This window comes from Erythrolamprus reginae, chromosome 4 (assembly GCF_031021105.1).
Source record: "Erythrolamprus reginae isolate rEryReg1 chromosome 4, rEryReg1.hap1, whole genome shotgun sequence".
NCBI lineage: Eukaryota > Metazoa > Chordata > Lepidosauria > Squamata > Dipsadidae > Erythrolamprus > Erythrolamprus reginae.
Genome location: NC_091953.1, coordinates 19123795 through 19185407, shown reverse-complemented (window position 1 = coordinate 19185407; position 61613 = coordinate 19123795). Strand labels below are relative to the sequence as shown.

The following is a 61613-nucleotide window of genomic DNA, read 5'->3' as shown; positions in this document are numbered from 1 at the left end:
AGAGCTACGTCGCCTTCGATCTGATCTAAATGTAGTTCATAAAATCATCTCTACCATAATGTCCTACTGATGAATGAATATTTCAGCTTCAGCGGCAACAACACATGTACATAAAAGAGATTCAAACTCAATGTACTGTAAACCGCTCGAAACTCGACGGCAGAAAATACAACTTCAGCAACAGATTGATCAATGCATGGAATGCACTCCCTGACTCTGTGATTTGTTCCCCAAACCCCAAAAACTTTAACCTTGGACTGTCGACAGTCGACCTCACCCCATTCCTAAGAGGTCTGTAAGGGGCACACATAATATGGATTGTTTCCTCATTGCTTATTTGACCCCTATGACAATCATTAAGTGTTGTACCTCATGATTCTTGACAAATGTGTCTGTTTCTTTTATGTACACTGAGAGCATCTGTACCAAAGGCAAATTACTTGTGTGTCCAATCACACTCGGCCAATAAAGAATTCTATTCTATTCTATTCTATTCTAGCCCCTCGCATTGAGGAACTCCTGCTTTCAGACACAAGGAAAATGCCTAGAAATTCTAGAAGGACAGTTTGCCTTCTGATTCATGGGCTGTATTGAGATAACTTTGTACATTAGGAAATGTTGCCAGCCAATTTGCAAAGGATGCCCATTAGATGTTTTCAACATTCAAAATTGGCACATGCACCAACAGATAGTTTAAAAAAAAAAATCCTTTCGTACTCTGTAGCTTTTCTATGTCACACTCTATAGACTCGTTAGCCTTCTCTTTTTCTTTGCTTTAATTTCTCAGTCTCTCCCTCATTCTGAAATGCGAAAGGCATCTCTCACTTTTACATTCACACTAATACTTAGAGCAAGCACAAAACCATTAAAACCACTAAAACCACCCATATTTCTCTGCAGTGATACTTACCGTCTTCCTGCACTTAATCTTCCTACAGCCAGAATGGGCAAGAATTTAAATGGCAAGAATTTAAATTGTTTGTAGGCAGGGCAAAAGTAGGGGCAGGACCTTCTGTATCATTCACTGGGTGGAGCCATGAAAATTTTAAAAGAGATGATTCTGGATGCTATCTGAAAATAAATCTAATTTGTTTGCATTTTATTTTAGTCCACTGAATGTTTAGGTGATTATTAGCTTAATGTTTAATGATGTTTAGTTTCATGATGTTTATTAAAGATGCTGAACTATAAAAACTGTAAAAGCCACAGTGAACATCAGGAAGGATACACATTAATGATACAGATTATGTGTGATTATTAGAAATCTATAAGTTGATTGAATGTTATAACGATGATTAATTCTAGTAGCATTATTTGTACTAGAATGTATGACACCCAGGTGCAGTGATGGGCTGCCAAATGTTTTACTGCCACATTGGGCGTGGCTTATTTTCTGGGTGTGGCATGACGGTCATGTGACCGGGTTGGAGCGGCTTGACAGCCATGTGACCAGGTGCCAGTGGCTTGATAATAATAATAATAATAATAATAATAATAATAATAATAATAATTTATTAGATTTGTATGCCGCCCCTCTCCAAAGACTCGGGGCGGATCACAACAATGGTAAAAACAATATTATAGTGGCACAAATCTAATATTAAAAGAAATAAGTAAAACCCTATCATATTAAAACCAGACAAAACATACATACCAAACATAAATTCTAAGGAGTCTCAAATCCCCCATGCCTGGCGGTATAGGTGGGTCTTGAGTAGTTTATGGAAGAATCATGTGACCAGGGTGGCTTAAGTCACGTTATTTGAATAGCCATATAAAGGACAAATGATAGACAGCATAAAATGATTAAAGTGTCTATGGGAAAGTATTTAATTATTTCCCATAGATAGTCTGGTCCTAAGCCATGTAGGGCTTTATAGGTGATACCCAACACCTTGAATCATGATAAGAGACCTATTGGTAGCCAGTGCAGTGCATGGACTGTTGGTGTTATGTTGGTGTACACCCATGACAGCTCGTGTGGCTGCATTCTGCATCCTGTGGTCTAGCCGTGTGTGATGGAATTCACATTTTGCTAGTTCGACATACAGATTGGTTATCAAAAGTGTTTCTAGTATCTGGCAGACTAGGGGTCTCAGTGTAGATGAGAATATCGTTCAGGTAGAGTAGGACCCAGCCAAGGACAGCCATTTTGTGCCCTACTGGAATGCTCTGGTGGGGAGTGGGTTCTGCCCCCACCTTCTTAAAGAGAAGCGATCAGTTTAAGAAGGTGGGGGCAGCTCTGCTCTGCTCAGCATCCCACTAGAAAGTTTCAGATCCCTTTCCCATTCTTCCTACTCCTGTTGTTGGCGGCAGCCAAGATGGCAAAATCCGTGATCTTTGTTGCTGGAAGAAGTGGCAGCGGTGGCATCATCTCCCTTGCCTGCCTTGCATCAGACGTTCCAATTAACCATCCACCCACATTATGCCTGCCTTCGATCAGTGTTGTCCTGGGAAAGGTAGTGGAGCAAAATTCCTTCATGGAGCTTTTCCTGCATGGAAATTGACCCAGTGTTGCTTTTGCCTGCCATTCGATTCCTGGGCAACTTTCGCAACCTGAGTTCCTCCACCATTGTATCCTTCGGCACCAACTGGAGCGATTGGGAGTGGGAGGCAGCGTATTATGTGATTCTCCTCCTATCTCTTTGGTCGGTCACAGTCAGTGTTGGCAGGAGGTCAAAGGTTGGCCCATAGGCCCCTCCTTTGTGAGGTTCCTCATAGGTCAGTCCTCTACCCCCTGCTGTTTAATATCTTCATGAAACTGCTGGGGCAGATCATCCAATAACCCAGATGAGTTACCATCAGTGTACTGATGACATTCAGCTGTACATCTCCACCCTGTGTCAACTCATTAAAGCAGTGGAAGAGATGTGCCAGTGTCTAGAGGCTGTTAGGGTTTGGATGGGTGTTAACAGACTCAAGCTCAACCCCAAGAAGATGGAGTGGCTGTGGGTTTTGCCTCCAAAAGACAACCCCATCTGTCCTCAGAGACGGGTCGCAACTTGGGCATCCCCCTCGATCCCTAGCTGAGCTTAGAACACCACCTGTCAGCTTGGCAAAGGGGAAGATTCAACAATGTGCATAACAATATGTCTATGTCTAATATTTCTCCAGAAGAGTTAACCAAGAAATTCTGCTGACTGTACATTTACTGTCTTTAAGTTTTGAAATTGATTATTTAGGTGAATCTAGAACAAATGCTCAGGCTAACTGCTCAAAATATGCTTTTCAAACTGATTGCTGAAATTAATTGCGGAAATGATTTCTCATAAAATTAACTGTCAGAACAAATTGCTGAACTATATCACGGTGAAATAATAATCTCATGAAAACTTTTTCTAATCAGTTGTAGATACCATCTTGTATCCTCTTAAAGAATGAAACCCACAAGACTTCCCTCTTTTCTGCATCCAGCCCTTCAAACACTTGGGGGCAATTATTGTCCCATAATTTCCTATTTTCTAGGCTGAATTATACTTCCTCATAGGTTTAGTAGGTTTAGGTTTAGGTTTATTGGATTTATATGCCGCCCCTCTCCGCAAACTCGGGGCGGCTCACAACAATAATAAAAAACAGTACAGTACACAATACCAAATCCAATGCCCACCCATCCAGTTCCAATTTAAATTAATAATCTCATAAAAAACAGTATATATAACAGTATATATAGTCCTTTCATATCTGTTTCCCTGAAGTCACTTAACATCTTAATTGCTTTCTTCTGTACATTCAGTTCATCCATGTTCTTCCAAAGCTGCAGTGCGCAGAACGGAATGTAATATTCCGTGAAGGGCTACCAAAATTTTTACTACCACACTGTGGGCGTGGCTTATGCAGGATGCCCTGCACTTCTTTCAACATCTTTCTGTGCAAAATGAGTGCTCTGGGGTGGAGCTCCATTTTCGCTACCCCACTGTGCCCCCCGTCCGGGCAGCAACCCACCCCTTTCTTGAAGTGGCCAGACCATGCCAGAGGGATTATGACTTCTGGTGTGGGCCCAGTTCAAGGTCTTTCAATTGTTATGCAATAATTGTATTTATCTATGGACTGTACTAGCTTCACTAAAACCTCAGATCATTTTTGCCTAGCATACTTTCATTCCTCTAACACTATACTTCTCCATAGTGGTTCCCTCCCTCTGGAACATTACCACCATGAAGAAAAGATTGGCCCTCACCTTGATACTCTTTCAAAAGGCCCTGGATAGATGATTTGCTAGAGCCCTTGGTGAACAGCTGAGTGAAATCTAGCCCGTCAAGGGAATTGCTTGATATGGAGCTGGATAGGGAAGGACTTATTGTATTTTGTCTTTGGGTTTTTTTAAATTCTATAAGCTGCCTGGAGATATTTTGAGTGAAATGGGCAGTCCTATAAATTTTCTTAATTTTCCTACAGAATTATTTATCAGGTTTCCCTGTTCAAATTCATCTTGCGCCTTTCTACACATTGCTGCTCTTTGTCCTGATCTTCCTTGAACCTTGATTTAATCCTCAGAGAAGTTTGCTGTTTGATAATCCGATTGTGTATGGTCTTGCCCATGCTATTTACAAACATGTTGAGCAGTACTGAATCCAAGATCTCACTTGCATGTGTAGTAAGATGGGCAGTCAATAAATTTATAAATGCTATTATGGAAAATTGTACTTTGTATATATATATATAATAGAACACATAATTACCATGTGTGCACAAACGCTAGAAGTTGAAAGAATATGATTATGCATATCTAAATAATATTAGTAGTAATACTGTATTTAAAATATATTGACCCAAACAATATACTGTTCACCAAGTATTTATGGGTGTTAAAGAAAAAAACAATTTAAAAACTATTTTAAAATTTAATAAAATAGTAATGGCCTGGATTGATTATAAGAAAGCATTTGACTCTGTTCCACACAGTTCGATTCAGAAATGCTTAGAAATTTTTGAATGCTGAACTTCTAACTTACAATAGATACTATAAATACCACAAACAGACTACTTCCCCTGAAGTTCCCTGATGATGGGATGGAAGGCACTCTACTATAGTTTTGCATGTCCCCTAGAAATCAGGAGAGGTCAAAAGTGGATAATCTAAGAGTAAGGTTTTGGGGGTTAAGTGATGATACTAGACAGTGTGGCAGTGAGTTCCATGTATCGATTACCAACTCGTATTTCCTGCAGTCAAGTTTAGAGCTGTTTACTTTAAGTTTGTATCTGTGGTGTGCTCGTGTGTTGTTGTGTTGAAGATGAAGTAGCCGTTGACAGGAAGGATGTTGTAGCCTATGATTTTATGGGCTATGCTTAGCTCATATTTAAGGCGATATAGTTCTAAACTTTCTAAACCTAGGATTGTAAGTCTAGTTGTGTAGGGTATTCGGTTGAGTGGAAGAGTTGAAGACTCTTCTAGTAAAGTATCTCTGGACATTTTCTAGAGTGTTTATGTCAGAAATGCGGTGTGGGTTCCAGACAGATGAGCTGTATTCAAGGATTGGTCTGGCAAAAGTTAGTAGTGTGAGATTACCGGAGCAGAAGCTATGTAGTATTAGGTTAACAATAATTGAAGCCTTTTTTGGCAATATTGTTGCAGTGGGCTTTGGCATTTAGGTCATTTGATATGAGTATTCCAAGGTTTCTTATGGAGTGAGGGTCAGTGTTCCCTCTAATTTTGGGGGGGGATGGGCGGAAAAGTATAGTATCTGAGCGGCAGTCCCTTGGGGACTGGGCAGCACAGAAATAATAAATAAATAAACAAACAAACAAACAAATAAAAAACCCACCCTGTTTTGCCTCAGAGAATTTCAAAATAAAATACTGTACTGTGTGTCTATAACAGTGAGCTCATAATAGGGCAACTCTATCAATATCAAAATGCCACTTAAATAGTTGAGCTAGTTTCAAACTAGATTTTGATTTTCTTTCTTTCTTCCTTACTCCCATTCTTTTTCTTTCTCTTTTCCTTCCTCTCTTTTTTCTATCTGTTTCTCTCTCTTCCTCTCTTCCTCTCTCTCTCCTTCCCTCTCACTCTTTCCCTCTCAGCTTCTGGGCAGGTTTTGAAAACTCTGAGTTGATGATGGTTTTTAAGTGAGTGATTGCTCACTGCTCAGCTTAGAGGGAACTATGGTGAGGGTTGTCTGTAAGGTCTTGTTTATTCAGCTTGTATTTGGTGTTCTGATTCTTTTTGCCAATGTGTAGTACAGAGCATTTTTTGGTTGAGATTTGGAGTTGACAGATGTTTGGCCGTTCATACACAAAGTCAAGGTCTTTGTCACAGTGGGGTAGCGAAAATGGAGCTCCACCCCAGAGCACTCAATTTGCACAGAAAGATGTTGAAAGAAATGCAGGGCATCCTGCATAAGTCATGCCCACAGTGTGGCAGTAAAAATTTTGGTAGCCCTTCACCGAATATTACATTCCGTTCTGGGCACTGCAGCTTTGGAAGAACATGGATGAACTAAATGTACAGAAGAAAGCAATTAAGATGTTAAGTGACTTCAGGGAAACAGATATGAAAGGACTAAACCTATGAGGAAGTATAATTCAGCCTAGAAAATAGGAAATTATGGGACAATAATTGCCCCCAAGTGTTTGAAGCTCTGAATGCAGAAAAGAGGGAAGTCTTGTGGGTTTTATTCTTTAAGAGGATACAAGAAATAATGAGTTTAAGTTAAGTTATAAAAGACGGTTTTTCTAATGGCATATGAAATAATGACATTGCATTATATGCAGAATATAAAAGCAAACAAAGGTAGGGGCTTTATTTGATTTTAAATTTTACCTCTTGACATTGGCTATTCAATGTCTCCTTTGGAATTTGAACAAACACCATGATAAAGCCTTTGAAGTATTGGTGTTTTTTTTAAAAAACCAGACCTTTAGTAGAGAAAATATAGGCAGATATTCTTTGTGTGTGATCTCAATAGAGGTAATCGAAGAACTATTGATGCCTGTCATTCCTATGGAAATTGATATCTTTATGACTGACACAAAGACAAAGATAATAATAATAAAAATTTATTAGATTTGTATGCTGCCCCTCTCCGAAGACTCGGGGCGGCTTACAACATAATTGATGTAGCAATTATTTAAATATTTGTTCTGCTCTGCTGTTGCAGTAGTGAAAGGTGAAGATTCTGATTTGGCTGCTCAATTAGCATGGGCTATATTTATACCGCTCCTTAAAATTAACAATTCATGGTTGTTTCACCATTATACAGTGTTCCCTCGCTTTTCGCGGGGGATGCGTTCCGAGACTGCCCTCGAAAGTCGAATTTCTGTGAAGTAGAGATGCGGAAGTAAATACACTATTTTTGGCTATGAACAGTATCACAAACCTTCCCTTAACACTTTAAACCCCTAAATTGCAATTTTCCATTCCCTTAGCAACCATTTAGATTATTACTCACCATGTTTATTTATTAAAGTTTATTAAAAAAAATATTTATTAAAAGCAGACGAAAGTTTGGCGATGGCATATGACGTCATCGGATGGGAAAAACCGTGGTATAGGGAAAAAACCCGTGAAGTATTTTTTAATTAATATTTTTGAAAAACCGTGGTATAGATTTTTCGCGAAGTTCGAACCCGCGAAAATCGAGGGAACACTGTATATCAGAATTCACTTGGGAGCCTCTGGAGACTGTCTCACCATGTGAACCTAGGCTCTTCCTATCAACACACCGGTCTTATGATGTTCACGTTTCAATGTCAGCAGCAACATTTTAAATTGGGCCTTCCAAAAAATTATAAAGCGATGGCATAGTAAAACAGACAATCTAAATTTTGTTCCATAGTCTTGGAAATTATTTTGGAGCAACTCTTGGAATTCTAGTCCCAACTACTGAAAGTCAGAAGCATTACTCCCATCATTTTGTGGCCCAAACCCCAGGAAAAATATAACCTTAAGGATAATCTATTCTTTTCCCTTTCCTTTCCATTTAACCTCACCTATCTACATTTTAATTTTCTGCATAAAAGAGTGTGGATGCTGTCAAAGTCCCTAGTGAAGATGATGTCCTCAAAAGGGGCTAAATGCAACCCAGCCGTGTGTGGGGTCACCCACGAACGCAAATCCTAGAAAGAAGAACCTGGACACATTCTCTCTCTGGGTGGAGTGACATGGTGTAGAGCCATGTGCTCCTTTTTATTTGGGAACATAAGGAAATGGGGTATAATTACATATACATGTCAAATGATACAACTTCAAATGTATCTTTTGAGTTCTTCCTTTCCCATAGATATCAAGACCTAGAAACTTCCTGAGAGCAGATGTTTATTCACACCTAATTTCTCTGAAGCCTTCTTCCTTATCTTGCTAATCTTCCTTAATCACCCTGCTGTTGTGTGCTCCAGGAAATGAAAATTCCCCCCTTTGATCCTATAACGTGAAAACTTTGTTTATTGTGAGATGTTTATTTGAGCCCTGTAGTAATTGCCAGGAATGCAGATTAGTGTCCTCCTGTCCTGGTTTTATAGAATCAGGGTCAAGCAGAGTATTTTTTTTTATGCTAGAGGTCCAGATTTTTAATACAATCCTATTCTAACATAATTTGCTATGCTGCAACAAAAGAGCTACCAGAATGACTGGGGAGTTATAGAAGCTTCCATACAAGGAAAACCTAAATCCTGCGGTGCTTTTTATCTTAAGTCAAGATAGTGAGATAGAGGAGAACAAAAGAAAAGTACATCATATAGAATAGAATAGAATTTTATTGGCCAAGTGTGATTGGACACACATGGAATTTGTCTTGGTGCATATCATACATAACTGAAAACTTAAGTACAGACAGAAGTTTTCTTCCACTTTAACAAATAATCTATTGAAACTAAATGCAGATTTTTATTTTTTAGAAAGGGCAACAATGCAATTAGATGTAGTTATGGCTTAGAATTTAGATGATTTTGAAGAAAACTAACTATTACTATTGCATACCACATGAATGCCAGAATTTATGCTTTGACTATCATTAGGTTGATTTTTTTTTAAAGAAAAAAACCCCTATTCTAAGTTATTACCTGAAAATATATTATAAATCACGTATTTTCAAATTTCAAGACATCACTTTTTTATTGGTTTCCTCTAATATACCCATCTTCGACAGAGTGCCATCAGAATTCGAGGTGTCATATCATGGAATAGATATAATATAAAATGATGTTGAATGTGTTTAGAAGAGGTGTGTGTGTGTGTGTGTGTGTGTATGTATGTATACACATACAGTATATATAGTAGTTAATATATCTTTTTGTGCGCCTGTGTGTAATATGTATATACATATATGGCATACATACGTAGTATTAAATTGTATATTTTGGATGTTCAGTAGTAGTAAATAGATAGGGAAATTGTATCTTGTTGAGGTCTTTGAGGCAAGGAGAGGTAAGGCATCCTAACCCTAACCCTAACCCTTGACGTAAGTGATGTCAAGTTGGCCACACCCACCCAGTCTGTCAGTCACATGATCACCAAGCTACCCCACCCAGTCATATGACTACAAAGCCACTCTTACCCAGTCACATGACTGCCAAACCAATTCCACCCAGTCACATGACCGTCAAGCCATTCTCACCTGGTCACATGATCACCCAGGAACTCTCAAAAGATTAAGCCACTCCCACAAAATTAAGCCATGCCCATATAGTAGTAGTAAATTTTATTTTGGAACCCGTCCATGTACAGGACTGACCTAGAACCCTACTTCCTAAATAAACCAAAAACCCTATGATATTGGAGTAAAGTGTTTCAAAAATACTTTGAACAGAAACTGGATTTTCCAAAACATTTAGAGATATACAGAATCTTGCTTGGAATAAGTAATGCAATAAGGCATTGTGGTCTGCCAGCTGGCAGCAGAGTCATACAGCAAGGAGGCTGGGGAGGAACCTGGGCCAGGCCTGGAGAAGGCTCGGGGCTAGAGGCAGGGATTCATCCAAGGTCATTGGGATGGTCTGTCCCACCTCCAGAAGCTGACATGAATGGGGCAGAAGAACAGGAGGAGCTTATTTTCAATGCATGCATGCGCAGAGCTGCCAAAAGGCAAGAATAGTTCCAGAGGAGGAGGACTACTTGGGAGTAAGGCTTGGGGATAATTGGCCCCTCTCATAAATTATATAAGTGGAGAATACCAAAGGGTTCGTTGCAGGAAGCAACTCCATACATCTGCAGCTCTTGTCATTGCAACTCAGATTCAGTTCTTGTTCTTGTTTGGACTTGCCAAGTTTTTCCAGCAAATTGGTCCTTGGCAGTGTTGTGGTTCCGTCTGAGGCCCCTCCGGGAACGGCTGACCTTCTGTCGGTTTCCAGCTCAGAGGGAGAGGCTGAGGAACAGGAGGTGCAGACAGACGAGGAGGAATCCCAGGCTGAAGAAGAGGGAGGACAGCCAGAGTCCCACCAGGGGGAGCTCTCCTCAGCAAGCAGCCTGGATTCCTTAGAGGAAAGTGCACAAGCCATAATTGATCTGCGACAACGAAGAGCTAATCAGAGACGGAGTCAATTGGCTAAATACTTTCAGCATTAAAGTGGCAGCAGCTGGGTTTGGGTGTGGTGCTCTTGGGAAAGGCTAAAAGGCAGACCCACCCTTCCTGGCTTGTGGAGTTTTATCTTTGAGAGTCGTGGGACCTGACTGTGAACTTTGGTGTCTTGGAATCCTGGTTTGTGCCTTTGACTATTGAAACCTTGGGGGGGGGGGGGGGTGCCAGCAAGAAGCTTGCTGTATTGTCTGGACATCAGGACCCTGCTGTACCGTATTATATCCTGTCTGTTGGGAAGAACAGGTTTTCCTCTGTGCTTATTTTTTCCAGTTATAAAATACTTTTGGCTTTTACCAGAGTGTCTGGCTGTTTTTTCCAGTTGGTGTTGAGGTCTGGGGGAACCCAGACAGAACAGGCAGTTTGCTAAAGACGTTCATGTCTGTTATCTGCCTTTCTATGAAAGATTTTAGTCAGACTTGTTTTACTTTATTTGGACTTATTACGACTACTAATGAAAATAATTTGCAGCCGTGACAAATAAAAGAAGCTTATGAGATGCCGCTTGTGTCATTTTATTTAATCAGGAACATAAGGTGTCCATGGAAGCATTGGATCCTATTCTTTCATCACTGTACTCTAAATACATATGCTACAGATGAATTTATTTACTTTCATTGCCTGGTAAGAAGTCAGTCCAAACTGATTTTAGAAGATATAGATTTTTATCTGGCACCACTTAGTGCAATGAGAGTTTGGTTATTTATCTACTGGGATGTGGGCATGCCAGGTAGCACATAATGCTGTTCTTGATGGTTTTGAAAGTTAAGAGCTGTAGTCACCATTTAGTAGATTCAAGTTTGCATATCTTTCATTTCACCCTTTCATCTTCCCCCTCATCATAAATAATGATCTAACTTAATTGTTCCTCTTTAGTGCTTCGTCCACAGTTATATTTCACTGCTCAGTTCAAGTTTCTATATTGAGTCCTGGGTAAGAGTAAGTAGAACTTCACTGTTTCATTATTATCAGTCTGTTAAAAAGATAAGAACAAGTCAGGAAGGGCAAGAATCACAATCTGGGCAGAATTATACAGGCTTAATCAGTTGTCCAGCTTTTTCATTCAGGAAAGTTGGGGGTGAACTCAAAGGGAATTCTTCTTGCAGTAACTATTTGGAGCAGGAAGAAAAACTTACCATTTTTTTAAAAAAAATCACATCTAAATTAAAATTATGTATTTCCTGTATCTATCAGAATTTATGTATGTATTTATGTATTTATGTATTTATGTATTCATTCATTCATTCATTCATTCATTCATTCATTCATTCATTTATTTATTGGACTTATATGCCGCCCCTCTCTGTGGACTCGGGGCGGCTTACAACATTTTAGTAAAAATACAATAAATAAAACATTTCTAGGCCAATTAATAGAAAAAATAATTTAAAATTTTCATAAAAACTAAACATTTAAAATCAAAGAAACACATACATACTATCACACCAAATACATTCATTGGGCAAAGACTTGGATTGCACCATTATAGGTGAAACAGTGAAAGGAAGGAGTTTGAAATATAACTCCACCTTTAGTCGAAAGAGTAGAAAGTTTTTCAAATGCAACAAAAGTTGGCTTTCTGTATTTTGCAGTTACTGAAATATATATTGATGCCTAAAGAGTGTCGGTATGAATATTGAACCCAGAAGTTAAAATTGTCTATCGCTTCCGTCCTTAGGGAAGCAGTGGGTTGCTCCCAGTTTGGACTGGTTCTTAGAACCGGTAGCGCTGGTGGCAGAGGGATCCCAAGCAGCATATTGCGCTTTTTTCATTCCAAGCAACCCAGACTAAAAAATGCTGCTGGGGTGGAGGAGCGTTCCTTCTTAACAAGCTCCAATTCTGAATGCAGGCAGGCAATTTTGAGGGCAGGAGGAGACACAATCAAAATGATAGTGGCAGAAGACGAGAGAAGAAGCCAAGTATTCAGATCATGTTCAAACTATACTCTTCTTTCCTAAGATTCCTGTTCTAGATCCAGAAGATAGTCATGGACTTCACCATTAGTATTTGGGTCTTCTTAATTCTACTCTACTGGCCTTGGGATTCGGAAACACGAAAATATGAAGCCATCCTTAAGGTGCCAAATGGAGGACGATGGGGCACTTGGAGAGAGATAATATTCTGTCCTACCGGACATATTAATGGCTTCGCATTGAAGGTATTTTGCTTCTCCCATCCTATTGCTCTTCTGGTTTATGGGCATGTTCCTCCAGTGTTGGCAAAACGGTTAGACACCAAGTGCCTAAACTCTGCAGGCATGCCCAGGTCCTCAATAGAAGGCAGGTTGGTAGCAATTGTTTTTTCTGCAGTTCTAATTATCCTCTGAAGTCTGTGTCTGTCTTGTTGGGTTGCAGAAGCAAACCAGACAGTCATAGAGGTGCAGATGATCGACTCAATAATTCTTCCGTAGAACTGTATCAGCAGCTCCTTGGGCAGTTTGAGCTTTCTGAGTTGGTTCTGAAACAACATTCTTCATTGTGTGTTTTGGATGACATTTTTGACGTTAGGTGACCATGTTAGGTCTAGACATATGATAGAACCTAGAAATGTGAAGGTCCCTACTGTGCTGTCTAGTATTGTAAGAGGTGGTAGAATGAGAGGGTTTCTCCTAAGTCTACCACTATTTCGATGGTTTTGAGTGTACAGTGATCCCTCTATTATCGCGAGGGTTCCGTTCCAAGACCCCTCGTGATAATCGATTTTTCGCGATGTAGGGTTGCGGAAGTAAAAACACCATCTGCGCATGCGCACCCTTTTTTTCTATGGCTGCGTATGCATAGATGGTGGAGTTTGCGTTCCCCGCCGCCCACGCAAAGGGGAAACCCCGATTCGGCTCCTCGCTGCTGCTGCGCTACTGAGCAGATCAGCTGCTGGGCGGCCGAAGGAACCTTCCCTGGGTCTTCCCCCTCTTGCTGGCCGGCGGGCGAGCGGCGGGCATCAGCGAGGAGCCGGGGTTTCCCCTTTGCGTGGGCGGCCGGGAAGACCCAGGTTGGGGGTTCAGGGGGGTGCTGGGAAGCCCCCCAGGCCGGCTGCGACCTTTTAAAACAGCCGCGCCGCTTCCCAGCTGAGTCCTGAAGCCAAACGCGGAAGTTCGCCTTTGGCGTTTGGCTTCAGTACTCAGCTGGGAAGTGGCGCGGCTGTTTTAAAAGGTTGCAGCTGGCCTGGGGGGCTTCCCAGCACCCCCCCCAACCCGGGTTCGGGGTTTGGGGGGTGCTGGGAAGCCCCCCAGGCCGGCTGCGACCTTTTAAAACAGCCGCGCCGCTTCCCAGCTGACTCCCGAAGCCAAACGCGAAGTGGGTTTTTTTTAATTAATTTTTTTTATCGCGATATAGCGTTTCGCGAAGATCGAGATCGCGAAACTCGAGGGATCACTGTATTCAGTTCCAGATTGTTCTGGTCACACCACAAGGTTAGTTGTTCAACCTCTCGTCTGTATGCGGATTCATCACTGTCTCAAATGAGGTCAATCATTGTTGGGTCATTTGCGAACTTCAGTAGTTTAAGAGATGGATTATTAGAAGTGCAGTCATTGGTGTGTATATAGAGAGAAGAGAAGTGGTGGGATCAAACAGCCTTGAGGGCGCCCTGTGCTAACTGTACAGTGTCTGATGTGATTCTGCTTAGCTTCACTTGCTGCTTCCTGTTTGTTAGGAAGCTTATGAACCACTTACAAGTGTGTTCAGGTGCTGCTAGCTGGTTCAGTTTAGAAGAATGTCTGAAATAATGATAGAAATTGAATCAGTAAAATAAAATAAACAGAAGACTTTTTCCCCATCTGTTTCCAGCACTGTAGTTAAAGGAAACTGATTATTTTTTGGTGAAGAGAAAGAAACCTTAATGGGGGGGGGGGGGAGGAAAACCAACCCGTAACTCAGGGGTGTCAAACTGGATTTCTTCGAGGGCCAGATCAGATTATCTCCGGGACCGCCTTCTGCCACAGGAATCCCAGCGACCAGTTAGGTCCCACAGAGTGGGCCTTCTTCAAGTCCCATCAACTAAACAATGTCGTTTGGTGGGACCCAGGGGAAGAGCCTTCTCTGTGGCGGCCACGGCCCTCTGGAACCAGCTCCCCCCAGAGATTAGAATTGCCCCCACCCTCCTAGCCTTTCGTAAGCTCCTTAAAATCCACCTCTGCCATCAGGCATGGGGGAACTGAGATATTCCTTCCCCCTAGGCCTTTACAATTTATGCATGGTATGTTTGCATGTATGTTTGGTTTTATAATAAGGGTTTTTTTAGTTGTTTTAGTATTGGATTGTTACATGCTGTTTTTATCATTGTTGTTAGCCGCCCCGAGTCTACGGAGAGGGGCGGCATACAAATCCAATAAATAATAATAATAATAATAATAATAATAATAATAATAATAATAATAGTTCTCCACCTGGGTAACCTGGGGTGGAGCGGGGAGAGACAGGATGGATGCCTCTTGCAGCATTTTGCCAGCCAAAACTGGTTATGGGGGCACCTGTGAGGTCCACCCACACCCTGCCAGAGGCTCTAAGGGCCAGTCCTTTGCTAGTTCCAGGCCAGCCCCCTTGGTCAGATTTAAGCACCCTGTGGGCCACATCTGGCCAGTACCCCTGCCTTAATTGAAGAAGCAGAGAGCAAGTTTGGTGTAGTGATTAAGGCAGCAGTGAAATCTACTTATCCTTCCTACCAGTTTGGAAGTGCATGTTTGGAAGTTTTTGGGGTTTTTTTTGCACTGCTCTCATTTTGCTCAAATGCGCATCACTGTCGCGTGCACTTTCTCACCCTCTGTGCATGTGCAGAAGGCTTTGTGCATGCACAGAGAGTTTAAAAAATGGTGACATTCGGGTGGGGATGAAATATTGTGCAAATGAGACAGAAGTAAATCCGCTGTTGGCTTCGAGTTGCTGGTAAGCTGTCTGCTTAGAAGTAGAATTTGTAGCCCCTGCCTTGCTATTAATTTGGATGAAATGTTAATGTGGTCATAAAACTTTCAACTCCTCGCCGCAAGAAGACCCCCCCCCACCCCACTCCATCTTCTGGCTTGTTTGCTATGAAGAAAAACTTGTGTGTGGGTATTTTGAATTGCTGAAGAGAAAATAAAGCATTTACTGTTTTGAATATCAAAGCCTTGGGGAAGATTTGTGGATTTCAGTAGTTGGGACCAGAACAGATACCAGACAATCAATGTAATCTGTATGATTTCCCCATTTGGGTGGAGTTCTGTCTGAGAAAGCTTTCCTAAGCTTCGACCAGAACAATTGTGTTTTCATGAATCGTTGGAACAAAGACTATATTGTTGCAAAACAGTTGAGCTCTCTTTGCTGTAGGTACAAACTCACCTTTGTTTCACAATAATGTGTATTTGATTTGGAAAAAAAATATACGGTTCATTCTTGATGTAGCCTTGTTGTAGGACAACCAGCACCAGGGGTGGGCTGCTTCCTGGATGGGGGGTGGGTGGGGTGAGGTGCAGTGGGGTAGCAAAAATGGAGCTCCACCACAGAGCACCCAATTTTCACTGAAAGATATTGAAAGAAAATGCAGGGCGTGCTGCATAAACCACGCTCACAGTGTGGTAGTAAAAAATTTGGTAGCCCTTCACTGAGGACAACCATCGGTATCAGACATGTCAGAAATTTCCACTGAAATTTCCTTATTTTCCATCAGAGGCAACCATCCCGTTCAACATGGGCTGATGACACAGGAAGTCTCAACAGTATCCGTCTTGAATGCACCGATGGGACAACAATTGAAACACAGAGTGGACGGTAAATTGGATTTGCTTCATTTCTTTTGTTGACTTTGCTTTCTTGGAAATAGGTAGGAAAAGCAGGTTGAAGGGAAATCATCTTTGCTGGTTGAAAAGCAGATGGCAATAATTCCAAATCTTTCTCCTCCTCCTCCTCTTCTTCCTCTTCCTCCTCTTCTTCCTCTTCCTCTTCTTTTCCTTCTCCCTCTCCCTTCTCTTCCTCTTCCTCTTCTTCTTCTTCTTCCTATTATTATTATTATTGAATTTGTGATTTCATAGTTTGCTTTTAAATTGTTTATTATTATTATTATTATTAATTATTATTATTATTATTATTATTAGTATTAGTATTATTAGTATTATTTCGATTTGTATGCTGCCCCTCTCTGAAGACTCAGGGTGGCTCACAGCATAAAATAAAACAGTAATTACAATGACAAATCTAATTAATTAAAAAATACCATAAACTAAAAACCCGATATATTAAAAATCAATCAAACAAATTCAAACCACAGCCATCTAATTACCCCAAGTCTGGTGTCATAAGTGAGTCTTAAGACTCTTGCAAAAGGCAAGGAGGGTGGGGGCAGAGCGAATCTCTGGGGGAGCTGATTCCAGAGGCCAGGGGCTCCCACAGAGAAAGCTCTTCCCCTTGGTCCTGCAAATGACATTGTCTGGTTGACAGGATCTGGAGAAGGCCAACCCTGTGGGACCTAATCAGTCACTGGGATTCATACGGCAGGAGGCGGTCCCTCCGGTAATCTGGCCTGATACCATGTAGGGCTTTGTAAGTCATTACCAATACTTTGAATTGCGTATGGAAACTAATTGGCAACCAATGCAGTCAGTGTAGTGTTGGAGAGACAGGGGGTTTCTGGGGAGGCTCATGACCGTTTGTGTGGCTGCATTTTGCACGATTTGAAGTTTCCGAACACTCTTCAAAGGTAGCCCCATGTAGAGAGCATTGCAGTAGCCGAATCTCGAGGTGATAAGGGCATGAGTGACTGTGAGTGGAGATTCCCTGTCCAAGGTCAGCTGTGGATCGAGGAGGACGCCCAAGTTGCAAATCCTCTCTGATGGGGTTAAAAGTCCCCCACCCCCAGGGTAATGGATGGACAAATGGAAGTCTCGTTTTTTCATTCCAAGCAGCCGAGTCTTCAGAGAGGGGCGGCATAAAAATCTAATAAATCTAATAAATCTAATAAATAATAAAGTGTCCTTGGGAGGTAGAACCCACAGAACCCATGCCTTCCGTCCCCTGTCCTAATGTTTCTCTTTTACTAGTATCATGTATATAATTATTGTTATATCGTTGATACCACCAATACGTACTTGACAAAACAAACAACAAACAAAATAAATAATAAATATGACAATGGTTTAGATATTTTTAATCTTGCCGTCATCTTTCAGTCTTTTCTGCGAGCTAAGCATAAATAAAACCAACATTTTTATTTGCGTTTGGAGACTGATTGGCAGCCAGTGCAGCTCATGAAGTATTTGAGAAACATGGGCATATCTCAGCATGCCCATGACTGGTGGCGTGGCTGCGCAGCTGCTCCCAGAATCGATTCCCCATCCCCTCCTGCAGATATAGGCCTCTCACCTTCACAGATGCAGTTGTTCCCAGAAAATCTTATATACATTTTAATCATTGCATTGAGACTGAAGGTATTGGATGCAATTTTGATCCAGATTTTCAGCCAAACCTTTGAAATTAAACTTCAGAACATTTATGTTGTACATCAGGGATGTCAAACTCAATTTCATTGAGGGCCACATCAGGACTTTGTTTGACCTCAGGGTGCAGGGGTGGGTGTGGGCGTGGCCAAGTGGGCATGGCCAGCTTGATGTCACTCATGTTGGGCGCCTATGATGGCCAAGTGCTCGGCCAGTGAAAACAGGCTCCTGGACTATGTTTTTGCTGGCAGAGGCATCATGGGAAGCCCTGTGGGCCAGATCTAAGCCCACGGGCCTTGAGTTTGACACCCCTGTTGTACATTATTAAGTCTTAGATATTAGGAAGAATGGAACTACAGATGACTCGTGTTATTTCTGCTTCTTGATGATTCAGAGATTCTTGATCTTAACACATTTTGAAATGAGAAATGTCTTTTTTTTTTAACAGACGGGGAAATTGGACAGAATTTCACGAATGCCCGATAGGCAACCTTGTTTCTTTTGCTCTCAACATGGCAGAAGATAAAGGACTACTTGATGATATGGTAGCTAAAAATATCCAATTCAGATGTAAAGAAGGAACTGTACTGATGGGACTGTCACATAATGGGCAAAATTTTGGTCCATGGAGCAAACATTGCCGTGTTGGCTCCATATGTGGAATCCAGGCAAAAACTGAGGAAGCTCAAGGCCGGGGAGATGATACAACACTCCGGGATATGAAGTTCTTCTGCTGTGTTTGAACCAAAAGTCTTTGGCATCACTAAAGTACATCTGCCTGTGCAGAGGTGTGTTTATAGAAACATAGAAACATAGAAGATTGATGGCAGAAAAAGACCTCATGGTCCATCTAGTTGGCCCTTATACTATTTCTTGTATTTTATCTTAGGATGGATCTATGTTTATCCCAGTCATGTTTAAATTCAGTTACTGTGGATTTACCAACCATGTCTGCTGCAAATTTGTTCCAAGCATCTACTACTTTCTCAGTAAATTAATATTTTCTCATGTTGCTTCTGATCTTTGCTGCAACTAACCTCAGATTGTGCCCCCTTGTTCTTGTGTTCACTTACCTATTAAAAGCACCTGAACCTTATTTAATCCTTTAATATATTTAAATGTTTCGATCATGTCCCCCCTTTCCCTTCTGTCCTCTAGACTATACAGATTGAGTTCATGAAGTCTTTCCTGATAGGTTTTATGCTTAAGACCTTCCATCATTTTTGTAGCCCGTCTTTGGACCCATTCAATTTTATAAATATCTTTTTGTAGGTGAGGTCTCCAGAACGGACCTATAAAAAGGTCTTTTTTATTATTTATTTATTTATTTATTTATTTATTTATTTATTTATTTATTTATTTATTTATTTATTTATTTATTTATTTATTTATTTATTTATTTATTTATTTATTTATTTATTTATTTATTTATTTATTTATTTATTTATTTATTTATTTATTTATTTATTTATTTATCAGATTTGTATGCCGCCCCTCTCCGCAGACTCGGGGCGGCTCACAGCAACAACAACACAATGTAAACAAATCTAATATTTAAGTTAATTTTTTAAAAAACCAATTTAGAAACCAATCATACATACTAGCATAACATGCATAAATTTTATAAGCCTAGGGGGAGGGAAAATGTCAATTCCCCCATGCCTGATGACAGAGGTGGGTTTTAAGGAGATTACAAAAGGCTAGGAGGGTGGGGGCAACTCTGATATCTGGGGGGAGTTGGTTCCAAAGGGTCGGGGCTGCCACAGAGAAGGCTCTTCTGCTGGGTCCCGCCAAACGACATTGTTTAGTTGATGGGACCCGGAGAAGGCCAATTCTGTGGGACCTAACTGGTCGCTGGGATTCGTGCGGCAGAAGGCGGTCCCGGAGATATTCTGGTCCGGTGCCATTAAGGGCTTTATAGGTCATAACCAACAGTTTGAATTGTGACTGGAAACTGATCGGCAACCAATCCACTTTGCCTTCAATCTTCCCCAAAATTGGCCATGCAATGCTTTGTTGCGGCGCAGTCGGAGTAACAGTCGGACACAAGTAATGGGTATAAATAGGGTCACTTTTATTAAAAACCAACTTGAATTAACTATTTAACCAAATATGCCCACGTGACCTGCAGTGGTGCATAATCAAATGGGGGCGGAGTTAACTTTCCAACCAAACTCAACTGAGCAACTTCTAGGGCGAAAGCTCCAAGCCTGGGTGCAGGGTCATGGTAAAATTACACCTGCCCCCTGCCACGCCCCCACGGCGTGTGGGATGGCTCGCCACTGGTCTCCAATAATCTCCATGCAGCGAGCCACAGGAGGGACCTCCCTCACCGAACCCAGGCCGGTCGAGCCCTGTAATCCGAAAGGAGATCCCCCCACACCTCAGTAGAGGTGCCCCTAAAGGAGATCACACAGTTGCTTACGCCCATTTCCGCCCCCTATTGGCCACAGCAGGGGGTGAAATGATAATTTATTCCCCCTGCTCCCCCCCTGCACATGAATGTGCAGGCACCTCTGCAGGTCCGCTATAAATTTGTCATTACCTTTATCTGTTAAGTGTACCCCGTCCTGTCTATATAAGTCTACCTGGGAAGCCCTGACATCGGGGTGGTCTATCACTCCCCCCCCCGCCTGTAGTACCCACTTCTTAACCGCTCTGTTAACCCTCTTCCTGGCCCCATCAACCGCCCTGGGGCTCCTAGCATGCCTCCAGCACCTACGTGGCAGGATGTTGGACCACACTACACGGGTGTCCGGCCACCGCTTCCAGATTACCTGTAAACCATCCCAAATGTGCCACAACAAGTCAACGCCAGTCATTGCTCCCAGGTCGTTGCCTCCCACATGCAAGACCAACCATCCCGGCACCCCCTGCAGCTTCCCACTGTTAAACAACAGGGGAAGCAACTCCAACCACCGTAGGCCTCTACGGCCCAACCATTGGACAATCACATGCCGGTCCAGCTCCAACTGCGTGCCTGGCGTTGTCACCCGGGCCCTCCTCTCCACCCAGTATATCATGTTGTGGCCACAGATCAGGACTCTCTGCGCACCCTGTGCGTTCTCTAAAAGGAAGGGAGGAAACAAAGCAGCGTCAGAAGTGGCCGCGCAGGCCGCACCCAGTCCCGCCCTACTCACCTAAGGGCGGATGTAAGTCCGGAAGGCCGCAGATCACCACCGGCCCACCGCACGGATGTCCGGCACGCTGAAGCCCTCCTCCGCTGCAAAAGAAGCTGCCCCAATCCTGAAAGAGTGAGTCCCATAACGCTTGGGGTCCAGGCCCATCCGGGCCAGGGCCTTGGTCGTAACCGCCCAAAACTGGTACCTGGTGAGAGGTTCCCCAGAGGAATGACAAAAAAGCGGGCCGGGATCTCCGCCCCTAAGGGCCCAATACGCTGATATTGCACCCACCGGGCACACCCTCCTGTGGCTGGTCCGGGAAAGCTTAACTGTCACGCCCCGTCCCTTCTGATCCGTTTTGGACCGTCGCAGCCACAGGAAGACTGAGCCCCGCCTGAATCTAATGTCCCTAGCCGTAAAGGCCCGGCCGGAGCTGTCAAACCTGGATGCCGCCAAGACCTCGCTTACGCGAAAGGCCCCAAAAAACAACGTCACTGCAGCCGCGTGATAAAGTGCCGCCTCGTACTGAGAGTGGCAAAGCCTGTCCCACAAGTCGCCCAAACCCCTCAGGTGAACTAACCTAAGGGGGCGTCTGCTATCACCCCGGGTCGGGCCCCTCTCTCTGATCCACCCCTCCAGTGTTTTCCTAACCCTAAAGTCCCCCGTGCGAAAAGAAAGTCATCTAAATAATGAACAACTGACCGAATCCCGGTACTCTTCACGTGGGCCCACTCTAGGAAGGAACTAAACTTCTCAAACAATGAACATGAAATTGAACAACCCATCGGCAGGGCCCTATCAACAAAGAACCCCCCTTCAAACTGAAAACCTAAAAGGTCGAAATCCTCGGGGTGAATCAGCAAAAGTCGAAAGGCTGACTTAATATCACACTTACCCATCAGGGCCCCCGGGCCACACCCCCGTACCATCGAGACAGCCGTCTCGAAGGGCGTGTAGCGCACCGAGCACAGCTCTTCAGGGATGTGATCATTTACCGAGGCACCCGGAGGGAAAGACAGGTGATGAATGAGCCTGAACTCCCCGGCTGTTCTCTTGGGCACCACTCCCAGGGGGGACACTTGCAGAGAGGGCAGGGGCGGCCCCATAAAGGGGCCCAGCACCCGTCCCTCCCGCACCTCCTTCATAATTTTGTCCCTTACCACATGCCCCATGCCGGCTACAGACCTCAGGTTGTCAGCAAGGCAAGCGATCCTAGGCCCCTCATACGGAATCCTAAAGCCCTCCGTGAAACCTGCAACCAAAAATTCGGCACCCTTCCTGGGGCGGTAGCCGATAAGCCTGGCTCTCAACCTGTCCAATCTAACTGGGGTTGGTCCCCTTACCCTGAGCTCCTGTTGGCTGGGGCTTAGAAGGGGCCCCTGCCCCCTTATTGCCGCCTCCTCCCCTGCCCCTGTAGCAGGCTGATGTTGGGTGCCTGCCATTACACAAAGAGCAGGCGTGGCGAAAGCGGCAAACTGGCCTGGAACAGGCTCCCCTGGCGCCGTACTCGTAACAGTACGGCGGGATCCGAAAGGGCGAACCAGCCCCACTACGCTGTGCAGAGGCCGGGGTCCCCGAACTCACCCCGGGGCGGGGAAGGGTGGCTTCCTTTCCTTGGGTCAGCAGCAGGTGGCCGGTAGGCGTCCGCCCGCTAGCCGGGGTAGCTGCTTTCTGCGTGGCTCGAAGCCACAGGTCATTGTGCCTCATGTCCCAAGGCCAGTGCCTATTGTGTGCGGCAAATCTCCGAAACGTTTCATCGTACTGCTTCCAAGCCTCGCCCCCAAACTCCTGATACGCCATTAAGATCATATTCATATATAGGATAAGCTCGTGTGTCTTATGCACATCATCTTCCACAACCACCGAATGATATGCCAGGAAGGCATAGGCCCACGCCAATATCCCCTTATCCATTTTGGTGTCCTTTGCCTCATCAGACCCCTTCTTACCATCCTTGTCCTTATCCTTCTTAGATTTCTCGGGTAACAAAATGTTGAAGATATCAACATAAGCCCCGCGCCAAATTTTTCGCTTAAGGGCCTGTGACATGTGCATGCTAAGCGGCGTGTCAGGGAGGCCGGGTGCAAAGGGGTTGTCACTGTCCCCCTCGTAGGGGTCAGTGGACTCCGTTGTTGTGGACTCTGAGCTATCCCTCGAAGTGTCCCGTCTCCTTCTGCCCCGCTTTGCCACACTACGATGACGGCCCCTCCCCCACACCTGGGCCGCAGTGCGCGAACGCCATGTTTTGTGTGTCTTATGTGTGTTGCGTTTAACCGCCCGTAGCCTGCCTCGTGGCCCCCGAGGCCGGGACCACCGATGCTTAGGCACAGGGCACTCACCCCAATGTGAAGAATCATCATCAGCCTCCTCTGAGCCGGAAGCAGCCCTGCTTCCCCATCTCCTCTTGCGCCTTTTCTTAGCGCGCCGGTCGGATCTCACCCTCTGGGACCTTTCCTCCGAGTCCGAGGAGCTCCAGGTCCCCTCTGCGCTTGTGGCACCCCTGGCGTCCTCGTGCCGGGACCTGCCCCTCTTCCTTGGCCCCTCATCCAATTTCTCGAGCAAGGCAGAAAGAAGGTGTGAGGAGACAGACACTGACTCCTCCCCTGCACCTTCACTCCCAACCGCCCGAGCCATGGGGGACCCCTCATCAGACCCACTCATTTCTACTGGGCTGGGGTCCCCCTCCCCAGGATCAGAGGCCTCTATCCCTCTACGACGTGGCCCCCGGGATGGGGCCCTCCCCTGGCGGTGGCCTGCTGCCCTAGGGGTCAGCCCCCGGCGCCTTGCAGCCCGCCCTCTGCTGCTTTCCTCCCCCCTGGAGCTGCCCTCCCTGCCCGGCCTACTGGCCTGTCCAGCCCCAGGGGCCTCCCCCCATGTCCTCTTGGGGGCCCTCCTCCTTCCCGTACGGCGGGGCTCGATGGGGGGGGTGCCCTGATCGCCAGCCTGCCCCCCGCTGCCCGCCGCTGGGTCCCTGACTTGGCCCTGCTGCCCCTTGCCATAGCCCTGCTGCCCTTTGCCAATAATCCCCTCGCTCCAAACCAGAAGAGGCCCGACAGACAGCCGATGCCTCCGGCGCCGCCTGCCCGAGCCTCTAAATGCCGCCCGCGTGGTCCTCTTCGGCCTCCGGGCCTAGCCGCGCTCTCCTCTCAGCGACCGCGTGCTGCCGGCCTGAGCCCCTAGTGCCGCCCACGCGTCCTCTTCGGCCTCCGGGCCTCGCCGTGTCCTCGTGCTGCTGGCCCGAGCCTCAGAAACGCCCACGCGTCCTCTTCGGCCTTCGGGCCTAGCCGCGTTCTCGCTGCACGTCTGTGTGCTGCAAGGGTCGAGTCACACTACTGCCGGGCGAGAGAAACTGCGCCACGAGGCAGCCCCTTTTATAGGGCTGCCTCACCCTTGCCCGGCCAAACAACGTCACCGCGGCCCCCGGGGATGACGTGGGGCCGCCGGATCCGCCTCCAACATGGCGGCCTCCTTCCCCCGACCACGCCAAAACTCCGCGCCGGCTGGTAAGGTCGCCGGCGGCTTTCCGCCAACTATATATCCGACATTGACTTACAGTTTTCCTGTACTGATCCTTGGTTTGCTTCACCTTGAGAAGCTTCCTATTGTTGACCTCTATCAATGCCGACTCTTTGTTCTCTACTACTACTTTGTTCTCTACTACTACTACTACTACTACTACTACTACTACTAATTCTTCGCAGAGTGTTGGTTAGTGGCTAACCAACAATGTGCAGATTATTATTATTATTATTATTATTATTATTATTATTATTATTATTATTTACATTCTAAACTGGGCCTACAAAAAGTTATAAAGCAATGGCATAATAAAGATAGATCATCTATATCATGTCCCATAGTCTTAGAATTTATTTTGAAACCATGTTTGTGATTTGGGCTCAAGTCTTTGGAATTCCAGTCACAACTACAGAAAATCATTTTGCTGGCAGAGTACTTTGGCCACCAGAGTTACCACTGACATGAGTGATATTGAGCTTGCCATGCCCAACCCGACATCTGAAGTCAAACACAACCCTCAATAAAATTGAGTTTGACAACTCTGCTCTAAGTCCTTCCCCTTCCCTTCCCTTGTTAACAAATTAACAGCACCCACTCTTGGTCCTATCTACCTTGCGTCTTCCTCACTTACTATCAAAATGTTTTGGCGATTATCTACTTTTCTTCACTAATACAATTGCTGGGCTGTTTGCTGCAGAGGTCCATGCAATCCAAACATAACGATCTGTTCCAAGGACATGTTCCCTTCAAATCATTAATTATACTAAACCTGGTAGATTAACTTAAGGTGATAAAAATAAGTTTCCATGAGGTTATGGTTTTTACCAGGACATAGTTCAGCAATTTGTTCTGACAGCAAATTTTTAGAAATATTTCAGCAATTAGTTTCAGCAATTTGTTTAAAAAACATAGTTTGAGCCGTTCATTTCGGTATTTGTTTTAGATCTACATATATATACCTTATTTTTCGTTGTTTAAGACACACTATTGTATAAGACGCACCTAGATTTTAGAGGAGGAAAACAAGGAAAAAAGTATTCTGAACCAAATGACGTAGTGTTATATTGTTTAATAAAATACCAGTGTAGCAGAATGCTTTTTACAACCATGTATACTTTTTAAAACCATGTATACTTTTAAAAACCATGTACACTTTTTGCAAACTTCAAACTTAACAGCTTCAAGACTTGTGGACTTCAACTCCCAGAATTTCTCCACCAGTCATGCTAGCTCAGAAATGGGAATTGAAGTCCACAAGCCTTAAACCTGTCAGGTTCGAAGACCCTTGCACTCAAACGAATAAACAAAACAAGCAAACGAGGTTAATTCATTTGGGTAGTTGCTCCTTTAGTCACAGAAATGGCTAGTGATAGAATTATTTACAAGTTCCCTGCTGAGGGTGCCTTAATATTACTACTATTACTACTCCATGGTTCAACGAGGAGCTCCGGGTGTTGAAGCGCCAGAAGAGACGTCTGGAGAAGCGAGGGAGGAAGAGTAAGTCCGAATCCGATCAAACACTTGTAAGAGCTCATATTAAGACTTACAAAGTGGCGCTCAAGGCGGCAAGATGCGCGTATCATGCCGCCTTGATTGCATCAGCGGAATCCCGCCCGGCTGCTCTGTTTAGGGTAACCCGCTCCCTTCTTAATCAGAGGGGAGTTGGGGAGCCCTTGCAGAGTAATGCCGAGGATTTTAACACGTTTTTCGCTGATAAAATCGCCCGGATCCAAGCGGACCTCGACTCCAATTGTGAAACAGAGTCGACTGACAATGAGTCAGTCGAGGTGACTGGGGCTAAACATCGTTGTCCATCTGTCTGGGAGAAGTTTGACTTGGTGACACCTGATGAAGTGGACAAGGCCATTGGAGCTGTGAGTTCCGCCACCTGTTTACTGGATCCGTGTCCCTCTTGGCTGGTTTCGGCCAGTCGAGGGGTGACACGGAGCTGGGTCCAGGAGATTGTCAACGCCTCCTTGGGGTGGGGGTCCTTTCCGCCCCTTTATAAGGAGGCAGTTGTGCGCCCCCTCCTCAAGAAGCCTTCCCTGGACCCAGCCATGCTTAATAACTACCGTCCAGTCTCCAACCTTCCCTTCATGGGGAAGGTTGTCGAGAAGGTGGTGGCACTTCAACTCCAGCGGTCCTTGGATGAAGCCGATTATCTAGGTCCTCAGCAGTCTGGATTCAGGCCCGGCTACAGCACGGAAACTGCTTTGGTCGCGTTGATGGATGATCTCTGGCGGGCCCGGGACAGGGGCTTGTCCTATGTCCTGGTGCTCCTTGACCTCTCAGCGGCTTCCGATACCATCGACCATGGTATCCTTCTGCACCGGCTGGAGGGGTTGGGAGTGGGAGGCACTGTTCTCCAGTGGTTCTCCTCCTACCTCTCCGGTCGGTCGCAGTCGGTGTTAGTGGGGGGTCAGAGGTCGACCCCGAGGTTTCTCCCTTGTGGGGTGCCTCAGGGGTCGGTCCTCTCCCCCCTGCTATTTAATATCTACATGAAACCGCTGGGTGAGATCATCCAAGGGCATGGGGTGAGGTATCATCAATATGCCGATGATACCCAGTTGTACATCTCCACCCCATGTCCAGTCAACGAAGCAGTGGAAGTGATGTGCAGGTGCCTGGAGGCTGTTGGGGCCTGGATGGGTGTCAACAAACTCAAACTCAACCCAGACAAGACGGAGTGGCTGTGGGTTTTGCCTCCCAAGGACAATTCTATCTGTCCGTCCATTACCCTGGGGGGGGAATTATTGACCCCCTCAGAGAGGGTCTGCAACTTGGGCGTCCTCCTCGATCCACAGCTCACATTAGAAAATCACCTTTCAACTGTAGCGAGGGGGGCGTTTGCCCAGGTTCGCCTGGTGCGCCAGTTGCGGCCCTATTTGGATCGGGAGTCATTGCTCACAGTCACTCATGCCCTCATCACCTCGAGGCTCGACTACTGTAACGCTCTCTACATGGGGCTACCTTTGAAAAGTGTTCGGAAACTTCAGATCGTGCAGAATGCAGCTGCGAGAGCAATTATGGGCTTCTCCAAATATGCCCATATCACTCCAACACTCTGCAGTCTGCATTGGCTGCCGATCAGTTTCCGGTCACAATTCAAAGTGTTGGTTATGACCTATAAAGCCCTTCATGGCACCGGACCAGAATATCTTCGGGACCGCCTCCTGCTGCACGAATCCCAGTGACCGGTTAGGTCCCACAGAGTTGGCCTTCTCTGGGTCCCGTCAACTAAACAATGTCGTCTGGCGGGACCCAGGGGAAGAGCCTTCTCTGTGGGGGGCCCGACCCTCTGGAACCAGCTCCCCCCTGAGATTATGATTGCCCCCACCCTCCCTGCCTTTCGTAAACTCCTTAAGACCCACCTTTGCCGTCAGGCATGGGGGAACTAAAACACCTCCCCCTTGCCCATGTTGTTTTGTTGATTGATTGACTGTGTGCCTGTTTTTTTATATATACTGTTTTTATGAGATTATTAATTTTAAATTGTAACTAGATGGGTGGGCATTGGATTTAGTATTATGTACTGTACTGTTTTTTATTATTGTTGTGAGCCGCCCCGAGTTTGCGGAGAGGGGCGGCATATAAATCCAATAAACCTAAACCTAACCTAACCTACTATACCATGAGATTTTAAAGACCCCTCTCTTGACTACTCCTATTTTCACAATGGAAGTGCATGGAAATATATGGTGATGATGATAATAAACCTGAAATACTCCTTAAATGGAGTGTTTCTAGAGCTGGGTTCTCCAACCATGGCAACTTTCAAGACTCGTGGACTACAACTCCCAGATTTCCTCAGCCACCTTTGCTGGCTGAGGAACTCTGGGAGTTGAAGTCCATAAGTCTTAAAGTTAATGTTGGAGACTCCTATTTTAGAGCACTAAAGATTCAGCTAAACTCCCATTTTCCTCTGAAGAGAAGGCTTTAAGAAGCCGTAAGATTTACCCAGAAGTTATAAACCGGGAATACATCTTATTCCGTCCCCACCCTACTTATCTATTCTGCGTTGCCGGCTCCACCATTGCTTATAGAGGTAGCTATTTGCATCTTTCTGTTCCTACAACGCCTGGCTTTGGACCGGAAGTGCTTGGAATGATGCACTTTGCACTTTTCTCTATGGAGTTCCCTTCGTTTTCTTCTCTAAGACTTTTCCCCTCAGCTGCCTTTCCATTGTGGGAGCGATGGTGGCGGTGCTCTGGAGCCTAGATGAACCCATCTCCCACCGGCCACAGGATTACTGGTGGCTCCGGCTAAGGGAGCGTGGGCAGCAGCCTGTGTTGACTGTACGGCCAGCAGGGACAAAGCTTCAGCCGATCCTCCTGAAGTTATACTGCCTGTCGGCGACTACTTCAGCTTCAACCACAACAACACAAGAGCACACAACAGATTTTAAACTTATTATTAACCGCTATAAACTTGACTGTAAAAGATATGACTTCAGTAACCGAGTTGTCGAAGCGTGGAACTCATTACCAGACTCCATAGTGTCATCCCCAAACCCCCAACACTTTACCCTTAGATTATCTACGGTTGGCCTATCCAGATTCCTAAGAGGTCAGTAAGGGGCGAGTACAAGTGCACTAGAGTGCCTTCCGTCCCCTGTCCTATTGCTGTCCTATATCTCCTATACCTTTCTTCTATTCCTATATCTCTTCTTCTATTCTTTCATTGATATGTTCTATTAATTTATCTTCTTTTCTATTATTTCTTAGATATATTTTACTATGAGTATCTCCTCTATAACATTCATCATGTATTTTACTACCGTGTTTCCCCGAAAGTAAGACAGTGTCTTACTTTTTTTTTACCCCCAAAAGCCCCACTACGTCTTACTTTCGGGGTATGTCTTACATTGGAAAAAAATTGAAAGGGTCGCGTTCCCGAAGGCATCTCCCTGAAGGGCAGCCGCGGGACAGGAGCCTCGTGAGCCCTTTTCCAAGTTCAACCTCAGGGCTCCAAGCGGCGTGCACGCGTGGAGCCACAGACGCGTGTCGGGGAAGCGTGTGTCTGGAGGGGAGGAGCCGCTCTGCGCAGTTGGGCAGCCCCACCTGCCTGCCAGAAAGGAGGCGGGCGAAGGAGGGCGCAGCTCCGGCCGCTCGCCTCGAAGCCGGTCGGCCTCGCAGGCCGTTTACAGCTGAGCCTCGGCAGGACTCGGTTGCTGGGACGAGCGCCTTCGCTGCAAGCCGCCGCCCGCTCGGCTCGCTTCGGACCAGCGCCGTCCTTCGCTTTGCCAAGCCAGGGAAGAGGCAGTGGCGCCACGGCGAGGCGAAGGGCGCGCGGGGAGCTTGGAAGCGACGTCATCGGGCTCCCCCCGGCAATACCCCCGTGTTTCCCCGAAAGTAAGACATATGTCTTACTTTCGGGGTACGGCTTATATTAGCCGACCCCCCTGAAACCCCCGATACGTCTTACAATCGGGGGTGTCTTACTATCGGGGAAACAGGGTATGTGTATATAGATATATACCTACTAAAACCCTCATTGTGTCTTGGACAAAATAAATAAATAAAATAAATAAATAAATAAATATTGATGTTTCCCTCAATAAAATTGAGTTTGACAACTCTGCTCTAAGTCCTTCCCCTTCCCTTCCCTTGTTAACAAAATAATAGCACACTCTTGGTCCTATCTACCTTGCATCTTCCTCACTTACTATCAAAAGTTTTGATGATTGTCTACTCTTCTTCACTAATACAATTGCTGGGCTGTTTGCTGCAGAGGTCCATACAACCCAAACAGAATGATCTGTTCCAAGGACATGTTCCCTTCAGGTCATTAATTACACTAAATATGGCAGATTATTTAAAGGTTATTTTACCTTAGATTATGGTTTTTACCAGGATATAGTTCAGCAATTTGTTCTGACAGTAAATTTTGAGAAATCATTTCAGCAATTAGTTTCAGCAATTTGTTTAAAAAACAGAGTTTGAGCAGTTCATTTCAGTATTTGTTTTAGATCTGCCTACATAATCCATTTCAAAACTTAAACACAGTAAATGTAGAATTAGTCGAATTTCTTGATTAACTGTTCTGAAGGAAAAGACCTGTATAGATAGCATACGTCTAGAACAAGACATGCATATTGTTGAACTGAATGGCTACAGTGCTAAGACTATATGAGATATTAGCGGAAAAATATTAAATAAATCAATATGTGTACACTTTCAAAATTAAGAACTTAATGGGCTAAGGGAGTTTTTAGTTTTGAAAATATGTTTTCCGGGGCATTGCACACATGTTTCCCTGTTTTCCAGCAAAACATTCCAGAATTGCTGCATCTCTGCAGAAGTTTTTGGAAGATCATGCAATAATGTGATTCACATGGACACAAAATTAATAATTTTGTCTTCCCTCAAATAGCATACACATGGTATTTTGTGTTTTATCCATTTTAGTAAAAAGAAGGAAATTCATTTCTTCAACTGGCCGGATTCATACAGAGTGGGGACCCATAATACGGTCTCTTTGAGTTAATGCTTTTTGTGAGCTACTGTTGGGCTGTGCAAACTGTGACTTACTGCAGAGGTAAGCAACTTGATCTCCAAATGTCTTATGGCCAATTATTAAAAATTAGTACCTTGACTTTCTGTTATTTCAAGTACGGAAATATATAAAATCTCAGTGCGTGATCAACTTATGCAAAATTTAGTGAGTGAAACTAATAGTCTGGGTTCTTATCTATACCAAACAAGGAACATCTCGAACTGTCCCTGCCCTAATTTCTTGCCCTGCCTACAAATAGTTCTCCATTTAAAGTCTTACCCATTTTGGCTGTAGGACAATTAACTGCAGGAAGACGGTAAGCAGAGAGGAAGGAAGGGAGACCAAAGATTGTGATTGAGTCAGAATTGCACGCATCTAGTTGTGTAGAAATTAAGGCATAGAAAAAGAGAAGGCTAAAGAGTCTATAGCAGTGATGGCGAAACGTTTTGGTTCACATGCCAGAAGAGAGCGCCGAGGGCATGCTCATGCATGCCCCCAACCATAATTCCATGCCCTCCCATCCATTCGCACCTGAACCCTTCCCCCCAGTTCCCAGCACCCAATGGAAAACCATCTTTTCACTCTAGGAGTCTGGGAGGGTGAAAATGGCGTTCCCCACCCCCCAAAGGCCCTCTGGAGGCGGAAAATGGCCCATTTGCCATGTTTCATTTGAATGGGAAGGCTTGCTCTTTTGCTCTGCCCAGGTTCCTGAACTTGTGGCACGCATGCCATAGGTTCTCCATCACGGGTATATGGGGCAGGAGTAGAAGAGCTCTAAGGTCCCTTTCAACTTGTTCTGATTCTGATTCTGACCTTGGACCAGTCCCTTCTTCTCTAGGAAGATGGAAGCAGTGGCAAAACACTTCTGAAATTTGCCCAGAAATTTGCAGGATGTAGTCCAGGAAAACTGATTCAAGTGTACAGAATAAATAAACCGAAAAGCATGATTTCATAAAAGTGGTACCGCAGATACTTGATAAAAGATTCCTGGTTTCTAGAAGACCACAATTTCTGAAGGCATTTCTCTTTTAAAAGGCAGGTTGGTTAACTCTTCCATGGACCTCTCTGTCAGCACCGTTCTTCTTCTGACCATCGTCTGCTGCCTGGGGAATCCCGAAATTCAAGATATCCACCGTATAATCAATGTAGAAAATGGGGGTGGTTGGGGTTTCTGGGGCAGTAATAGCTTTTGTCCTCAAGGCTATGCAGATGGCTTCTCCCTAAAGGTAAGAACTTATATTTCAGGGGCTCTTCTATTTCTTTCTCGTTCCTTCAAATTAACTGTTCAGTTTTTCACTTTGTGTTTTAAGAATGGCCACAAGATATGTGTTGATGCTTAACATTTTAAAAAAAAATTTGTAATCAAAGAGAGGCACTGATTGTTGCGTATTGATGGGTCAATGTTGAAAATTCTCAGCATTGAAGGGCAGAAGGACTGATCTTGAACTTTATCAGAGTCTTATTTTCTTAGGTAGAAGTTCCCCAAGGAAGTGGTGATGACACAGCTGTGAATGGAATCCGTTTGCACTGTTCCGATGGCGGATACATTCAGTCTGCAGTTGGGCCGTGAGTAACTTATTATTATTATTATTATTTATTAGATTAGTATGCCGCCCCTCTCCATAGACTTGGGGTGGCAACTGACTTACTTATACTATTTTATTTTGTTATCATCAGGAATCTTTCTCCTTTTCCTTATATACATTCCTTATAGAACCCAATCATACCCTACAGAATTTTATGGTTATATCATAAACCTACCTCCTTCTCTTTCTCTTTTTTCTCTTTTTGTTCTTCTTTTTTCTTATTTATTTATTTATTTATTTATTTATTTATTTATTTATTTATTTATTTATTTATTTATTTATTTATTACTTAGATTTGTATGCCGCCCCTCTACGAAGACTGGGGGCGGCTCACAACACGTGGAAACAAATCATAAATAATCTGACAATTTAAAATATTTAAAGATTTAAGAAAGACCCCATATACTAACGGACATACACACAAGCATACCATATATAAATTAAAGATGCCCAGGGGGAGATGTTTCAGTTCCCCCATGCCTGACGGCAAAGGTGGGTTTTAAGGAGTTTACGGAAGGCAGGAAGAGTAGGGGCAGTTCTAATCTCCGGGGGGGAGTTGGTTCCAGAGGGTCGGTGCCGCCACAGAGAAGGCTCTTCCCCTGGGGCCCGCCAACCGACATTGTTTCGTTGACGGGACCCGGAGAAGGCCCACTCTGTGGGACCTAATCGGTCGCTGGGATTCGTGCGGCAGGAGGCGGTCTCGGAGATATTCTGGTCCAATGCCATGAAGGGCTTTAAAGGTCATAACCAACACTTTGAATTGTGACCGGAAACTGATCGGCAGCCAATGCAGACTGCGGAGTGATGGTGAAACATGGGCATACCTAGGTAAGCCCATGACTGCTCTCGCAGCTGCATTCTGCACGATCTGAAGTTTCCGAACACTTTTCAGAGGTAGCCCCATGTAGAGAGCATTACAATAGTCGAACCTCGAGGTGATGAGGGCATGAGTGACTGTGAGCAATGAGTCCCGGTCCAGATAGGGCCGCAACTGGTGCACCAGGCAAACCTGGGCAAACGCCCCCCTCGCCACAGCTGAGAGATGGTTTTCTAATGTGAGCTGTGGATCGAGGAGGACGCCCAAGTTGCGGACCCTCTCTGAGGGGGTCAATAATTCCCCCCCCCAGGGTGATGGACGGACAGATGGGATTGTCCTTGGGAGGCAGAACCCACAGCCACTCCGTCATATCCGGGTTGAGTTTGAGTCTGTTGACACCCATCCAGGCCCCAACAGCCTCCAGGCACTGGCACATCACTTCCACCGCTTCGTTGATTGGGCATGGGGTGGAGATGTAAAGCTGGGTATCATCGGCATATTGATGATACCTCACCCCATGTCCTTGGATGATCTCACCCAGCGGTTTCATGTAGATGTTGAATAGCAGGGGGGAGAGGACCGACCCCTGAGGTACCCCACAAGGGAGTGACCTCGGAGCCGACCTCTGACCCCCCACTAACACCGACTGCGACCGGCCGGAGAGGTAGGAGGAGAACCACTGAAGAACAGTGCCTCCCACTCCCAACCCCTCCAGCCGGTGCAGAAGGATACCATGGTCGATGGTATCGAAAGCCGCTTAGAGGTCAAGAAGCACCAGGACAGAGGATAAACCCCTGTCCCGGGCCCGCCAGAGATCATCCATCAATGCGACCAAAGCGGTTTCAGTGCTGTAACCGGGCCTGAAGCCTGACTGCTGGGGACCTAGATAATCGGCTTCTTCCAAGGACCGCTGGAGCTGGAGTGCCACCACCTTCTCGACAACCTTCCCCATAAAGGGAATGTTGGAGACTGGACGATAGTTATTGAGTACGGCTGGGTCCAGGGAGGGCTTCTTGAGGAGGGGGCGCACAAGCGCTTCTTTATAGAGAGATGGAAAGACTCCCCTCCCCAAGGAAGCATTGGTAATCTCCTGGGCCCAGCTCCGTGTCACCTCCCTGCTGGCCGAAACCAGCCAGGAGGGACACGGATCCAGTAAACAGGTGGCGGAACTCACAGCTCCAATGGCCTTGTCCACTTCATCAGGTGTCACCAGATCAAACTCTTCCCAGACAGGTGGACAAGTACGTGCCCCAGTCACCTCGACTGACTCGTTGTCAGTCGACTCTGTATTACAATTGGAGTCGAGATCAGCCCGGATCCGAGTGACTTTATCAGCGAAAAACGTGTTAAAATCCTCGGCACTGCTCTGCAAGGGCTCCCCAGCTCCCCCCTGGTTAAGAAGGGAGTGGGTCACCCTAAACAGAGCGGCCGGTCGGGATTCCGCTGATGCAATCAAGGTGGCATGGTACGCGCATCTTGCCGCCTTGAGCGCCACTTTGTAAGTCTTAATAAAAGCTCTTACAAGTGTTCGATCGGATTCGGACCTACTCTTCCTCCATCGCTTCTCTAGACGTCTCTTTTGGCGTTTCAACTCCAGGAGTTCCTCGTTGAACCATGGGGCTCTACGGGGTCTAGCGCCGCGGAGAGGTCGCAAAGGCGCAATCTAGTCAAGAGCCCCTGCCGCAGCCGTATTCCAGGCCTCAGCAAGGGACTCCGCCGAACTGTGGACGAGTGCCTCTGGAATAACCCCAAGCGCCGTCTGAAAGCCCTCTGGGTCCATCAGGCGTCTGGGGCGGAACATCTTCATTGGTTCCGCCTCCCTGCGGGGGAGGATTGGAGCCAGGAAGTCAAGCCGTAGTAGAAAATGGTCTGACCATGACAAAGGCAACACTTCTAAGCCCCTTAGTCTCAGACCATTACTCAATTGCTCGGAAAGGAATACCATGTCAGGTGCGTGCCCTCCCTCGTGAGTCGGACCCTGTACTACTTGAGTCAGGTCCATGGCTGTCATGGTGGCCATGAACTCCTGTGCCAGCCCAGAGGTTTCGCCGAGTGACGGCAGGTTGAAGTCCCCCAGGACAATGAGTCCGGGGAACTCCACCGCCAACCCGGCAGGGCTTTTGACACGCAGCTGGGAGGCAGGTACATGAGAAATAAGCCCCCCTGAACCCCTAAGTCCAACTTCAGCAAGAGAGACTCGCAACCCGCAATTTCTGGAGCAATGAGTCTACGCAAGCAAAGGCTCTCCCTGGCTATAATAGCTACTCCTCCCCCCCTTACCTGGGGTCGAGGTTGATGCCATATCTGAAACCCGGCTGGGCAAATTTCAGAGAGAGGAACACCTCCCTCCGGGCCCAGCCAGGTTTCAGTAATACAAGCCAGGTCGGCCTCCTCATCCAGGATCAGATCCCGGATGAGGAGAGCTTTATTTACCACCGACCTGGCATTGAGCAGCAGCAACCTGAGCCCAGGGCCAGAGTTACACTCATCACCAGTACCCAAGATTGGGCTCACAGAGCCGGAACAAGGGACCGTTATTAAGCAATGGTCTCTCGTTCCCCTGGAACGGCTAACTCTGTGACCCCCACCATATCTGCCTCTCCCCAGCAACACAGGAATATTCCGGCCCTCTGCCACCCCAGAGATCAATGCCCCTTCCTCTCCTGTCTCCCGAGCGTCAGGTGGGCCAAATCTATCACTCATACTACTGTCACTCATCTCATCCATACCATATTCCCACCCACCCCAACCATCACACTCATACCAGTCATTCATTCCATGCACAACATTGAATCTATTCCAATCATCCATTAATTAGAAAACCCCCCCAATTTCTTCCCTTCTCTTTCCTCCTTTTTAAAATTTTAAAATTTCTTTTTATTTTTTTATTTACCCATTAAAGGAAACTATTATTAATTGGGTTCATGGTGGTATTTGTGACACATTATTTGTATTTCCTCCCTCAAATTTTTATAATTTTTTTCTTAGTAAGCATTTGATTTAAATTAAAAACTGCTGGATGTAATTAGATGTTTTTGCTCTTTTTTCTTGTTTTCTTTTCTTTTAAAAGGCATTTATTATAAAAGAAGGTTAAAAAACATATGTGGAAATTGATATTAAGGATATATAGAAAAAATTGAAGCATTATGGCCTATTAATTTGATGTGATTAAGATTAGGAACAGCCTAAAAAAGTGTATTAACTAACAGCTTTTTAAATATCATATCAGAAATTTGAGTAATTATTTTTGTCCATATGTCAAATGTAAGGAGGTAGCATTGGATGGATTTTGTTTCCTGAAAATTTAAAAGTGATTTATTGTAATGCAATTCAATATTGATGGTATTTTATTTTGCATATGTGATTGGAGTGAAAAAGAAAAAAAAAATCCTTTGCCAGAAAAGAAAAAGGAATTGGGGAATAGATGACTGATCCTTATTTACCGCTACTGATTTTAGAAGAGGATGCACTGGAATGGGTACAGCTGACTTTCTGGCACTGTTGCGCAATGGTCTCTCTGAATTAGCAGCAGGGACATGGTTGGAGATTTGTTTATTCCAGAGAAGTCCCCAAATAGCTACTAATATTTTGCAATCGATCTCTAACGCGTGCTCTTTCCCGACCTTCATTCATGCCCCCAAACAGCCCTTTATTGGCTATAGTCTCCCACACACTTCTCTCATTATGCAATCCATGGTTCTATCTGCTGTTCTTATAACTTAAAGTGAACAGATGTCCTGCCTTCAATGGGATAGTTCTGCTTTTGAATGACTTTTTCTTGCCGTACATGCTAACACTGCGCTTGGCATGGGCACAGGGCTGGCATCTCTGTCCCGGCCCAGCCAGTGGGCGAGTGCCATCCCCGCGCCTATGCCCAGTGCAGTGCCAGCATGTACATTTCCAGCCACTGCTGTCGGTGCCTCTGCTGCTGCCCTGTGGCTACTGCTGAGTGCCGTTGCTGCCGGCGCCCTCCCACTCCTACTTCGACCCTTGTATGTGGTGTACAAGAGAGAAAGAGAGAGAGAGAGAGAATGAGAGAGAGACATACACAGAGAAAGAGAGAGTGGGGGAGAGAGAAATGGAGAGAAATGAAGGAAAGAGAGAGGAAAAAGGAGAGGAAGGAAGAGAGAGAGAAAGAAAGAGGGAGATAGCAAGAGAGAGAGAAAAAAGGGAGAGAGAAAAAGAGAGTGGGGAAGAAAGAGAGAAAGGGAGGAAGGAAGAGAGAGAGGAAAAAGGAAAGGAAGGAACAGAGAGAGAGAGCAAGAGGGGGGAGAAAGAGAGAAAGAGAGGAAGGAAGAGAGAAAAAAAGAAGAGGAAGGAAGAGAGATAAAGAGACCGAGAGGGAGGGAAGAAGGGAGAGCAAAAGAAAGAAACAAGGAGGAAGGAAGGGAGAGAGAGAGAGAGAAAAAGAGAGGAAGGGATGAAGAGAGTAAGAAAGAGGGAGGGAGAGAAAGAGAGAAAAATATTCTTTTTGTGAACTTTTTTGTGGGAATATTTTTTTAGCCCTACCCCTCTCAATGGTGTCCCTCTTTCTCAATCTTAAAATCTGGTCACTTTATTATAACTGTTTGTAGGGAGACATGGACTTCATGTGACATTGCTGTTTATGAAAGTCAGAAGTGTGGCTGCTATTAATGTCTTGTACTTGAATTCTGGGTATAGCTTTTTAAGCGTCAAATCACAGTCAATTCAGACACATGTATTTCTATTACTGTATTAAAGATTTATGGCAATGTCTATAATTTACAGTATCTTTGATTTATTTATCAGATTATAAAATCAGGTTGATTGCAAATGAAGGCCTCAGCAATCAATATGCCTCAAATCAGAATTGGGGCAGCATTGGGCTTATGAGAGGTTTTTTTATTTAAAAATAGTCTCTCTCCAAAGAAAACCATGGGGAAGACCCACATGACAGCCAGAAGGGACACTCTATGTTTTTGTGAACTGAGATGGAAGTCCAGATTTCCAGTAAGAAAATGAGGCACTGAATTACCACAGTGGACTCTATTATGGTTTGTTGCAAAATTCAAAACCAGAAGTGCAGACTGTTGACTGATTCAGCTAGATTCAATAACTTCTTTATAAACATAATGACAGATTATTTCAAGCAAACACAAGTAGGAGTTAGTTTCATTGCAGCATAGAGTACTGAGAGGAGAGTGCAGATTGGAGAGTAGTCTGAGCCATGCTCAGCTTTAAGATTAAGTTCCAGTTTCGATTCTCTGCACAGACTCAAAACTGGTTAGCTTCCATTGGCTGAGTTAGTTGCTATGCCTATTCATTGGCTAACCTTGTTAACATGGCTCTGCAAGCCATGAATACTCTACCAGCCTCACTAGCTGAATAATGACTCACCTCTTCACTAGTGAGTAATAGAAATAAAAGATCGTTTCAGCGGAAATGGTGCTTACAATACTGCAATTTCCAGAATAAGAAGTCTGTGCTCTAATGGTTTCTGAGCATGACGTGGTTTGTGAATAGACTTGGAAATGTGGTCAAGGGAAGGTTTGGGATCATAAAAACATATTCTTTATTCCCCATCCCCATCCCCAGAAGATCATGGCAGAAACCACAACATCCTCTTCCCTTCCCCACCACCTAAAACAGCCCGATGAGTTAAATGAAAAGTCAATTATATACCCAGAGAAAATGAATTTAAATATTCAGGCATAGAGTTCAACTGGTTCCTAGTCCCAGATTTTAGCCAATATGCTTGAGTCTTGTGACCTGATGACAAGGGCATAATGTACACACCAAAGAGATGCATATCCATCTTTTATTTGGGCAGGTGGGGAGCCTGGACCAGGTACCAGTACTGTCGGTCAACATACTACCTGGTTTCCTTTAATCTGAGAGTGGAACCCCCTCAAGGAAGTGGTGATGATACCGCAGTCAACAACATCCAGTTCACCTGCAGTGATGGTGAGGTTCTGAGGGGCAATGGCGAGAATTGGGGAACATTTGACAAGTGGTCTAGTCACTGCCCCTCAAGTTCAAAGGGTATATGTGGGATGCGAACAAGGTTGGAGATAGAACAGGGTTCTGGTGATGACACCGCAATCAATGATGTGCAGTTTTTCTGCTGTTAATAGCTGATACATATTTTGTCACCATGAAATGCATTTTTGCTATACATTTCCAAAGACTGTTAATTATAGTCCAATATTAACTTGAGAAGAGAGGATATGTTTGTGTAAAATGTGATAGTACAAGGTAACACTGTCCCCACATGTGTGTCTTGAAATGGATTCACATTGGAGAGAAAACAAACGTGGTGGCAGAAACCTCAAGCTTTGCAAAGATTGGTGATCTATGATTTCAAATCAAGTCACAGAACCAAACTGTAATTCTGTATTACTGATTTCTTGCTTGGAAATAAAAATTGTGCTGCATCTTCAAAGTTATGTCTTTCTTTCATTGAGCCAGGTTTGGGCCACAATAATACATACGTATTTTTTTGGGTTTATTTATCCTTGTACTCTGCATTTCACTACAAAGAATAGAGAAATATTAAAGAAAATAAACTATAGGTGGGCCAGCATTAGTCAAGAACCAACTAAAATAGATCATGTATGTTTTGAGGGTTGTTATTATAATGATATGAGTAAGGTTACTAAAATTGTCAATATTATTTCTGTTAATTGGTATCAAAATACATATGTATTTGTTTGGGTTAATTTATTACATGTTCTGTCCGGCCCAGTTAATTAACAGTAATTGAGCTCCAATGAAGACTCGGAAGCCAAATCACTATGTATAGTAGTCTATTTACAAAGCAACGTGCCGCAAACAGTAATAAAATCAGAGGAATGTGAATTTGCATGCCAAAAGTCCAGCGTTCTTGGCACAGTTGCTAATAAACTTCCAGAAGAAAGTCATTAATTCAAGTCATTAATCCTTGGCATGGAAAGGTACTCACAAATGTCTTTCAAGGTTTGGTTTCCAGGTTTTCCGAAAGATTTCAAGGAAAAAACACTTTGGCTGCTAGTTCTTTCTCTCTCTGTAAAGGAAGGTTGAACTTCTGCAATGGACTTCTTATGCTCCTCCCCTTTCATACTACCTATGATGACAAGCTATGCCTAGATCAACTTTGCCGGAAATTCTCTTGTCTCTGTCGTATTCTTTTGACTCTCACGTCTAATATTGGGTCCACAATAACTCCCTCCTCATCTGACTCTGCAGGGTCCCCAGACCCTAACTCTCCCTCACTCTGACTTTCCAATTCCTCTGATAAACACACTGGCCTCTGATATGCAGATGGACCTGGTTCATTCTCCTTAAAGTACGTGATCAAAGGAACCGTGACCAAAGGAACCTACTACTAATGGAAGGACAGTCTTTTCCCTTACTCCCTTGGAAGAACTGATTTGCCCCTCTGTGTCTGAACTTGCGAACCAGCTGCTTTTTAAGGACAGTGTTAGTAAGCTGACACGAACCGTTGCGCTGCACTTTGAATAAGTTATGCACTTTTAGCATAACTTATTCAACTCTATCTATATTCTTGTATTTTGTATTTTTGTATTTTTATATTATTTTTAGTTTTATTATGGTCTTAAGTAGCTGAGGGGGGGGCGGTTAAGGGTTAAGGATGGATGACTGGAATTGGATGGATGACAGGTATGGTATATATGGTATGAATGAATGAATGAATGAATGAATGAATGAATGAACTTTTATGAATGGAGAAGTCAGCTCATTGGGCGGTATGGAGGCAGGAGGGCTGGGAGACCCTATCTCTCAGGTGGCAGAGGGCCAGAAGATTCCTGTGCTGCTGGGGAGAGGCAGATGGTGGAAGCCATGGTGCAATTTGTTTATGGGGAACAAGGGAACACTGCTTGAAAGCGATCCCTTGTTCCGACCCCATGGACTCAGCCTGGGGCTCTGGTGATGAGTGTAATCTGGGCCCTGGACTCAGGCTGCTGCTACTCAAGGCCAGGTCAGTTGTGAACAATGCTCTCCTGATCCAGGATTTGATCCTGGATGAGGAGGCCGACCTGTCTGAAATATGCCCAGCTGGGTTTCAGGTACAGCATCAGCCACGACCCCAGGGAAGGGGGGAGGCTTAACTTCAAGGCTCCAATCCTCCCCGCAGGGAGGCGGAACTGACTAGGTGGTTACGCCCCAGACGTCTTAGGGACCCAGAGGGCATTCAGAGGGTGCTTGGGGTTTTACCGGATTCCCTCATTCACAGTTTGGCAGAGTCCCTTGCTTTGGCCTGGAATAAGGCTGCAGCGGGGGCTCTTGACTGGATTGTGCCATTGCGACCTCTCTGTGGCGCTAGACCCCGGAGAGCTCCTTGGTTTACTGAGAAACTCCAAGTGTTGAAACGCCAGAAGAGATGTCTAGAGAAGCAGTGGAGGAAAAGTAAATCTGAGTCTATATCAAACACTTGTAAGAGCTCATATTAAGACTTACAAAGTGGCGCTCAAGGTGGCAAGATGCGTGTATCATGCCACCTTGATTGCATCAGTGGAATCTCGCCCGGCCGCCCTGTTCAGGGTAACTCACTCCCTAGTGCCAAGGATTTTAATAAGTTTTTTGCTGATAAAATCGCTCAGATTCGGATGGACCTTGACTCCAACTGGGTAGCAGTGTCGACTGACAATCAGTCAGTCGAGGTGACTGGGGCTCATCTTTGTCCACCTATCTGGGAGGAGTTTGAGCTGGTGACACCTGATGAAGTGGACAAGGCCATTAGAGCTGTGAGTTCTGCCACCTGTTTACTGTACCCGTGTTCCTCCTGGCTGGTTTCAGCCAGTAGGGAGGTGACATGGAGCTGTGTCTAGGAGATTCTCAATGCTTCTCTGAGGGGGAGTCCTTCCCAGCTCCCTACTAGGAGACACTCTACAACTACCGTCCAGTCTCCAACCTTCCCTTGGAAGAAGCCAATTATCTAGGCCCTCAACAGTCAGGATACAGGCCCTACTACAGCCCGGAAACTGCTTTGGTCGCTCTGATGGATGATCTCTGGCAGGCCCGGGACAGGGGTGCTTCTTGACCTCTCAGCGGCTTTCGATACCATTGACCATGGTATCCTTCTGCAATGTCTGGAGGGGTTGGGAGTGGGGGGCACTGTTCTGCAGTGGTTCTCCTCCTACCTATTTGGCTGATCGCAGTCAGTGTCAGTGGGGGATCAGGGAGTCTCTGCTCACAGTCACGCATGCCTTCATCACATCAAGGTTTGACTACTGCAATGCTCTCTACATGGGGCTACCTCTGAAAAGTGTTTGGAAACTTCAGATCGTGTAGAATGTGGCCACGCGAACTATCATAGGCCACCCTAGGTACGCCCATGTCTCATCAACACTCCGTGGCTTGCATTGGCTGCTGATCAGTTTCTGGTCACAATTCAAAAAGTGTTGGTAATGACCTATAAAGCCCTACATGGTATCGGACCAGAATACTTACAGAACCGCCTTCTGCCGCACGAATCCCAGCAGCTGTTTATGTCCCACCGAGTTGGCCTTCTCCGGGTCCCGTCGACTAAACAATGTTGTCTGACGGGACCTAGGGAAAAAGGCGTCTTTGTGGCAGCCCCGGCCCTCTGGAATCAACTCCCCCATGAGATCTGAATTGCCCCCACCCACCCTCCTTGCCTTCTGCAAGGTGTTGAGGACCCATTTATGCCCATTTATGTCGGAGCGGTTTCTATTGGATCTTGTACGATGAAAACAACATCATCCGCGAAGGCTTGTAACTGAAATGGTTCTTTTTTAATGGATTACTATTGCTGTTGTGAGCCTCTCTGAGTTCTCAGAGAGGGGCGGCATACAAATCTAATAAATTATTATTATGATTATGATGATTATGATGATTATTAACTGGATGTGAGCCAATCACAACATTATTGTACTTTGCTTTTCACTAGAGAATACAGAAATATTAAAGAAAATAAGTTATAGATGGACCAGCATTATTTAAGAACGAACAAAAATAGTGTATGTGTTTTTATGTGTATAATGAGCTACAAAAGTTTTCTTAGATAAAGCCTGTAAATAATCCATTATTCAAATTACTATTGTTTTGTTCTTTAAACACCCACAAAAATAGACCTCTCTTCCAATCTCATGCCTTTCATTGGCTCTGAATATTTATTTTTATGTATTTATTGATTTGATTTGTACATCATTGCAACCTAACCAGGGTCTCGGTTGCTTACAAATTGACACAAACCCAGTTTGGGATAAATTGAAATATAACTAAAATCCCTAAACATAAATAAAAGAAAATATTTCACTGACACTCTTCAGAAAGGATCCCTCCTTAGTTTCTTCTTGAAGGTAGCTGGAAGTTAACCTATGGTCAAGCAGCATGTCTTTTCCTGAAGTCTAGGACTGAAAAGCCATCCTTTGACCTTCTGAAAATGAGGACTTATCAGCTACTTATCCCAACATGACCACAAGTCTGATTCCACTAGGAAAATGTGTCCTTTTGTTAGCTGATGTTAATTCCAGATGAACGATGAAGCCATAAACAATATCCCAATCAAGGGTCTACCAACTCCGACAAACAAACAAACAGCAAGCAAACGCCTGGTCAAGAAACCACTAAGAAGAAAACTAACTCCCATCATCAAAGCAGAGTATATAAACAGAAATGAAACCCCACTCCTTTCCAGCACTGAAGATGTCTCCTAGTTGGTAATGAAACTTCTGCAATGAACAAAGCTGAATTGCAGTCTCTTACCTCAAACTGAATCTCTTGGATTGATGACAAGTATTTAATTTAAACACTAAAATATGCTTATCTACCTTTGTTTTCTTTTGGCAGGTGGGGGCAGGGGCCCAGAAAACTAATCTGCCATAAACTTTAACTTTAGTTTTAAGTTTAGTTTTAACTAAAATTTAACTTTAGTTTTAACCATTAGATTTGTACTGCATTGTTATTGTTGTTTTGAGCCGCCCTGAGTTTTCGTAGAGGGGTGGCATACAAATCTAATAAATTATTATAATTATAATTATTATTATTATTGTTAAGGCTTCCTGGTTTCTTTTTATGTGAATGTATAGGGACGGCAAGGAATTCTTGATGATACATCAATTAACAACATTCAGTTCAACTGCAGTGATGGTGTTGGCCTGAGGGGCATTGCCCTCATCACCTCTCACATTGCCTATTGCAATGTGCTGTACATGGGGCAACCCTTGAACAGCATTTGGAGACTTCAGTTGGTGCAAAATGCAGCGGCGCTTGCAATTACGGTTGTACCACGGTACGCCTGTATTACTCTATCTTTATGCAAGCTGCATTGTTGCCAGTCGGTCTCTGGATGCTGTTCAAGGTGTTGGTTATGACCTTTAAAGCCCTAAATGGCTCAGGGCCAGACTATTTATGGGACCGCCTCCTTCCTCATACTTTGCTGCGGCCAATAAGGGCCCACAGAGTTGGCCTTCTCCAGGTCCCGTCCGCCAAACAATGTCAACTGGTGGGACCTTGGGGAAGAGCCTTCTTCTGGTCTCACCCTGTGGAATCAACTGCCCCAGAGTGTCTTAATGGAAAGCCGTGAAGACCTGGCTTTTCCGGCAGGCCTGGAATTAGGATTTATTGTGAGTATGAATGGTTTTTTAAAAATGAAATTCTAGTTTTTATGGATTTTGGATTTTTAATTTAGATTTTATTGATGTTCAGTGGTACCTCTACTTAAGAACCTATTTCATTCCATGAACAGGTTCTTAAGTAAAAACTTTTGTAAGTAGAAGCAATTTTTCCCATAGGAATCAACGTAAAAGCAAATTATGTGTGCAAAGCCATTGGGAAAGAAATAAAACTCGGAATTTGGGTGGGGGGAGAAGGAGGAGGAAGAAGAGGAGGAGGAAGAACAGGAGGAGGACAGTCGCTTCTTAAGGAAGAAGGTGAGGTAAGGAGAATCAAAACAATTCAAACCCTTAAGGCTTAAAAAAAAAAAAGAGGGACTCTGAGGCGGCGAGGAGGAGCACGCACCTCCCATACATCCGGGGTAAGGCTGCCTCCCATACACTGCGCCAGAGAGAGAAACCCAGGAGGAATGGCAGGAAACTGGCCGGGCCTTCGTCCTGCTGTCAAATTTATAAATGCTATTAGGGAAAATTGTATTATGTATACTAATATATAATAGAACACATTATAATTACCAAATGCTAGAAGTTGAAAGATTAGGATTATGCATATCTAAATAATATTAGTAATAATACTGTATTTAAAATATATTGTCCCAGACAATACACTGTTAACCAAGCATTTATGGATGTTAAAGAAAAAACAATTTAAAAAACAATTTAAAAATTTAGCATTCACAACTTCTGGAGGCAAACTGTTCCATTGATTCTAATTGTCAAGAAATTTCTCCTTATTTCTAAGTTGCTTCTCTCCTTGTTCAGCTTCCATCCATTGCTTCTTGTTCTACTCCCAGGTGCTTTGGAGAATAGGTTGACTCCTCCTTCTTTGTGGCATCCCCAGAGATCTTGGAACACTGCTATCATGTCTTCCCTGGTCCTTCTTTTCATTGAACTAGCCATGCTCAATTTTTGCAACCATTCTTCATATGTTTTAGCCTCTAGTGCCCCAATCATCTGCACTTTTTCTAGAGTCTCAACATCCTTTTTGCATTGTGGCGCCTAAAACTGAATGCAGTGTTCCAGTTGTGGCCTTACCAAGTGGTAATAACACTTCACATGATCTTGATTCTATCCCTCTGTTAATGCAGCCTAGAATTGCGTTGGCATTTTTGGCAGTTTCTGTAGGTTTTAATTGTTTTCAATAACTTTAAACAGTTGAATTCGTGATTTCATAGTTTGCTTTTTAATTGTTCATGTTACATTGAGTGATATTCTTATCATTATTCATTAAATCTATTAGCCACCCATCTTATGCAGTGGTGAGCTGCAACTTTTTAAACAACCGTTTCTCTGATCTAATGGCTGACTGGCTGGGCATGGTCAGGACCGTGGCCAGATTGTGAGACAGTACTCAATCTCCTACAGCACTCTGTCGATCAAAAAGGGGCATGGGGGTTAATTACAAAATGTGGGCTTTACTTTGTGACATTCGGATTTAGCAAACAAGGGTTGAAGGGTTGTGTTTATATCTGACTGGGAAAGAGCAGGAGGGACCGCTACAGAGCCAGTTGATAGAGTTGCCCACCGAGCCAGAGGTGCAGGGTGACGGATCTTGGAGCAGGCGGCTGGAAGGGCCCTTCTGTGTCTCTCCGCATTGTGCTGGTGGATGGAGGAATAGTTCTCCCCCCCTGCTGCTGTAATGATGCCAGAGTCTTGATCCCTGGGTTTCCTCCTCTTCCTCGCCTCAAGGAGCTCATTTCAAAATGCCATGAGATGCACATCCTACCAGAGTCTGGCAGCTTTCGAGTCTCTCCACATCATGCTGGCAGATGCACAGAAGACTTTCTGCATGCACATAGGGTTAAAAACAAGAAAATTGTGATGTCTGGGCAGCTGAGTAGAGTCTTGTGCTGCCACTACCACTAGTTGGCTCCCAATGAATTTCATTCTAAATCTTGATACTCCTACTCTATGATTATGATTTGTCTACTTTATTTCCATAATCCCTTATTTTATTATCAAAGCCCGGATCAACTTTTAATTTCTGTTTCTCACAAAAAGTCAAGTAATGGTTCTTATCGCTTTAATCACTATTTGTTAGGGAAACCACAACTGATTTATTTAATTCTAGACACCTCTAAATAAAACAGGAATGGAAAAGCCTGAGCTGTGCCATGCTTCTCAACTTTGGCCAATTTAAGGTGCATGGATTTCAATTCTGGAATTCCTAAGGCAGCAAGATGTTTGTCCATCTTAAACTTGCCAAGAGTGAAAAACGATTTTTCATTCTAATGGCCTGTTCCTGTGCAGCCAGTATTATTCCTTTTGTCTCCTTTTTAAGTGTTCCACTTGTAAGCCATGACCAGGTCTTTTCTTTATCCACTTTGCTTTCAGTCTTCCCCAAGAATTGGCCATGCAGTGCTTTGTTCTGCCAACTGTCTGTCCGACATTGAGTTAAAGTTTTCCTATATTGATCCTTGGTTTGCTTCACCTTGAGAAGCTTTCTATTGTTGACCTCTATCAACGCTGACTCTTTGTTCTCCTTCACATAGTCAGCTAATGCATGCTTCTCTTCTTCCACTGTCTGCCTCACTTGCAAAAGTCCCCTGCTGCCTATTTCCTTTGGAAAATAATATTAACAACAACAGTAACAACAACAATAATAATTATAATAAATTCTACACAGAGTGTTTGTTGGTTAGTGACTGAGCCAACAAGGTGTGAATAATAATAATAATAATAATAATAATAATAATAATAATTATTATTATTATGTCAATACAACACAGCAAACGAAATCACTATGCTGGATTTCATATTTCATCACCAGTTCAAGCACCTAGGACTGCGTGATGTAGAGGTGAATTATGTTTGCCGATCCCAGTAAAGCGGCCTTTTGCAATTGACAGATGTCTCCTTTTTGAGTGTTCCATTTGTAAGCCATGACCAGGTCTTTTCTTTATCCACTTTGCCTTCAATCTTCTCCAAAACTGGCCATGCAATGCTTTGTTCCGCCAACTGTCCATACCTGGTCCTTAGTTTGCTTCATCTTGAGAAGCTTCCTATTGTTGGCCTCCATCAACGCTAGTCAGCTAATGCATGCTTCTCTTCTTCCACAGTCTGCTTCACTTATTTTTTATTGTTGTTGTTGTTATTATTATTTACATTTTAAACTGGGCCTACAAACAAGTTATAAAGCAATGGCATAATAAAGATAGATTATCTACCTACCACCCCTCACCAACAAATGGACATCGCCAACATTTCCAACAAAGAATAGGAAAGCACGCCCCTTACTACCTCAATTCAATCCAACTTCAACTCAACTCAATCCAATTTCATTCATGAACACAAATTCAATCTCAAATGTAAACTAATCAATGCAAGAAGTATTATCAACAAGTTGTCAGAATTCCTCCTACTTGACACCAACATATTTGACATAATCTTTGTTTGTGAAACATGGCTGAATACATCCTATCCTGACTCCCTCATCACACCAAGTAACTACCTTGTTTTCCGGTCTGACCGTGAACTCCGCAGAGGAGGTGGTGTAGCTATATGCTATAAAAATTCACTCAATCTAAAAAACATCAAAGTTGCACATGATCTTATCCTTCCTGAAACCATAATATGTGATCTTTCCCTCAACACCACACTCCGCTTCCTACTTTGCTACAGAGCTCCAGATTATGACATTATTCATGCAACAAAATTAATCTCCCTACTCACGTGGGCAACCTCCTGCCCTTATCTCATTATATTCCTTGGTGACCTCAACCTACCACACATCAACTGGACCCTAAACGAATGCTCCACAGAATCTATACATACTGCCCTTTACAATGCTGTCACCAGCTTGGGACTTGAACAATTAGTATCAAACAATACCAGACTCAATAGTTGTCTTGACCTCATATTCTGTAATAGCAAAAGCGCTATCTATGGACTGCATATAAAAGAACCCTTCTCCAACAGCGATCACACTATGATTAACTTTAACCTCAATCTACACCATCCTAACACTCACCTGAATAATGTGACACCTAAGTACAATTTTAGGAAAGCCAACTATGAACTCATTGATGCCAATCTCTCAATTCTCAACTGGCAATCTTTGTTCTCTAACTGCAACACCATTGATGATCTCTACAACACGTTCTTACTCCAAATTAAAAGACCTATTGAAATACATGTGCCACTCACTCCATCCAGTGGTAAAAAAAAATAAAAAATTACCTGTCTCGATAAAGAAACTACAAACCAAAAAAAGATCTCTCTGGCATAAAAGCAAAAAAGGCCAAGTAACCAACTTCAAAAGCCGCTACAAAAGCATATGCCAGAAAATAAAAGCAGAATGTCTCAACTATCACAGCAAACAAGAGGAAAACCTCCTTCGCACCAAATCTAACCAAGCCTTCTACAACTTCGTCAACAACAAACTCAATGACTCTAGACCCATTCCACCTCTCGTAGGACCCAACAACAAAGAATACCACGATGATCCATCCAAAGCTAACCTCTTCAACTCTTTCTTTGGCTCTGTCTTCGTCAACAGTAACGGCTCATCCACCATCTTTGCTAATAGCACCTCAAACTCTCTCAACAACCTAACCCAAATTGACTTCACTGTAGACCGCGTTGAAAAAGCAATCCATGATATCAAACCTTCCCTATCATTCGGACCAGATGGTCTTTGTGCATACTTTCTAAAAAAGCTTTCTACTGCTATAGCTGAACCTCTAAGCATTATCTTCCAAAAATCCTTCAGGACCAGCACACTCCCCAAGCTATGGTCAAAAGCAATAGTCAGCTACATCTTCAAAAAAGGAGACCCTTCTCTCGTTGACATCTACAGACCAATATCACTATGCTGCGTCTCATGCAAAATCATGGAATCAATTATAAATCAATCAATTACCCTTTACTTAGAATCCAATAACCTACTCTCTAACAAACAACTTGGATCCAGAAAGAAATTATCCTGCAACCTACAACTACTTCACTGCAAAAAACATTTGGATTACCCACCTAGATCAAGGAAAATCCATTGATGCAATTTATATTGACTTTTGCAAAGACTTCGACTCAGTGGTCCATGACAAACTACTCCTAAAACTCAAATCCTATGGCATCTCAGGATTCCTCCACAGCTATATTACTGCATTCCTGTCAAATAGGCAACAAGTTGTCAAAATTAGAAGCGGCATTTCCACCCCCGTCCCTGTCAAGAGTGGAGTTCCCCAGGGCAGTGTACTAGGTCCTACTCTTTTCATTCTCTACATCAACGAACTCTGTGATCATATCACAAGCAACTGTATTCTTTTTGCCGATGATGTAAAACTTTTCAACACCATGGACAACACATTTACTCTCCAAAAAGACCTCGACTTAGTCTCAGATTGGTCTAACACCTGGCAACTTCAAATAGCAACCAATAAATGCTCTACCCTCCACATCGGCAAAAAGAATCCTAACCTCATATATAAACTGAATAAACAAATTCTCACAGCCAACCCACACTCAGTAAAAGACCTTGGAATACTAATATCAAATGACTTAAGTGCTAAAGCCCACTGCAACAATATCGCCAAAAAGGCTTCTAGAGTTGTTAACCTGATCCTATGTAGCTTCTGCTCCGGCAATCTCACACTACCCACAAGAGTCTACAAAACTTTTGCCAGACCCATCCTAGAATACAGCTCATCTGTCTGGAACCCATACCACATCTCAGACATCAACACCCTTGAAAACGTCCAAAAATATTTCACCAGAAGAGGTCTTCACTCCTCCACTAGAAACAGAATACCCTACGAAAATAGACTAACAATCCTGGGTCTAGAAAGCTTGGAACTACGATGCCTAAAACACGATTTAAGTATTGCCCACAAGATCATATGCTGCAACATCCTACCTGTCAATGACTACTTCAGCTTCAACTGCAACAACACAAGAGCACGCAACAGATTCAAACTTAATATTAACTGCAACAAACTTGACTGTAAAAAATATGACTTTAACAATCGAGTTGTTGAAGCGTGGAACTCATTACCAGACTAAATAGTGTCAACCCCTAACCCCCAACATTTCTCCCTTAGACTATCCACAATTGACCTCTCCAGGTTCCTAAGAGGTCAGTAAGGGGCGGACATAAGTGCACCAGTGTGCCTTTTGTCCCTTGTCCAATTGTCTTTCCTTTATCTCATGCATCATATATATTTTCTACCTTTCATATATCTTCTCCTCTATTTTATATTTTTCTTTATATATATTACCTCATGTCTGTTCTCTTCTATGTATTGTGTATTGTACAAAATAAATAAATAAATAAATAAAATAAAAAATCATCTATATCATGTCCCATAGTCTTAGAACTTATTTTGAAACCATGTTTGTGATTTGGGGACATCTCTTTGGAATTCCAGTCACAACTACTGAAAATCATTTTGCTAGCAGAGTACTTTGGCCACCAGAAGTACCTCTGACATGAGTGATATTGAGCTGGCCATGCCCAACCCGACATCTGAAGTCAAACACAACCTTGATGTGGCACTCAATAAAATTGAGTTTGACAACTCTGCTCTAAGTCCTTCCCTTCCCTTGTTAACAAAATAATAGCACCCACTCTTGGTCCTATCTACCTTGCATCTTCCTCATTTACTATCAAAATGTTTTGGCGGTTGTCTACTTTTCTTCACTAATACAATTGCTGGGCTGTTTGCTGCAGAGGTCCATACAACCCAAACAGAATGATCTGTTCCAAGGACATGTTCCTTTCAGGTCATTAATTAAACTAAAGATGGCAGATTATTTTAAGGTTATAAAAATAAGTTTACCTTAGATTATGGTTTTTACCAGGACATAGTTCAGCAATTTGTTCTGACAGTAAATTTTTAGAAAGCATTTCGGCAATTAGTTTCAGCAATTTCTTTAAAAAACAGAGTTTGAGCAGTTCATTTCAGTATTTGTTTTAGATTTGCCTACATAATCCATTTTAAAACTTAAAAACAGTAAATGTAGAATTAGTAGAATTTCTTGATTAACTGTTCTGAAGGAAAAGACCTGTATAGATACCATACGTCTAGAACAAGGCATGCAAATTGTTGAACTGAATGGCTACAGTGCCAAGACTATATGAGATATTAGCGGAAAATTATTAAATAAATCAATGTGTACACTTTCAAAATTAAGAACGTGATGGGCTAATGGAGTTTTTAGTTTTAAAAATATGTTTTCCAGGTATTGCACACATTTCCCCCCGTTTTCCAGCAAAACATTCTGCATAGTCACATTCCAGAATTGTTGCATCTCTGCAGAGGTTTCTGTAAGGACCATGCAATAATGTGATTTGCATGGATACATGATAATTTTTTCTTCCTTCATATACCATAGAAACACAGGAACATAGAAGATTGACGGCAGAAAAATACCTCATGGTCCATCTAGCCTACACTGTTCATCCATTTTGAGAAAGTTAAATCATTTGCCATATTACAGACGCCTCCAAAAATATCAACCCTATTGCACACTTTATAGCCATCGGCAAATAGGCAAACCTTCCCTACCAAACCATCCCCTATGTCACTCACAAACATATTAAAAAAAAATAGGACCCAGAATAGATCCTGGTGGCACACCACTTGTAACCAGTCTCTGCTCAGAATGCTCACCATTAACAACAACTCTCTGATGTCTACGCTTCAGCAAATCCACTGAACCATCCAGGGATTAAGTTCAATCTTCAATAACTTATCTATCAGCTCTTTATGTGGAACCATATCAAAGGCTTTGCTGAAGTCCAGATAGGCAATAGACTTCATGGCACTATCTTCATCCAACACCTTTGTGACATAGTTTAAGAAATCAATGAGATTAGTCTGACATGATTTTCCCTCAGTAAAGCCATGCTGGTTTGGGGTCCAATAAGTTATTGGTTTTTAGATGCTGATTTATCCTCTTTTTGAGTAGAGTCTCCACCATTTTAACTATAACTGATGTCAAGCTAACTGGCCTGTAGTTACTAGTTTCTTCTCTACAGCCCTTCTTGTGGATAGACACAACACTGGCCATTATCCAATCCTCAGGGACTTCTCCTGTTAAAGGGGATTGGTTAAACAAATCAGTCAAGGGGGTAGCAATCACATATCTGAGTTCTTTAAGAACTCTGGGGTGGATGCCATCTGGACCAATTGCCCTATTTGTCTTTAATCGTTCAAGTTCTTCTAAGAGATCGGCCTCTGGGATCACTGGAGCTGAATCCCTACAGCTGGAAGCAATGCTATATCCACCAATAGTATTACAGTGTTCCCTCGATTTTCGCGGGGGATGCGTTCTGAGACCGCCCGTGAAAGTCGAATTTCCGCGAAGTAGAGATGCGGAAGTAAATACACCATTTTTGGCTATGGACAGTATCACAAGCCATCCGTTAACACTTTAAACCCCTAAATTACCATTTCCCATTCCCTTAACAACCATTTACTCATCATTATGACTGGTACTCACCGTTTAATAAGATACTTAGTGATCCTGATATTTATAAACATAATTATTTACTAACAATAATTATTATTTTTTTGTTATTTATTTGCAAAAATTATTAGTTTGGTGATGACGTATGATGTCATTGGGGAGGAAAAACCATGGTATAGAAAAAAACCCAGAAAGTATTTTTTAATTAATATTTTTTGAAAAACCGTGGTATAGGCTATTCGCGAAGTTCGAACCCGCGAAAATCGAGGGAACACTGTATATTGTAAGCTGCCTTCTGAGAAAACTGAATACCACACACATGGTATTTTGTGTTTTACCCATTTTATTAAAAAGAAGGAAATGTATTCCTTCTACTGGCAGGATTGGTGGAGTCCCATAATATGGTCCGTTGGAGTTAATGCTATATGACCTATTGTTGTCTTGTGCAAACTGTGGCTTATTGCAGAAGGAAGCAACTTGATCTCCAAGTCACTTGTGACTAATTATTAAAAATTACTGCCTTGACTTTCTGTTATTTCAAGTACGGAAATATATAAAATCACAGTGCGTGATCAACTTATGGAAAATTTAGTGAGGGAAACTAATAGTCTGGGTTCTTATCTACCAAACAATGAACATCTAGAACTGTCCCTGCCCCCTATTTCTTGTCCTGCCTACAAATAGGTCATTATTTAAAGTCTATTCTGGCTGTAACACAATTAACTGCAGGAAGACGGTAAGCAGAGAACAAGGAAGGGAGACCAGAGATTGTGACTGAGTAAGAATGACACAAATCTAGTTCTGTAGAAATTAAGGCAAAGTAAAAGAGAAGGCTAAAAAGTCTATAGCAGTAATGGTGAAACTTTTTGATCCACATGCCAGAAGGGGGCGCCTGGGATATGCCCATGTGTTCCCCCACCCATAATTCCATGCTCTCCCATGTATTTGCACATGGAACTCCCCCACTCTTGGCACATGATGGCACAACCACTTTTCACTCTAGGAACCTGGGATGGCAAAAATGGCCTTCCCCATTCCGTCAAAGGCCCTCTGGAGGCAGAAAATGGCCCATTTGCGATGTTTCATTTGAACTGGATGGCCTGCTCTTTTGCTCTGCCCAGGTTCATGCACAGGCTCTGGAGCTTAAGAAGAACAAGAAAACAGTTTCCTGATTCCCAGTGGGCCCGGAAGGCCTGAAAATCAGCTGGTCGCACATGTATGCACACCAGACCTGAGCTTGTGTGCCCGCTAATATTTATTTATTTATTTATTTATTTATTGGATTTGTATGCCACTTGTGGCATGTGTTCCATAAGTTCACTATCAAGGATATAGAGTGCGGGAGTAGAAGACCTCTAAGGTCACTTTCAGCTCGATTCTGATTCTGAACTTCTTCTCTGGGAAGATGGAAGCAGTGGCAAAACACTTCTGAAATTTGCCCAGAAATTTTCAGGACATAGTCCAAGAAAACTGATTCAAGTGTACAGAATAAATAAATTGAAGAGCATGATTTCATAAGAGTGGTACCACAGATACTTGATCAAAGATTTCTGATTTCTAGGCCAAAATTTCTGAAGACATTTATCTTTTAATAGGCAGGCTGGTTTACTCTTCCATGGACCTCTCTGTCAGCACCGCTCTTCTTCTGACCATCTTCTGCTGCCTGGGGAATATCGAAACTCGAGAGTTCAAAAGTGTAATCTCTGTAAAAAATGGGGGTTCCTGGGGTTCCTGGGGAAAAGATCAATTTTGTCCTAAAGGCTTTGCAAATGGCTTCGCCCTGAAGGTAAGAACTTATATTTCCGGTGCTCTTTACTTCTTTCTCTATCTTTCAAATTAACTCTTCATTTTTTCACTTTGTGTTTTAAGAACGGCCACAAGATATTTGTTGATGCTTAACATTTTTAAAAAATTCTGTAATCAAAGAGAGGCACTGTTGCATATTGATGGGTCAATGTTGAAAATTCTCAGCATTGAAGGGCAGAAGGACTGATCTTGAACTTTATCAGAGTCTTACTTTCTTAGGTAGAACCAATCCAAGGAGGTGGTGATGATACAGCTCTGAATGGAATCCGTTTGCACTGTTCCGGAGGCGGATACATTCAATCTTCAGTTGGGCCGTGAGTAACTGACTTACTTGTACTATTTTATTTTCTTATCATCAGGAATCGGGGAGCATATCTTTCTCCTTTTTCTTGTATACATTCATTATAGAACCCAATCATACCCTACGGGATTTTATGGTTCAAAAGTAAACCAACCTCCTTCTCTTTCTCTTTTCTCTCTTTTCTATCTTTTTGTTCTTCTTCTCTAAAAAGTATATTAGCTAACAGCTTATTAAATATCATATAAGTGAAAAATAATAAAAAAATCCTTTGCCAGAAAAGAAAAAGGAATCGGGGAATAGATGACTGATCCTTATTTACTGCTACTGATTTTAGAAGAGGATGAACTGGAATGGGTAGAGCTGACTTTCTGGCACTGTTGTGCAATGGTCTCTCTGAATTAGCAGCTGAGATATGGTTGGGGATTTGTTTATTCTCGAGAAATCCCCAAAAAGCTACTAATATTTTGTAATCGATCTCTAACACATGCGCTTTTCTGACCTTCATTCATTCCCCCAAACAGCCCTTTATTGACTGTAGTCTCTCACATACTTCCCTCACACGCAATCCATGGTTCTATCTGCTGTTGTTATACCTCTGTTTGTAGGGAGACATGGACTTCATTCTTGCTGTTTATGAAAGTCAGGAGTGTGGCTGCTATTAATGTCCTGTACTTGAATTCTGGGTATAGCACTGTAAACCTCAACCCCAGTCAATTCAGTCACATGTATTTTTGTTACTGCATTAAAGATTTATGGTAATGTCTATAATTTAAAGTATCTTTGATTTCTTTATCAGATTATATAATCAGATTGATTGCAAAAGAAGGTCTCAGCAATCAATATGCCTCAAATTAGGACTGGGAAAGCATTGGGTTTATGAGAGGTTGTTCCAATTTTTATTTATTGAAAAATAGTCTCTCTCCAAAGAAAACCATGGGGAAGACCCACATGGCAGCCAGAAAGGATATTCTATGTTTTTGTGAACTGAAATGGAAGTCCAGATTTCCAGTAAGAAAATGAGGTACTGAATTATCACAGAAGTGCAGACTGATGATTGATTCAACCATATTTAATAACTTCTTTATAAACATAATGACAGATGAATTTAAAATAACATTAGCAGATTATTTCTTCAAGTAAACACAAGCAGGAGTTAGTTTCACTTCAGCAGAGAGTACTGAGAGGCGAGTGCACATTGGAGAGTAGACTGAACCATGCTCAGCTTTAAGATTAAGTTCCAGTTTCAATTCTCTGCACAGACTCGAAAGTGGTTAGCTCCCATTGGTTGACTTAGTTGCTATCCCTATTTATTGGCTAACCTTGTTAACATGGCTGTGCAAGTCATGAATATTCTAACAGCCACACTAGCTGAATAATGACTCACCTCTTCAATAGTGGGTAATAGAAATAAAAGATCTTTTCAGGGGAAATGGTGCTTACGATACTGCAATTTCAGGAATAAGGAATCCGTGCTCTAATGGTTTCTCAGCATGACGTGGTTTGGGAGTAGACTTGGAAATGTGGTCAAGGGAAGATTTGGGATTTTAAAAATGTATTCTTTATTCACCCCCTGCCAGGACATTATGGCAGAAGCCACAATATTCTCTTCCCTTCTTCCCCACTTAAAACAGGCCAATGAGTTAGGTTGAAAGTCAATTATAGACCCATAGATAATGAATTTAGATATTCAGGCATAGAGTTCAACTGATTTTAGCCATTATGCTTGAGTCTCATGACCTGATGACAAGGGCATAATCTACACACCAAAGATATGCATATCCATCTTATTTTTTGGACAGGTGGGGAAAATGGACCAAGTCCCAGTATTGTCAGCCAACCTACTACCTGGTTTCCTTTTCTCTGAGAGTGGAACTCGCTCAAGGAAGTGGTGATGATACCGCAGCCAACAACATTGAGTTCACCTGCAGTGATGGTCAGGTTCTGATGGGCTATGGCCATAATTGGGGAGATTTTGAGATGTGGTCTAGTGACTGCCCCTCAACGTCAAAGGCTATATGTGGGATACGAACAAAGGTGGAGAGAGAACAGGGTTCTGGTGATGACACAGCACTCAATGATGTGCGCTTTTCCTGCTGTAAATAGCTGGTACATATTTTGTCACTATGAAATGCATTTTTGGTATACAATTCCAAAAATTGTTAATTATAGTCCAATATTAACTTGAGAAAAGAGGATATGTTTGTCTAAAATGTGATAGTACAAGGTAACACTGCCCCCACATGTGTGTCTTGAAATGGGTTCACATTGGAGAGGAAACAAATGTGGTGGCAGAAATCTCAAGCTTTGCAAAGATTGATGATTTCTTCTCTATTATTTTGAATCAAGTCACAGAACCAAACTGTAATTTTGTATTACCGATTTCTTGCTTGAAAATAAAATTTGTGTTGCATCTTGAAAGTTATGTCTTTCTTTCATTGAGCCAGGTGTGGGCCAAAATAATACATATATATATATTTGGGTTTATTTATTGTTGTACTCTGCATTTCACTACAAATAATACAGAAATATTAAAGAAAATAAACTATAGGTGGGCCAGCATTAATCGAGAACCAACTAAAATAGATAATGTATGTTTTGAAGGTTGATTTATTATGATGTGAGTATGGTTAATATAACTAAGGTTACTAAAATTGTCAATATTATTTCTGTTAATTGGTATCAAAATACGTATCTATTTGTTTGGGTTTATTTATTACTTATTCTGTCCAGTCCGGTTAATTAACATTAAATAAGCTCTGATGAAGACTCGGAAGCCAAATCACTTGTATAGTAGTCTGTTTACAAAGCAACGTGCCGGAAACAGTAATAAAATCAGAGGAATATGAATTTGCCTGAAAAAAGCCCAGTGTTATCATCACAGTGGATAATAAACTTCAAAGGAAAGTCATAAATTCAAGTCATTAATCCTCGGCATGGACAGGTACTCACAAATGTCTTTCAAGGCTAGGTTTACAGGGTTTCCGAAAGATTTCAAAGAAAAAACACTTTGGCTGTTAATTCTTTCTCTCTCCGTAAAGGAACATTGAGCTTCTGCAATGGACTTCTCATGCTCCTCCCCGTTTATACTATCTATTATGACAAGCTATGCCTACATCAACGTTGCCGGAAATATTCTTGCTTCCCTCATATTCTTCTGACTCTCGTGTCTAATATTGGGTCCATAATATCTCCCTCCTCATCTGACTCCGACATTACCACACATGGGGGGGGGGGGTCTGCAGGGTCTGCAGGGTCCCCAGGCCCTCACTCTCCCTCACTCTCATTATCCGATGCCTCTGGTAAACACACTGTCCTCTGATACCCAGATGGACCTGGTTCATTCTCCTTAAAGTCCATCACCCAAGGAACTGGATGTGAGCCAATCACAACATTATTGTACTCTGCTTTTCACTAGAGAATACAGAAATATTCAAGAAAATAAGTTATAGATGGGCCAGCATTAGCTAAGAACCAACAGAAATATGATGTATGTGTTTTTATGTGTATAATGAGCTACAAAAGTTTTCTTAGATGAAGCCTGTAAATCAGTGGTCCCCAATGTTTTTTCCACCAGGGACCAGTTTCAGCAAGACAATTTTTCTATAGCCCAGTGGGGGCGGAAAGGGGCGTGGTTGGGGGCGGGATTAAGCATGGGGGTGCTGGTCCTCCCCGCCCCTCTTTCCCGCCATCGTCCTGTGGCCGGCAGAAACTGCCTCCCAAGCCCTCTTGCCCAGCGGGAGCTAAGCGCTGGAGAGAGGGGGTCAGACTGGCCCTCCTGCCTCCCCCCAGCCAAAAACGCAAAAGCGCCCCACGGCAGAAGCCAAAAGAGGCTTGAGCCTCTCGGTCCTTCCCGCCCCTCTGTCCCATCCATTGTCCTGTGGCCGGCAGAACCTGCCTCCCGAGGCCTCTTGCCCGGAGCGAGGCGAAGCGCTGGAGGGAGGGGGTGGCGGCATGAGGGCCGGCAGCTGCTGACTCCACGGACCGGTGCAAGATGCACCGCGGCCTGGTACTGGTCCGCGGCCCGGTGGTTGGGGACCCCTGCTGTAAATAATCCGTTATCCAAATTACTACTGTTCTGTTCTTTAAACACCCAGAAAAATAGACCTCTCTTCCAATCTCATGCCTTTCATTGGCTATGAATATTTATTTTTATGTATTTATTGATTTGATTTGTACATCATTGCAATCTAACTAGGTTCTTGGTTGCTTACAAATTGACACAAACCCAGTTTGGGATAAATTGAAATATAACTAAAATCTCTAAACATAAATAAAAGAACATATCACAATGACACTCTTCAGAAAGGATCCCTCCTTAGTTTCTTCTTGAAGGTAGCTGGAAGTTATCCTAAGGTCAAGCAGTATGTCTTTTCCAGAGGCCTGGGACTGAAATGCCATCCCTTGACCTTCTGAAAATGAGGAACTATCAGCTACTTATCCCAACATGACCACAAATCTGATTCCACTAGGAAAATGTGTCCTTTTGTTAGCTGATATTAATTCCAGATGAAAGATGAAGCCATAAACAAAATCCCAATCAAGGACTACCCACTCTGATAAACAAACAGCAAGCAAACACCTGATCAAGAAACCACTAAGAAGAAAACTAACTCCCACCATTAAACCCTACTTCTAGCAAAGGGCAGCCATTCGCGGCCCTACCGGAACGCTCCGGTGGGGGTGGCCATGCAGTGTACCATTTTGCCAATATTGGTATTTATTTGCTTATGAGCATGCATTGAACCAAGGAAATGCTGAGCCACTGAACAGCCAAGCAACTGAACAGCTGTGCTTTCCCGGCGGGGTGAAGGGCAGGGTTTGGAAGGACTCAGTTGCTCAGTTAAGAAAGTTGCCCGGGAATCAAATGGCAGGTGATAGTCATTCCGGGGCAATTTCCACACAGGAAAAACTCCGCAAAAGAAATTTGTTACGCTGCCTTTCCCGGGACAACGCCGATCGAAGGCAGGCACAGTGTGGGTAGATGGTGTACTTGAACATTAGGTTGCAGGGTGGGCAAGAGAGGTGATGCTGCCACTGCCACTTCTTCCAGGGATGAGGGTCATGGATTCTGCAACCTTGGTTGCCTCCAGCAACAGGGGCTGGAAGAACGGTTAAGGGATCTGAAACTTTGTAGTGGGATGCTGAGCGGAACTGGGCTGCCCCCGACTTCTTAAACCGCTCACTTCACTTTGTTCACCATCCCCTCCAGTTATGAGACCCAGCATCATTGTGTCATCTGCAAACTTTATTATGATGCTGGATGGATCAGAGGAGTCATGTGTATACAGCGAGTACAGGTAGGTGCTGAGCTTTTACCCATTTTAGTAAAAAGAAGGACATTTATTCCTCCCAATGGTTGAATTAATACGTGGTGGTATCCCAAAATATGGTCTGTTTGAGTTAGAGCTATGTGAGCTACAGTTGTGCTACACAAATTATGGCTTATTGCAGAAGGACACAACTTGATCTCCAAGTCTCTTATGACTAGTTATTAAAAATTAATAGCTTGACTTCCTGTTATTTCAAGTACAGAAATACATAAAATCTCGGTGGGTGGTCAACTTATGCAAAATTAAGTGAGGGAAACTAATAGTCTGGGTTCTTATCTATACCAAACAATGAACATCTAGAACTGTCCCTGCCCTAATTTCTTGTCCTGCCTATAAATATTTCTCCATTTAAAGTCTTTCCCATTCTGGCTGTAACACAATTAACTGCAGGAAGACGGTAAGCAGAGAACAAGGAAGGGAGACCGGAGATTGTGAATGATTGAGAATGACACAAATTTAGTTGTGTAGAAATTAAGGCAAAGTAAAAGAGAAGGCTAAAAGGTCTATAGCAGTTATGGTGAACCTTTTTGGTTCACAGGTCAGAATGGGGTGGCGGGGGCATGCCCGTGTGGGCCCCACCCATAATTCTATGCCCTCCCATCCATTCACACCCGAACCCCCCAATCCCAGCCCCCAATGGCAAACCATTTATTCACTCCAGGAGCCTGAGAGGGTGAAAATGGCCTTCCCCACCCTGTCAAAGGCCCTCTGGAGGCAGAAA

The 61613-nt window shown here is 43.5% G+C and overlaps 3 protein-coding genes across 3 annotated transcripts; all 3 read left to right on the top strand.

Annotated features, from left to right (window-relative positions):
- Positions 1–12495: 12495 nt before the first annotated feature.
- LOC139167101 (vitelline membrane outer layer protein 1-like) lies at positions 12496–18887 on the top strand. The gene is made up of 3 exons (XM_070751529.1): positions 12496–12666; positions 16149–16249; positions 18359–18887. Exons 1-3 carry the CDS (start codon positions 12496–12498, stop codon positions 18651–18653), a joined length of 567 nt encoding a protein of 188 aa, XP_070607630.1. The 3' UTR covers positions 18654–18887.
- Positions 18888–32101: 13214 nt separating this feature from the next.
- On the top strand, positions 32102–39541 carry LOC139166325 (vitelline membrane outer layer protein 1-like). Its single transcript, XM_070749718.1, has 3 exons — positions 32102–32272; positions 32518–32612; positions 39241–39541. Exons 1-3 carry the CDS (start codon positions 32102–32104, stop codon positions 39539–39541), a joined length of 567 nt encoding a protein of 188 aa, XP_070605819.1.
- A 15507-nt stretch (positions 39542–55048) lies between these two features.
- On the top strand, positions 55049–57665 carry LOC139166322 (vitelline membrane outer layer protein 1-like). Its single transcript, XM_070749714.1, has 3 exons — positions 55049–55241; positions 55481–55575; positions 57362–57665. Exons 1-3 carry the CDS (start codon positions 55071–55073, stop codon positions 57663–57665), a joined length of 570 nt encoding a protein of 189 aa, XP_070605815.1. The 5' UTR covers positions 55049–55070.
- Positions 57666–61613: the final 3948 nt, after the last annotated feature.

Coding starts and splice junctions, on each gene's coding strand:
- LOC139166322 (XM_070749714.1), top strand. CDS start 55,071: ATGGACCTCTCTGTCAGCACCGCTCTTCTTCTGACCATCTTCTGCTGC. Junction 55,242..55,480: donor CAAATGGCTTCGCCCTGAAG/GTAAGAACTTAT, acceptor TTACTTTCTTAG/GTAGAACCAATCCAAGGAGG. Junction 55,576..57,361: donor ATTCAATCTTCAGTTGGGCC/GTGAGTAACTGA, acceptor TTTTTTGGACAG/GTGGGGAAAATGGACCAAGT.
- LOC139166325 (XM_070749718.1), top strand. CDS start 32,102: ATGGACCTCTCTGTCAGCACCGTTCTTCTTCTGACCATCGTCTGCTGC. Junction 32,273..32,517: donor CAGATGGCTTCTCCCTAAAG/GTAAGAACTTAT, acceptor TTATTTTCTTAG/GTAGAAGTTCCCCAAGGAAG. Junction 32,613..39,240: donor ATTCAGTCTGCAGTTGGGCC/GTGAGTAACTTA, acceptor TTATTTGGGCAG/GTGGGGAGCCTGGACCAGGT.
- LOC139167101 (XM_070751529.1), top strand. CDS start 12,496: ATGGACTTCACCATTAGTATTTGGGTCTTCTTAATTCTACTCTACTGG. Junction 12,667..16,148: donor TTAATGGCTTCGCATTGAAG/GTATTTTGCTTC, acceptor ATTTTCCATCAG/AGGCAACCATCCCGTTCAAC. Junction 16,250..18,358: donor ATTGAAACACAGAGTGGACG/GTAAATTGGATT, acceptor TTTTTTTAACAG/ACGGGGAAATTGGACAGAAT.